The sequence below is a fragment of the Diadema antillarum genome, unplaced genomic scaffold, assembly GCF_040938485.1.
Source record: "Diadema antillarum isolate AM-2024a unplaced genomic scaffold, OU_Dant_1.0 scf00000063, whole genome shotgun sequence".
NCBI lineage: Eukaryota > Metazoa > Echinodermata > Echinoidea > Diadematoida > Diadematidae > Diadema > Diadema antillarum.
The window spans coordinates 1,082,333-1,153,519 of NW_027270952.1; the positions used below are offsets into that span (position 1 = coordinate 1,082,333).

General features: G+C 37.6%; 2 protein-coding genes and 1 long non-coding RNA gene across 3 annotated transcripts; 2 read left to right on the plus strand and 1 right to left on the minus strand.

The window, feature by feature from the left end:
- Positions 1–6,087: 6,087 nt before the first annotated feature.
- On the minus strand, positions 6,088–11,549 carry LOC139716203 (dynein regulatory complex protein 12-like). Its single transcript, XM_071627766.1, has 6 exons — positions 11,486–11,549; positions 10,378–10,449; positions 9,314–9,433; positions 8,715–8,807; positions 7,699–7,829; positions 6,088–6,216 (listed from the first exon to the last, which is right to left on the minus strand). The coding sequence occupies exons 1-6, from the start codon at positions 11,547–11,549 to the stop codon at positions 6,088–6,090; spliced, it is 609 nt and encodes a 202-aa protein (XP_071483867.1).
- A 3,834-nt stretch (positions 11,550–15,383) lies between these two features.
- On the plus strand, positions 15,384–19,127 carry LOC139716248 (histone acetyltransferase p300-like). Its single transcript, XM_071627814.1, has 4 exons — positions 15,384–15,730; positions 16,405–16,522; positions 17,667–17,757; positions 18,895–19,127. The coding sequence occupies exons 1-4, from the start codon at positions 15,525–15,527 to the stop codon at positions 19,125–19,127; spliced, it is 648 nt and encodes a 215-aa protein (XP_071483915.1). The 5' UTR covers positions 15,384–15,524.
- A 1,754-nt stretch (positions 19,128–20,881) lies between these two features.
- LOC139716204 (uncharacterized) lies at positions 20,882–24,662 on the plus strand. Its single transcript, XR_011709877.1, has 3 exons — positions 20,882–20,999; positions 22,094–22,184; positions 22,987–24,662. It is a non-coding gene; the product is annotated as an uncharacterized lncRNA (long non-coding RNA).
- The last annotated feature ends 46,525 nt before the right edge of the window (positions 24,663–71,187 follow it).

Below are 71,187 nucleotides of genomic sequence, written 5' to 3' on the forward strand. Positions count from 1 at the left end.
TAAACATGTTATCGCGCACTTGTAACAAAGGTTTGCGCACTAAGCAAGCGTTCGCGCACTCAGTACGAGACGTTCATTGGCTTAATAATCATGCATCCAGTAAATACTGGATGCATGATTTTTGGCCTCTCGTCTATGGCAAGCCAAAAAGAAATGCATCCGGTAAATTTATCATCGGGTGACATGATAGTAAAATGGATTTTTTGGCAAGAAAATTACCCATTCTATAACACAGATGACGCACATGTCTTCTTGCGTCACTTGGAACATAGTGTGCATGTGGTAACTATGGAATTTAGCCTAAACCCACTCGGCTTTACCTCGTGGGGTTAAGCATTCCGTAGTTAACTTATGCACACAATTCCGACTGATCCAATGAAAGACCTGTGCATCATTTTTATATTGTGATGAACACAGGAGTCTAGGGCCATGAGTAAAGATTGTGTGTAAGGATAGAGAGATAGAGATAGAGAGAGAGAGAGAGAGAAAAAAAAAAAAAGAGAGAGACGTATACAGAGTACATAGAGAGTACACAGAAGGGACAGAAAAACAAATAGTCAGTTACGGGGAAATTTGCACTTTGTTTTCGTGGCATTAGTTACTTTGTGCTCTCCTAGGGGAATTTCCTGGCATTTCCAGAACATTCAATTTTTCCTTGAAAGTGTATCTACAGCAGCCATCCATTGTTCACAATATTAATGTACACTGTACCTACAGCAATTCCACGATACAGAATACAGTATGGTTGGACCTACTGCTCATCAATCACTTTTGGATTAAATACCTTGTGTATCTTTATAGAAAGTATTCCTCAGTTTCACCTGAATTTCATTTCACAATTGCAGAAAATAACGCAGATTCACATCACTGGCTTAGATTGTCGAGTCATATTGTATGCGCAGAATTCTCAGTGACAGACATAAGTGAGTGGCATTTTTCAATGTGCGCCGGTGCTACACTTGTAGCTCATCATTTTAACCGATTGCCTGTTCTCTATTGATAAAGCATATAAATCTTGCGAATGGCAAAGACATGTTAACATCAATTATGTTTATTTTGTAATACTAATGCAGATTTTCTTAAATTCTTTTTCCTTCTGTTTCCTCGAGTCATTTACATTTACCCACCGCATTTCTCTCTATATGTTTGAATGTTCCAGCCTATTGTGCCCAGTCCCACATGTACTTTTTATTCTATACACAAGGATGCCATTGCGCCAAGGTGGTGGATCTAAAAATAGGTGGTCGATGAGTAGTAGACTTACTACCATACAATGCACTGTGCATTATACACCACACACATTACACACACACACACGCACCAAGAAAGCAAGCTGAGGGCACAATAAAGTCTAACACAAAGTAAACAGTACATGCACAATGTATCAATTTCATTACTATAATTTACATGTTTGTATTTAATAGACATACGTACACCTACATACAACATGATTTTTGTTTTCACGACCAGTGGTCATTTAGAACATTTATCAGGCAGCAAATTGCTACTTTAAATATAGGCCTAACACCTGGTAAATACAATAAATAGGATAATGTCATCTGTACAAGTACTTGACACTATGAAGATACACATTTGAACATACAATTGGAAGGTTTCAGAGATTTTTTTTTTTTTTTTCAAATACAGGGGATCCTCATCATGAGCTGCTTGGGAACACTCGTTTCCCTGTTTTATCAGGGGCCCATTTCATAAAACTTGTCATCAGTGACAAGTTGTGACAAGCTACTGAAATCCTTGCATCTGATTGGCTGAGAGCAAATTTGTCATAGAAATGTGGTAGTTGTCACTGATGACAAGTTTTATGAAACGGGCCTCAGGTCTGTTACGGCATGGATAAAAACAAAACAATACAAAATGAAAATGAAATTATGTCATTACAAGGTATATCAAGTATCTCACTATAAATGTACATTGTGACCCTGTTATAAAAAAAGTTCAAAAAAGTGTAGAAGTATGGTTAAAAAAAACAAAAACATACTACTGGAATAGTATGATTACTCCCACACTTCATACAATTGTACTTCAATCTGAGAATTTTACTTCAACTTGTACAAAATTTTGGCTAGCGAGAAATTTCACTTGAAGCAACACTTCCACATGATTGTCACACTAATCATAAGCTTCAGGAATGTTATATACAAGAAATAAGCCTAGAAAACCCATGTCATCATGTATAGGCCTACTGGAGCTTCTTTCTAAGCAAATATCATACACCAGGGCCCCATTTCATAAAAGATGTTAGGATGGCAATTCCTACTGGAATGGCAATTGTCATGGTAATGACAAGAATCCAGCTTCCTGATTGGCTGTTGCTATGGGAAGTTGCCATATCATCAAGAGTTGTCATCCTAACATCTTTTATGAAATGGGACCCAGGTGACACTCACAGATTACTAGTACACCATACCTATGAAGAAAATGTCTTTGATCCAGTGTAAAAGCATACTAGCTGGAATTCCCCCAACCTGGAAGTTGGAGTAGGACCAAAAGTGTAGCTTGCTTGATGAGAAAATATCCATAGCTTCCCCATAACTACACCTACCTCATCAAATCATACTGAATCTTGACCATGTTTGCAGGTCACCGTTTTGGTGTGTAGAACAACAGAAGGTAATGTTTCTTTTCTTGTGTGCAATCACCTATCAAACACGAATTACACTAGAATGCACAAGATCTGTTCCTCTCTTTAAATCCACACGTATACAGTACTTTGGTTAACCTGCAGCTACCACATAAAAAGGAAGCATTTATTTGATACCATTTACACTGAAGGCACATATTATAATCAGAATTACCCATATTTGTATGTAGCACTGCATGTACATTTTATCATGCATGATCAATGCAACTGAAGAAAAAAAAAGTATTTTCAAATCTCATTTCATCATGATTATACATAGATTTCACCACCAACTCTCAGAATCACTCTCCAAATGGCATTATAAAAGCCTGTTACACTTTACAATAATTTAAAATATTAGTCAGGTGACGATGATGTAACGTAAGTGCATGTTCATAGTATTTCCGTTGCTCCTTTTACAGCTCTCAGAGAGGAATACTGTATTACCCTAACACAGAGGTCTGCAGAGAGATTTTGGCCAGTCCTGTATAAAGTAGAAACATGTACATCATGAAATTTGTGACCATGCATCACAAAACCAACAAAAAGTCACACCCCTTGATTTTACGTGAGGACTCACTAAAGTGAAACAGGTCAACAAAGTCAATCTTGAGTTTTTCATATAATCTGAAAGAGCTATTCTTGTTCTACTTTATTCTTAAGTTTGGGGTCATAAAATGAATGGGAAAGTGTGCTGTCAGCAGCCTTTGTACAACTCTATTTCTGTAGGGTAGCGTGATCAGATATGTCTTAGAGGTCCCTTTTCATTTCTTGAAAATCCTTTGCACACCCTCCACTTTCAACTGTAATAACTTTTGAAAGGAAAGTATTATCACAGAATGTGATAATAGTGCACGCTTAATTTCAGCTTAATCAGATAATCCCTTCACTTTTATTGTTACGGAGGTTTACATCCTGTTTTTTGTCCTATTCATAGCGCAGCCGGGACGGTTTGGTAAAGATTAAACACTTGATTACCGGTACACCCTGTACTTCACATCCTCTTTTCTCAGTTCACACTTTTCCAGAGTGTGTGCTTTCTTTCCAATATTTTATTAAGATAGGAGGGTCCATATGAATTGAGTAATACATCATAAGCTTAGAGTCAGCTCTTTCAGAATCTGCCATTAACTAAAAATTCATGTCTGGCGACTTTTTGTTGGTTTTGTGATGCAGGGTCACACTTACTCTGAGTCACTCAATTATTTCATCATTCTTTTTACTCTCTACTTGAAAGGTCATACTATTACTTCCTAGGTCATATCCTCTTTTAAACCATTCATGTCACATGAAACTATCAAAACATATGTGCCATGTAAATATCAAGCATCACATTAAATACATATCCAGTAAAACTGACATTTCATGTTCATTTAGAAGAGCAAGATGCAGATCACGCAGCAATTTAATAAATTTTGTAGGATTTCATCAGAACATTCAATGATTGTAACTTTCATATCAAATCTATTATGTAATAAATAAATTTCTTTACATGATACATCTTTAAGGAGAACATATTCCTATAAAACAATGCGATATGGCACCATCAAAGGTTAAAGGCTATCACTCGTTCATATGCAAACTGATATAAACACTCAGCAGCTATTGTTATCACAATTTTTGAATCTATACTCAACATGGACTCAAAGATGACATAGCATAGCTACCACTGTGTAAGAGACAATACTGAGAGAAGATACCAATGGTCAGTGGTCAGTGGTCAACTTTACAAGGATGAGAAACATTTTGTCAGGAGTTAAGAACTTTCACATCATTAGACTTTAAGGCTCGAATTCACGAAGGTGGTACAGGGGATTAAACCATGGATTAAAACCATGGAGCGCCAAGTGTCGCACAGAATATTTTGTTATCAAATCAGTCATTTCGTTGACAAAATGGCCATTTCGTCGACAAAATGGCCATTTCGTTAACGAAATTATCATTTCGTGGGCGAAATGTTCATTTAGTTACAAAATGTTGTCATTTCGTTACAAAATAATCATTTCATCGACGAAATAACTGATTTCATAACGAAATATTCCATGCCACACTTGGCGCTCCATGGTTTTTGTCCATGGTTTAAACCATGGTTTCATTTGTACCACCTTCGTGAATTCGGGCCAAAGAGAATATCATATACATTGTAGAAAGACATATTCAGATATCAGAGGCAGTGACCATAAACAAAAAGATGGAGGATAAAACAAGACGTTACAGCCCAAATTCACCAAGGGAATGCAAATCAAATCTGTGGTTAAATTTTAGTTTGTGGACTAAAAAAAAAACCAAACAAACAAGAAAAAGGAAAACCCTGAACATGCAAATCTCCGCCAGCACTCATTGTTGACAATGTCTGTTGATGTTCCAATGTCATGCCCATTAATTTAAGGTGAATTTGTTTTGCAGAGACAAGATTTACACAACTGTTTTGAATTCTGGTCTAATTCACAGGGGTTATAGGTTAAGAATCTTAAACCTGTAGACCACAACATCTAATCCCAAGAGGTGAGGAAATACAAACAGTAGATGCCCAGGGAGGCCGTTGACCAAGACATCATATCCCCTGGTGGTTGTGGATCCAAATAGCAGCCGTGTGAGAAGCTCTGGATCAAGACACGGCATAACCAGTGTTTCATGAGTCTCAGTAGAAGAAGTTACATTGGGCTGGGGTCCAGGTCCATTACCTGTCTAGGCAGTGTCGACACAAAGCGATAGAGGTCAAATGTGGCTCAGGACACAGATATTATACCCCATTCATACAGAACATTTTAGAGCGCTCCAGGAGCACTCCTGAAGCCCTATAAACTCTGTATGAACAGACCATCGGGCCTTGGAGTGCTCTAACATTATGCCCCTCTCAAGGCTAGGTGCAGGAGTGCTTCTGAAACACACTCCAAACTCTGCATAAATGGTCATAACCATTTGCAGTACTCCAAAGTTGATTTGCAGCACTGTGCATAAAGTTTACACGTTAAAAAATTCCACATACTCGAAGGTCACCATGACATTTATAGTATATGCCAAATATTTCGTGAAGTTTTTATTTTCGCGAATTTCCTGAGTCAGTTGCTATTCGCAAAATTAAAGACACGCGAAAATATTGACTCTGATCAAGTAATGAATGTGACGTACACGTATACGTCTCTCCATTCGGTGCAGGACTCCACAATCCCAAATTTAACCACTTGCGAAATCGCCGAGAAGTTCCGATTCGCGAAAATTTAGATTCGCTAAAGATATGGTGTATACAGTAAGTCCCCTCAGTCACTTCATGTGTGGTCTCAGCGAGCGGTGATTCTCAGTATGAACAGACTCAGAGGGATATAAGTCAATGCATTTCAGGAGAGCTCCTTTGCCCAACTCTGAGTGTGAACGGGGTATCAGACGTCCCAGGGGGGAAAGTCTTTCGAAGTAAGAGAATACCTCACAGGCTTTGGATCAGGGCATCAAATGTCCAGGGGGTTGAGCCCGAACTCCAGGAGCTTTTGTTTGTGCTCAAAGTGAATCATCTTAGACTCCTCCAGCCACCTTATCTTGGCGTTGTTCAGTTTCTCCACCATGTTGTCCATGGCTTCCTACAGAAGAGAAAGGATTCGAGTGAACTTTGAACTCACATATAATTACATACAGTGGACTCCCATTATAATCACAATTATAACTACAGAAGCACTCTGAGAGCGCAGGCCTCCGCCAAGCATGCAGCTCATTTGCACCACTGATCTTGTTCTTCCATAGAGATATCAGTGATTTCCACCCATACGTACCTGTGTGCTGAAAGTCGCCCGATTTCCCAATATAGAAGCCTTTGTTACGTCATAAACCCTCAGCTGCACGGCGCGCCTCGCCCTAGCAGAAACTAGAGCACGCACTTTAGTGCGCGCATGGAAACCCCAAATACGCGCAGCCTGAACTCCCAAGTTCATTGACCCTACCTGCCAAAATATCAAAAATCCTTCATAAATTCAAAAAAAATTCTCGGATCACTACCAAAATTTAATCATCTGTTACTTGTATCATTCTAAACCTTTTCTGCAAGTTTCGTCCAAGTCCGTAAACTACTTTTTGAGTTATTTTACACATGGACAAACTAACAAACAAACAAACGAATACACAAACCAACGGTAACGAAAACATAACCTCCTCCCTTGGCAGAGGTAATTACTCCCAAAATGTTGATATAACAAAAGAAGACTGGAAGTCCTCGGGTCCGCCAGTTGTATCAAAATTTTGTTATAACCAAACAAATAAACAATGAAAAACATACTCAGAGCAGATAATGTTGCTGCCTGAATTTTTACTTTGTTCTAACCAGAATTTCGTATACATTATAACGGGAGTGCATGTTATATTCAAATGATATGTTTTAGGCAAACATGTAATTTTGTTATGAAACAAACTTCTACAATATTTTCAAAACTTCTTTCAAATTTGAATGTTTGGTCTGTTCCCTCCACTGAAATCTAAAGACATTTTGGGTAAAGTTTTCACCTCTCCAAGTACACCAGCTGGAAAGAGCCTTTCAGAACTCAATCATCCTTACTGGTGCAGAGGGGCAAATTAGTTTGGTATAGTTTGGTTTTGTAAGCGCACATCCCAGGTATGAAAACACACACAACCTAGCAATAAATATTATCGTGTTATATTAATTCAGTACACAGCTTGTTGAACACATTTATAATGATGGTAGACTGCATGAGGGTTTAACATACATGTATGCACATGTGCATATATATTATCCTATTGTAGTCTCCACTGAATTAAGCCTGTATGAGGTTGACTGTTCACAGTCATAATCATTTTGAAAAAACAGAACAGCATTAACATGGTGCCGAGTGTATAATATCAATTTACTTTTCTTACATTTCTAAGTTTATAAAAAGTATACTGCAGTAAAGTCTGTTTTATATCAATGCTTGCTCAGTGATGGATTCAGGTACTCTAAGATTATTTAATGATGATTTATTGTTTCATGTATGGACATCTTCACTTCCACCAAATAATCTTGTTTTTGTGGCAACAAATTAGGAAAAAACAATAAAGTGAGCTACAAATATTACCTCTAGCATATTCTCGTAGGAGTACTCCATGGTCTTGATTTTCTCCTCCAGTTCACCAATGGTGGCGTCCTTCTGTTTTGTAATTCGCTCCTTTTCCTCCTTGGTGTTTTTAAGCTCGTCTTCTGTTTTGGCTGCATGAACACCAAATAAATAGATAGATAAAAATATAACTATACATACTGGTATATAAAACTAAAACAAACTCACATGATATGAAAACGTGAGTGGACACAGTTGTTTAATGTCTTCATTCATTTCAGTCTCAAAAATCAGCAACTGTAATGGATATTGAATGTTTACAAAACAACTCCAATACTCACATGATATTCTTTATATATGTACAAACATAATAGAGACTATTCATCTTGCATTGAAGAGTTCCATATTGGCAAATGAAAAAGCACAATAAGAACAAGGAATCAAAAGAAGGAGGAGAAGGAGGAGGAGAAGGAGAGAGAGAAGAAGAAGAAAAAGAAGAAGAAAAAGATGAAGGAGAAGAAGAAGAGGAGGAAGAAGTCAATAGTGATGATGAAGAGGGAGGAGGACCAAGGTACTTTTGTGTAAATCATCTCTCTCCTTTTAACCCCTTCTGTACGGGAACCTGGTGGCCTGCGCATTAAAGGTCCTGTTTACCTTTGGGAACAGTGATTTAAAAAATGTTCAAGATATCACATTTGATGGATATTTGTAGGTCTGTTGTATCACAAAACTATAAAATGTTAGCAATAAAGCTTAAAACATAAGGAGATATCAGTATTGATCTCATTACACCATAACTGTAGACGGTTTAGTCTGGCAACATCTTTATTAAAACTATTGTTCACATTTTGTGTATCTAACAATACTTACAATTGATTATACAGATTCAGATTTTTACAGTGGTTGTTTCTATCCCAAACTCACACTTTGGAACTATTTTACAGCTAATACTGGGTTTTTGTTTCATCTGCAACTGGTAAATTATGCCTTTAAGTCTATGAACATTTCAGAATTCAGCATGGAACGGGTCAAATCACCAAGTGCACTGGAGACTTTGCTGAGCTCTATTTCCAGCCGTCTGACGTGGGCATCCATCTCTGTCTGCTTGGTCTTGTATTGACGGGTCATGTCTGACAGGTTGGGGGAAAAAACGACAGGTGTTCAATTTACTGAAGTCAGCAAAAACAATACAAGTATCTCATAACGGACTGTGTCTGTAATGTATTACAATAAACAAACAAAGACATTTTCATTTCAATGAGTAGTATGTACTGTACACATTCCCTCGACATATTACTGACTTGTGATCTCCTGCTTTCTGAAAGAGGCAAGTCAAGCATTCTTTTATTTTGCTAGAAATATGAAAATATGTGGAATTCTGTTTACGTTTTCTTTTAATGTCTCTGCAGTTATGTGACTTCACAAACTGCAGTAGTTTTTTTTTTTTTTTAATCTAGAAATGGCTGCATCGAAACTGTAAAAATGCATAAATTTTTGAACGGATTGTCTGATTTTCTTCATAATATATCTCACTGATGTGGTCTACCAGTACTGCATTCACTCAATCCACAGACATATACTGTACAGGGTAAACATAATGAAGTGTTTTGGTCCTAAGAGGGGGTAAAACACCCACCTGACATGACATCCTTCTGGTCTGATTTTTGCTGCTCCACATCCTTTTCCGCCTCCTTCATTCGTTGCTTCCATTCTTCAGCCTGGGCCTGGGAGCGGCGCGTCAGATCCTTCCTGTTGGCTAAAGTGTCAGGACAAGCACACACGGATAGCATATTAGTAGTGCATGCATGGATGTACATGTCTTTAATATGCTATAACTGTATCCGGGATGTGAACAAGCCTAAGATCATTGAAAATACAACTGTAGGTCTATATCATTAAAGGTACTGTTTACCATCGGAAGCAGTGATTAAAAAATATTCAAGATAACACAGGTGATACAAATTGTGTAAGTCAGCTGTATCACAAAACATCCTATCATGTAAAAATTTTGTAATAAAGCCTAAATTATAAGGAAATATCACTATTTTTCTGACTAAACCATATCTGTAGATGGGTTTTAATAGTCTAGAAACTTTCTCATCATAACTATTGTTCACATTATGTACATTTAACATTATTTAACATTGATCATACTGATTCAAATTTTTACATTGGTTGTTTCTATCCCTAACTCACATTTGAGAACTAATTTGAAGCACTAAAGTTGGGTTTTTGTTTCATCTGAAAATGGTAAATAATGTCTTTAACAACATAACAAAATAATGCAATATGATTTGGTTGCCATTTCATAATCTATTCATCTATATGCTGTAACATCTAACATAATGAACACTTGTTCATATAAACCTTTTTCCTACATTGTCATTCATTACAATGCTAACCCTTGATGTAGAGCCTACATTTGTATATATTCCATATAATTACCTTACACAGTAAATAGTTATAAACATGGTATGTAAGTGGTATCAGTGTAATATAATCCAACTACAAATGTGCATCAATCATGAACAAGGATCAATTAACTCTTTAAATTACATACCCTAAATTATGTGCTGTATATCATGTCACTATGTCTTCTCAAAATCACATAAACCCTCATACAAAAACAGAAATCAAAATATGTGAGCAAGCAGGGCTTCATAAATTTTCTTCGAGGTTCAATGAGGTTTTGGTCCTTACCCAAGTGATCCTTCAGAGCATCTATTTCCAACAAAGTTTTCCGGTACTTGTCTTCGATCGTCAGCTCTGCATCTGTGGGTGAAAGATTCAAGATTCAAGATGAAGAAATAATGAACCTGCACAGTATACTAAAGGCAATCATCAAGCTACAGTGTATTCTTACAATTGTATGCAGAATAAATCAAATGGCTTTAAAGGGTTATTTACCCCTAGCTGGATAATACCACACTTTCCGGTCTTTGTCAGTTTCATTCTAAAGATTTATGCAGATGTCTGCACCTGGATGATTTCATGGTTAGCAACATTACATAAATTTATACAAATTTTCATATCCTGCTTTCACTATTAAAATACAGTAAATTCCATCTATTCATTTTGAGTCACAATCAATACAACATGTTCATCATGATGATATGGATAAAAAGGACTGAATGCAACCACACAAATATTAGAGTTGCAATGATAAGGTCAGTTATTGAGTTAAAACGTTTAGTAACATTACAAAGAAATAACATAAGAAAAAAAGTTTATGACAAAAAGTTTGCTAAAATGCAATGACTAAGTCAGTAAGATAACGATACTTTATATGAAGTATCACATAGGTCTATAGGCCTATTTCAAATATAGCATCATGACAAATGTACCAGCAAAAATTCTCAGCAGTCTGAACCATATTTTGTTTGTTTGTTTTTTTAGCACTAAACACTTCACATTAAACCATGGTTAGTTAGCCATCAAATCATGACGTTTGGTGGCCATAGACGTAGTTATTAACGCGTAACGAATGTTACACATCTGTTTGAAGTAAACAGACATGTAATGCGGATTTTAAACATGTGGTCACTACGTATTTCAAGGATGATACAGATAACAGCAAACTTCCATGGCTTTAAGAAGAATGAAATGACTCAAGTCAAGATAGAAGTCGGTCAAATCACACCACTATAAACGCTAAAAACATGACTAATGCTGCGATCATAAACCCTACTCGAATCCAAACAATATGGGACTAGGCAAGGCGATCTCTCTTGCAATCTCGCTTCATCGTGCGTGACCGGCCAACTCACAAATGATCCCCGGTATTTACAATGTCTCCTGTCGGACTCACCGTTTTTCTTGCCTTTCTTTTTACCCTTCTTCCCCTTGCCCTTTCCTTTCTTCTTGGGAGGCATGTTGCTCACAAACGTTGACCGCGTTTGAGTTTCTTACGAGGTTGTTTCCCGATTCGGATTCCCACTTGCTGTCTTGCAGTACGCTTTCGAGAATGAAAGCGCAATCGTTGATGATCAGCATGCAGCAGCAGGCTACGCTAGATACGGAACGCTGCAGCAGATAGCAACGCAATCCCTCGTCTTCAGCAGTGTAATGCGCATGCTCAGTTCAATTAAGCATACGGATGTGTAGAGGGGGCACTCGATGGACAGGTGTCACAATATTTTCGATTTGGAAAAATTTAGTGAGTAGTGATAATGCAGCAAGAGATAACTTGCTGGAATAAAGTTGGTGTCGTTTTGCAGTTTCCTAAGTTTGATTAGAGGATGAAAGCGCTTAGTCATACCAGCTAAAAGTTCAAGTCTGCACAATTCATAGCGTGTTGACTTCACAAAACAACTCCTCACCAGATATTAGGCCTACTTCACTAGCTTTCACCCTTTAAGTTGTTGAAAATATCGCTTCTTCTTGCAATGCATGCATATTCTACATCCTCTCATGGAGGAATGAGTCAAACAAGGGCTTATTACTTGGGTGAAAACAAAGAATTACATTGCCTTTTTTTCGAAATCTATGCTTTCGTGGGTTGTACAGAGACAATAGGGTCAACGTTTGTGTAATTCACTGTAAACGGATAGATCGATAGATAACAAATGAATAAGTAGGCCTACATGAAGTTACCGGAAATTTGATCTGAATCTGCAGTCTAATTTCTTATCATGTAAACCTGAAATACTTATTTGTTATGATTTAATTTGGATGTTCAGTTATTATCAATGAAATTTAACTTTTCCATGTAACATTATCATGTGTTCGTGACGCTGATTCCCGCCGATGTGGTTCAAGCAGTGGAAAGACGAGGTTAGGACAAAGTCACATATAATTCTCGTTTTGGCTGATCTGTCGTGGCAAAAAAAAAAAAAAAAACCCAAACAAACAAACAAACAAATTGCCTTCCTCAAACATACACCATGAATACCCATCTGCTATTGTTGAACACGGACAGCGCTGGAGGAGCAGAGTAATCTTTCAACTGTTTTAAAGATTTTTTTTAACCAATGGAATAGTATTTTTTTCTGTTCATGTTGTTATTTTCATGACTGCACGACTTTTCAAATAAACAGTATTCCAGTTGTATTACCATCTCTCACAAAATTGAAAAATAATGTGTTCTTCGCAAATAGCACATTTCATTAGCAATACACAGGATTATGCAATTGGAATAGAATGCCAAAACAATGAATTCGATCTTGTTGATATTGACTTACAGAAAAAAGAAAACTTGAGATCCATTGTTTGTTTGTAAGAATATAACTCTAAGCGTGTCATGGTCGCCGATCGGAGACCTTAATTAGTCCCTCTTTCTTGTTTTAAAAGATAAATGTACTTTGGGCTTTGGCAATGTTACAGTAATGAGGAGGTGGTGGAAAATGATTTTTTGCTTTCTCCGTCAAATTAGTGACAAAATTATTTCACTAAGTTTAAAGCATTTTCTTGCATCTAAATTCTTAAGTTTTCTCTTAACATTGACTGTTATGTATTGTTGTATCATTACTATTACCTCTTTTGTTTGTGGACCATTCTCAATGTACGCATTCAGTCTTGTTAGCTTGATCTGAATGATTGGAGCCCATTGCTTTGGAGGTAGTTTTTTTGCCTTAAATAATATTTTATTTCCCTTCTCTTGCCAAGAATTTATGATAAACAAAATAATGATAATTTTACAATACAAAGAGTGGTTACATTGTAAAACAAAAACAAGATCATCGATACAGAATATACTGGAAAATGCTTCATTATTTTACTCATTCCTTGTTTGACTCAATGATTTAAAAAAAAATCACAAAATATGTCAATCAATGATCATAACAACTCAAACTTATACATAATCATATCTTTTTTTCTAAACATATAGCTTATAATCGAAGTCAAGGAAGACGTTAAATCGTATTTCCTCACCCATGAGCAATATTCCCAACCAAGTGAGGTATTAGCCTACAACTTTTCTGTCCTGAGATCCGAAGGTCGTAGGTTCGAATCCTGCCCGAATACGTACGCCCATGACTTTTTATCATGGCTGCTACTAAAACACCAATTCAGTGCTTATTTACGTCGATGTAGCGCAATTTATCAATCAGTTGCAACTTTTACACTTCCCTCACATCACAAACACTATTCATCAACACGTCTTGTTGAGCCGCAGATTTGTATACAATACTGCCCTCTCTTGTCTGTGGCACAAGTCCTGATGGAAAATAACAAAACAAAACAAATAACAGGAGGACATACGTAAAAGGGGATTTCCCATCTGTTTTGGGCGCAGAATGATACAGTAGTATTGCAGTAGTGCAGCTCCGTAGTGACTGCAGTACTGCACCTGGTCTGCAAGGGCAAGGGTGCCTAAATTATTACGCTCATAACAGCAGTAGCCTCCCAAGAAGGAAAACGGATCCATGATGATGATATGCTGATGTTAATAGATGGAATACCAGTGGATATATCAACAAAGTGAGTGAAAGAAATTACTGACACTCACTGGACACTGTGACTTGGCATGGCGATGGAGGTAAGTTTACTAAACTTACTAATAATTTACTAGTCGAGCCTATCGAAGGACCCTACCTCCTTCTGGTTTAACTCTTTATGTGCCATGGTATAAAACCTCTGTGTGCCACATTATTCTGAGATACCAACGTTGTCATGTTTTGGGAAATCATTCTGTTTTTCAAATCCATGGAAATTTTATACATTTCTGTTTAGCTGGACCTGATGTAGGCTGTAGTGAGCAAAGTTGTACTGTAAAGAAAACACCAAGCTTTGCTCTGATGTAAATTGTATGACAGATCTGTTATTGCTTGTCTTTCACATGACCAGGAACTATATCATTGTGAAAAGGCATGACTTTTGCATAAAAAATAGTGACAGAAACTTAGGATCTAAACACCAATTCAGTAGGAAACACAGCTTGCTAGTCAAGCACGACATAAAATGCAAGCTATATATGTGAGAGGAACGAAATCGCGAGAAACTCTTTCATTGTACTGTGGCCTTTGGCGATTTATCAATCGGTTTGGGCGGGTTTGTGCATTTGAGCAGAGTATGCAAAATTGGCACGCCGTCGACTGAGTTGGTCATACGATCTTGGCACATAAAGAGTTAACCCTGCTGGGCCAGGGCTCTGTAACCGATCAACGCCAGCGCCACGTTTTCAAAAGTTGAGGGCCCACTTCCGGGTTTCATCAACTAACAAGCAAGTTTCTTCAGCTGACAAGCAAAAAAAAAAAGGAAAAAGAAAAAGAAAAGAAAAGGTCTTCAGCGCAAAAACAAAGCCTTTCCATGCTCACGCTTCAAGGTTTTTATCAATATTCTTTCTAGTGCCACTTACACACCTCCAGGGTTAAAAAAGGTGGGGGGGGGGGAGGCAGAGTGGTGACATCTTATGTATTCCTTTGTATGGTGCAAAAAAAAGAAGTGATGCTCTTTCAGGATGAACAGAGTCCTGTTTATATGCAAGTTGTAACCAAGTAGGAATTCATTTACATGCAGGGAACCATATCTCCTGACTTAACTCTGTTTTTGTGTGTATTTTTGTATCATTCTGGACTAAATATTGATTTTCTGGTAAACCGGGCACTAAGAAACATCTGGTCTAAGTGCCTTATAATGTATTGTCATTATTATTATTATTGCTTGATGAGATCTTTAATATTTTAATCATTGTTTAGAACACTAATGAATATATTCACATAGAATATCAATTCTTATGTTGCTGCACCTTTAACTGCCATAGCCTCAGCAGTTGATGACTGTCCAGCAGCACAAGCAGAACTAGACTGGATCTAGACAAAAACAGCTCATGCACCAGCGGCTGTATATCCTCCACCAGTGGTTTGCCACCAGCCAGGATTTTACCTGTCGGCACATCGAGCAACTCCATGGCCAGCGGCAGCCCCAACGTCTCCGTCAACTCGATAATCCAGGAGCCGATCACTGAAGTGACCAACACCATCCTTGAGGGAATCACGGCATTACTCACTGCTGAAAGCCAGCCTAATTGTACAGCCACATCACCAAAGGCAGCTTGTCAGCCTTGGCATGCATTCATCTCTTCGGATCTGAGAATACATCTAGCCTGTAAATTGTAAGCATAAATGCTGCTCAAACAAAACTGGCAGAAATAAAAAGCATGTAAGGTAATGATTTCCATGGATGGCATGTAAGATAACAATTTCCATGGATGTCATGCATCTTTATACTGCAAATGTGGCTCTAAATTCATGCCTAATGTTAGGACCAAATATGACTACTGTATACACGTAGTCAAATCTGTTGGCCAAGTGTTAATAGCCACCATACAGCAACTGCAGCAAAAATGTCCCTGTTCCATGAGAGCTCTGTTCATTTATTCTCCTACACAATGGCCATGTGTCTATCAAAAACTAATCACAGTCCTTTCATCAGTTTGTGCTCATTCACTAGTAGGGAATGGGAATGGGCTTACCTGTTTGACAGTTATGTCTTCTTTTTGTGATGAATATGTATCGTCTTTAATTCTAAATTTTACTGTATTTCCCTTGCGGACGGGCTGATTTTGCTACAAAACGTATTTCCCATAGACACCTGCCCGAGTATACTTGGGACTCATCTTCAACGGGTTTCGAAGAATATTATTGAGGGTTTATAGCAACAACTTGTTCATGTTTCAGCTTTTATTGCACACAATCAGTGTTTGGTGTAGTTAGGATGCACACAGATTGAATCCATTCTTAAAAGGATGAAGCTTTAATAGTTCTTGTTTCTTTTTCTTTTTTGCAGAGTGCAAGCAATATTTCCCTCTCCTAACCAAGAAGCCCTTCGGGACAGGCGCATGACAGTCTTACTGAATGTTGCCAGTCAGATGGAAAACGATATATTTGAACAAGCCAGTAGCAGGGTAAGATGATAATAATAATAATGATAATCATGATAATCATGATAATAATAATGATGATAATGATAATAGTAATAATAATAATAATAATAATGATATCTAAATAGCGCATTTTCCATAAACGTTCATGCTCAAATGCGCTTTACCAGTTGATTATTGACATTAATGAAACAAGTGAGTTTTTAGATTTTTTTTTTCAGATGATGAGAGATTGCTAGTTGCAGAGAATTTTGGGTAGTTGATTCCACAGTTTGGGAGCAGCAGGTGAAAATGTTGTATCACCAGTTTTGGCCAGCATCTTGGAAGTTGGGTGATTCAGTGTGATACCTTGTGAGGAGCGGAGGGTGTACAGGGATGGATGACGTATGGTTATGAGTTCGGATAAGTAAGGAGGGGCGAGACCGTGGATACATTGATTGAAAGTGAGCAGAAGTATCTTGTAGTGGATCCTGGACCTGATGGGAAGCCAGTTCAGTTGACGGAGGACTGGTTGCATGTGGGAAAATTTGGATGTGCCTGTGGCAAGTCTGCCAGCTGCATTTTGAACCCGCTGTATTTCTCAATCTGGGCAGCAGTGGCACCATAGATGGATGTCTGGCAAATAAAGTCTTTTTGAAGTCCATCTATCTTGTTCAATTGAGAGGCAAATTTCTCAAATACATTCTATGTGTTGCGGGCACTTTGTCGACCATTAAAGTGGATTCGTCGCTGGGGTGACAAGACCTCGTATCTCAAAAATGTCAAAAAAATTTTTTTTAGCTTAATGGTCAAATAATGGGTCAAGTGATGTCTTGGCCAAATCCCAACTGTCTTACTCCAAAAATGAAGCCACCTAGACATGTCAAAGAGAAGGCTTTCCCATTCACTATAGTGCTTTGGCCGCCATGTTTTTTCGCTCTCCTGAACATTTGACATTTTTGAGATACGAGGTTTTGTCACCCCAGCGACAATATATATATACATTTGTGTTTTTTTTTTTCATGAAATCATGATTGATGACCATGGAAACTCGTTGACAAACAGATTTTATGCATAACTCTCTGTTTGTTTAAGAAATAAAGGGTTAGACTCCCGCATGATGAGACTGTCTCTTGTTTAAACACTCATTATTTGTCCACAATGAAGAAATCTCTCAAATTCTTTGCAGGAGGAATATTACCATCTTTTAGGGGAGAAGATTTACAAAATACAGACGGTGCTCAAGGAGGAACGCCAAAGGCACCTCGCGGAAGATCAAGGTACATTAAGGAGAACTTTGGCTGATTTTCAGACTTTTATGTTTGAATCACTATAAATTGATTATACTGGGTACAGAATTTCAGAATTTATTGTTATTATGATAAGGAATAAGAATGTTTTTTTAAGACGTATAGAAAATCACAATGAATAATCAAGGATGATGACATAGCAGCCTCACCTATAAGAATAAATGAATGTGGCTCAAGGAAGCAGAACAAAATAAGTAAGCATGCATAATTTCTTAACATAGCAATATTGTAATGAAATAGTGTTGCAACATTTTTGAAGTATGTGAGCCTCCTACATTGAACTCATGCATTCTTAAGGTGAAACTGTGTTCCTTGTTCAGTGTAATTTGTTTTGGGTTTTCATAGTATTTGTCTGCTCAAGGACCATAATTAATTCACGAATCTAAACATGGAGCTGTACAGATTTTATGTATGCCTACTATATGATGTGAAATGAAAATCGCCTGGTCCTCCCTTTAATAGATAGCACTAGTCTGGTTAGGGACTAACATATATGCACTGCTGGCACCACATTTTTAAAGGGGAAGGGGGCGCCAAAGTGGTGACCCCCTATATATTCCTATGTATTATGCAATAAACGCACCCCCCAGTAACAAACATATCATCAAACTGAGCTATTATACACAGTGAGTTAAAACATTGATGGAGATTGGGAAACAGTAAAAAAACAGCCCTGAACAAGGCCTTTTACACATTGTACAGGGTGTATGATTATTTGCCTACCATATCATTAAACCATTGGTTACATTGGCAGGATGTTCTGTAGACCTATTGGGAGAATGTGAAATACTAGCAGAGGTATACAAGTTGGCATAGCGACATTTCTTTCTTTTTGGTCAGTGTTCCTATCTCAAAGCTTAGAGCATACTCTAGACTAGGTAAAAAGCAGACGTTGAATTTGGCCTACTTTTTGTTGATTTCTGAGCTGAACGGTCACAAATACAAATGTAGCTAAGTCTGACAGTTGTAGAGTATGAATGACATTTTAGCTACTAACCAATCTGTAGATTTCCAGCCTCATTTTTCTGTTTTGTGGGCTCTCCCATGAGAACTCTAATAAATATTCACATGAAATATCTATACTTATGTTGCAACATATACCACCAGCCAGCATTTTCCCTGCCGGCACTCCCAGCAACAGCGCCCCCAATGCCTCGATCGACTCGATAGGCCAGGGGCCAGAATCTGAGGAGATCAATGGTGTCCCGGAGGAACTCACAGCACTGCTCACTACTGAAAACCTGCCTAATTATACAGCCTTGCCATCCACAGCAGCTAGTCAGCCTTGGCATGCAAACATCTCTTTGGAGCACAGAACACATCTAGTCCATAAATTGTAAGCATTTATGAAATGCTGAACACATTTAGTCCATGAATTGTAAGCATGATAATGCTGAACACATTTAGTCCATGAATTGTAAGCATATGATAGTGCTGAACACATTTATACCCTTTCAGGTAATCGCGGTTCAATTATCCGCATCCAAATAATGCGGATGAAGTAATCAAAATCGCGTTCATATATCCCATGAAGTGCGCACTACTTTTACGAGCGCCCGTTCATATAACGGTGCGAAAGACGGGAGTATTTGTCATGGTTACTGTGCACGCCTCTATAATGACGTAATGTTTCCGGTGATATATACTCACGTGTATGCACAGCTCTCGCTCAAGCTCAGCAATCAGCGGTTGTGCGGGAAATCGAGTGACCTTTGACCGAACTGTGGAATGTTAGTGCGCATAAGTCGTAAAACGCGTTCATGTATTCTCGATCAACTCCTCATGCTGCAATAATGCGCATAATAGCAGCATCAAAATAATGCGCACTTTTTTACTCCTCTCCCGTTCATGTAATCGAAATTTTACGACTTAATGCTCCTATTATCCGCATCCACGATTACCTGAAAGGGGTATTAGTCCATGAATTGTAAGCATGATAATGCTGCTCTAACAAAACTGGCAGAAATGAAAAGTTTGTAAACTGATTCTTACTGTGTGCTTCATGCATCTTTCTGCTGCAGTTGTGTCTTGAATTCCATGATTAATGCAAGAAATGAATATTACTTCTGTATATATACATATATATATATATATATATATATATGAAGAGTTTGTTCGCAAAAACCGATAAGTCCATATTTGCCAAATGGAGATATTTGCGATTAAAGGTCAAGAAAAATAAAGAGAATAATAAGAAAATTTTTGCTTCTTTTGACCATAACTTCAAAATGTACCTTTGCATGTAGTGACCAGTATATCATTTGAAAGGTTTTATTTTGTACTTTATGACAGAGACTGTACTTCAAAATCTTCAAAAATGGACTTATCGGTTTTTGCGAACAAACTCTTCATATATATATATATATATATATATATATATATATAGTCAAATATACTAATCGATTGTAGCAGCCACCTGTATGAAATTGCCATCATACCACAATGGAGAGAACAAATACCCCCATATATACTGCAGAGCCCTGTTTGGTTGTTTAAAGGCATAATTTACTATTTGGAGATCAAACAAAAAAACAGCATTATAATGCTTCAAAATAGTTGTAAAATGTGAGTTACGGAGAAAAACATCCAATGTAAAAAATTGAACAAGTATAATTGATGTTAAGTATTGTGAAATATACAAAATGTGAGCAATAGTTATAATAAAAATGTTTCCAGACTATACCGTCTACTGTTATGGTTTAATGAGAAAAAAAGTGATATCTCCTCATATTTTATAGGCTTTATTGCAAAACTTTTTGTATAAGTTAGGATGTTTTGTGAAACAACTGACCTGCACATATGAATCAAAAGTGATATCTTGAAATTGTTTTAAATCATTGCTCCCAAATGTGAACAGGTAAACAGGACCTTTAAGGTGCTCTCATACACAATGGCCATGTGTCTATCAAAAACTAATGACAATCCTTTTGTCAGTGTCTGCTCACTCACTTCTGACAGAGAATGAAATTACCATATCTGAAGTCTTCTCTTTGTGATCAACAGTCTTATTCAAAGTATCATTTCATGCATGCACAAGAAGTCCATAATATCATAGGGAGATGGCTTAGTTCTTGTTACCATTTTATTTTTCCAGGGTGCAAGCAATATTTCCCTCTCCTGAAGAAGTGGCACTTCGAGACAGGCGCATGACAAGCCTAGTGAATGTTGCCCGTGTGATGGAGAAGGATATGTTTGAACAAGCCAGTAGCAAAGTAAGTTGTCTGAGCCAAAGGCTTAAGACGTCCTTTAAAGGGATTGTAAAGTACTGGTTGAGGTGGGGATTCAGGTTTATAACATTCCTAAGTGAGATAATGAGAAACCTCTTATGAAATATGAAAGATCATGTCATTTTAAGAAGGATTTAATGTTTATGTGATGAAAATCGTTTTTGAAATGGCTGAGATATCCAAAAAAGTGATAATAATAAAAGGTAACAGGCCTCACCTTTTATTCTATAACTCTATGAAGCACATTCTCTACCATCCCCTGTTCCATTTCCCTTGTTCAGCGTGTAGGCATTCTCTCATCCTCTCTTTTTTTCTTTCTTTCCTTCCATACTTTTCATCTATTCTGGCAAGTTGTGTCATGTTGTGTTTCTTCTGTTTTGTCCCGTCCTGTCGTATATCATATTCGTCACAAATGTTTGTAAATAAGTAATTCATTGGTTTTATGAGTGGTTCACAATCTACAAGCTTTGCTTTTTAGTGGACCTCTCTATTCTTTCTTTCTTTTTTTTCAACTGAAGCATGACTTTGTATTATTTTTTTTTTTGCCAGTATGCACGCCTATGTTTATTGATACCATTTAGTAATTGCAAAGGCAAATGCTCTTTGTTTATGATGTAAAACCTGATTTATCTTGTGTTATGTTTTTCTTGAAAAAGAAAAAAGAAGAATGAAAATGAATGAATTGAATTGAATTGAATTGAATATTAGGATCTCTTTGTTTCACCTTGTTTGTAGATATCTCTGTCATTTCAAAACCAATTCTCATCAAATAAAGTTTTGGTACCCCTTAGAACTGCATGCTCTTTAACTTCTCATAGAGTGGTTTGTGAATATCTCGCAAAACGTTAAAAGCTTAATCTTGATCTTAAGCTTAATCTCTAACCAACATTAGATCGGTTATAGTACATGTCTTTGTAGGCAATACAACTGATAACAATGGAAATGCATCAATAAAGTAATTCTATGCATTCTTTGTTTGTATCAGAAGTGAAGAGTCAGTCTCCAGCAAGATGAGACTGGGTCTTAGAAACCTTCCTTATTTGCTGACATAACAAAAATATCCTTTGCACTCCTTGCAGGAGGAATATTATCATCTCATGGCGGAAAAAGTTTACAAGATAACAACAAAGCTTGAGGAGAAATGATAGAAGTGTCTCCTGGCAAATCAAGGTACGCCACGCTGAACCGGTAACCCTAGTCCGGCGAGGGACTGTAATTAACTAAACACTTTCAGGCATCAGATAGATACATGTATTACCGTTAGCAGCATTGTCATAATTCACATTTACCCAGCCGCTCATGTTGCTATTAATCCATTCTGTAGAGTGCCAATGTCAGTGTGATATTATCAGTCAGTTGAATGTGTTTCTCTTTGAGTTTAATTATGATTTTGAAATATCTTGTAAACAACTTGAGAGGAAATATGATATCAAGTACCAATAGGCCTACTGTTAGCTCGATGTGCAAATTTTGGACTCCTACTACATGTATCAACAGAACAACAACAGGAGCAGATCATAAATGAATAAAGCTAAAGAAATCAAAGAGTTTTTGAATATGATGAGAAAAAAAGTTGAGAACAAGAATATTCTGTTGTTATCACTTATCTATGAAACATCTGTCATTCATTGTGCACCTCCGTAGATCATTGAGGACGACCTGATTTTGCGATAGCACACATTTTCCATGGACATGCACCTGCCGGAGTATACTCGGGACTAGTCTTCAACTGGTTAAACTCACTTGTGCTTACGTAATTGGATATAACAAATTATCTTTAAAAACCAGACATAAACCTGTTTGAATAGCACCAATGACCAACAAGGGGGCCAACAGAGGCAATTCGGTCCTTAGATAAACATTTTAAATGCGAAGATTTTTCTCTAGATCAAAATGTAGTTAGACAGAAAATAATCAGGACACTGACAATTTGTGTGTATATGTATTGTTTTTATGTGTTTTTCTCATCCAGAATAGGGGGAGAATGACTCTCGGCTCAGTGCTTGCATTTCAGCTGGCTTGCCTTGACCGAGGTAGTCAGAATACTGCTAGTCGTCTCCATGGATGTATACTGAACTCCGTCTGTTTCACTGCAAATTTTGGCCAAACTATCTTTTCTCATGGCTAAATTCCATGCCCAGATTGTATCTATTCAATAATACAAGTAGTAATATTCATACAACCTACAGTACTTCAATGTTAAATGTAATTATGTTATGAATACCTGTTATTGTCATGAAAAATCATGTTTAAGGCTCAATTCAACGTTGAATATTTTAGACTTTTTATAGAGAGCATGATCACAATATGGTAGGCCTACAGTACTTGAAGCCCTTATTTTGTCATACCCGTTATACAGGTAATCCTAATTCACAAGTATTTTAATGTTTCATTACACCTTTATTTGTTCTTTTGTACTTCTTAGTCAAAATATGTGGTATTGGAAGCACTTATGAAACCTACCAATTTGCTCAGGGTAATCAGTTTATTTGAATCTTTGCTAAAATAATCTATTTCTGATGTTTTTCATTATTTTTCAGCATTTTTTCACTAAAGATCATTCGTGGACAACCAGAAAATGAAATGATTTTGGTGGCCTGAATGTGCCACGAAAAAAAATAGTGTTGAGCCTGAAATAAGGGCAGACTCAAACCAAAAGAGTGTTAACATGACTATTTGCCTTCAAACTAGAGGTTAATTGTTCAGTTGGACCTTGAATTGATGAATTGATTGGAATATATTATGCTGTCATTCAAGATGTTATATTGTATATGAAGATGAGATGGTGTAATTAATAATAGCACTATATGAATGCGACATCGATTGAATGAATACCTAATTTTGATGTACAGAATGTCATCATAATTGTTATTGTAATACAATAGCTATGTTGAGGTTTAAAGGAGGTTTTACAAGATGAAAGGAAATTTGGAGGTGTGACAAGATGTAACCTTTCAGTTCCCTGGTTAAATATTTCATGTCCCAGACTAGAAAAAAAAGAAGAAAGATAAACAAATCATACTTGTCATCTTCTTTATATGGTTTCTTTTTGTGTTTTTTTACAAAGTTATATTATTTGTTTACATTCTGTTTGATTTATGGCATTAATGTAATACATCTAAAGATGGATCATTTCATAACAGTTCATTTTTCTATTTCATAATTTTGATGTTGTACAGTGCAGTATCATTATAAAGAACAAGATTACAATGACCTGTCATCACAACAAAGCAAAGATTCAAATTCATGAAATTCTTCCGTCGAGATGTTTTACTTACGTCGATGTAGGGCAACTTGTCAATCAGTTGCAAAGCAAAGATATGGGTCCAAAAGTTCCTGTCTAGATGTATCTTTGTATTCTTCACTTGTTCAGCTATGAGAAATTTGGATAAAAGACAAAAGAGAAACTGCCAGCCCCAGGACTTTGTTATAATGGTAGTCGCCTGTACATGCTTCCAATTAAATGAAACAAAAAAGAACACCCAAATTTCACATAGACTATGTAGAGAATGTAAACTTTTCAATTGAATATCTGAAGTATATATTGACATTCCACATTTTTAGTACCTTGTGTATAGTGGTTATACTTGTACATAATTATTGCTGTCACTGTAAATGGGTCATTTTGTAACCGTATTCTCTCCTGAAATCCAGCTTCTTTTTTTTCCTCCCCACGATCTTTCCACTCTGAAACTCTCCCCCCCCCCCTTTCCAGTAATTGACGGGTCGTTGCTCAAATGCAACAGGCCTTATAGTTTCGATCAACTTATTCAGTTACAGTGCATTCACGTTATGATTAACACGGTTTATAACGAAATTCCGGTTACAACGAAGTGAAAATTCAGGCCGCAGCATTATCCTCTCTATGTATTTTCATTGTTCATTCGTTCGGTTTTGTAACAAAATTTCAATTTAATAAAAGAAAACTGGCAGTCCCGAGGACTTCGTTATAACGGGAGTCCACTGTATTTGCACTTTTGGAAGCAGGTGTTTGCCGCACACACAATCTGCCTAACCAAAGATTAGCAAACATCACTGGGCTCTCTGTACAAATGATATAACATATTATACCTTCTCTGCCCTTGATGTAGAGTTACTGTATTTCATGAAGTCGATACATTCTCTTTGTGTCCATGCAAGCAGGAAATATCTCATACATTCTCAATTATTGTGCGCCAGTGTACTCAAGAATTGAATATGTCCAAGTCAAAGTTTGAATATGACACATATTCTGCTATCATTTCATGCTTAACAAGAGTGTTACATGCTCACATGAGCCAAAGATTCCACCATTGTGCGCACTTCATTTCTGTGGTCTGTTGTCAATCATCCTTAAGCTTTGTACGTGTACGTGTACTGTTTTACCTTTGTCTTTCAAGTATGGTCAGAGTTTTATCAATTCTGTGAAGTTGTTTAAATGGTACAGGTAGTCCTGGTAAGGGACAATGTGGTTATAAGAGTAACAAATACTGTACACATGAGTTTGTACAATATGTAAGAAAAATTGGAACAGCAGAAATTTCCTTGTAACATTCAATTTCTTGTTTTATTGGGGTTCCTTATGTAAAGTTTGGATGTGTATGTGTGTGTGTGTGTGCATTTTCCTACTACAGTTATACACTACAGTACAGATACTAAGTATCAAACAGTGAAGTTTGATTTTATAAACGGTGTAATGAATAAGAATGTTTTCAAAATTTATGACAAATTTCATTGAAAATGGATGATGACATGGCAGCCTCACCACCCGAGGTGTGTGAGTAGGGGCTCAAGGAAGCAGAACAAAAGAAGAAGGCATGCATAAATTCTACACAGGCGAACTTGTCAATGAAGTGGTATTGTAATGGATTACACTGCTACATTTCTGAAATACATTTGAGGCTCCTATGTCATCAACACTGTTCTGTGTAATTTGTTTAAGATTTTTCAGATTCTTGGTTTCTCTGCTCAAGTACCACAATATATTCCACAAATGTATAAATGGAGGGGTCGATTTATGTACTACATGATGTGAAATTATGAAAATCGTCTGGAATGCTCCTTTAATGGAGGAAACACAGAGCTGTTCCCCCAATACATGTTACAGTATGGCTACATATGTATAAAAATTACAAATTGCTCAAATTCTCGATATTACACATACATGTAGTTTGTTACTTTTTTATTTCAACGTTTCACTTGAAAACTTTACAAGTTATCTTGGTCCAAATCTGAACCACATCAATCACCAGTGAACAGGAACATTTGACATAATATTAACTCTCACATTACAAATACTTTGCAAGCTGAAGACTATAGCTCAGTTAGAATACTTCCTTCTTCTTCTTACCATGACAGTATAATCCTTTATTCAAACTTTCAAGAATGCGCTCAGAGCTGCCTTCAATTTCAATTAAGATCACCTCTGACCACGGCCTCCAAACGACTACCATCACATGAATTAGAAGAAAATGGACACTAATCCTCGTAGGCTCTGTTGCATTGAACAAAGTTATGATTAAAATCAAGTTTCAACTTCATATATACAGTAAATTATGAATGCAGTATTCTGATTGGATGAAAGCCATGTCTGATAGTTACTTGGTTTCATAAACGATTCGTTGTTATGCAACATGGCCTGGCTATATTGCTTTGGTTATAAGAACTTATCCTCACAACCTTCAGGGGAATGCATACAAATTTGAAAATAATAGAGAATCATTCAATTCGGTTATTATTATTGTTATTATTACTGCCGTTCTTATATAACACAATATACCTTTAGCAAGGTCTCTATACATAGGCCTATATGCACTTTAGAGGAAAAATGGTTATTTTGGTTATAACCAATGCCTCCTTGTAATGTACTAAAAAGAGCTAGACCAGCTAAATAGGCCTACAGTAATCGAAAATCAGGACGGCCCTCGTTAAAAGCGATACCCCGATCGTTGTAAGCGAGCTCGATATAAACAAGTGTTCTCTGTAGATACGCCAGATACAGTGATCGATTTTGAGTTGACGTCACATCTTTTTCGACAATCACATCATGCAATGTAGTCCATGGGCCAAGACCCGAAAAATGGGTTGTTGGTACCATCTGAGGTGGCACAACCTTTTTGGTGTCATTTTGTTTGTCGGGCATAGATATGCTATTCAAGCTATGATAGCATTTCCAAATGAGTAGCTTAGTCATAATAAATGAATTTTTAACCAATTTGGTCTCGTATTTATATCCCTATACTTCTGAATCGAAACTAAACCGCTATACAAAGAAGAGCACTGCCTTCTGTATGTTCACAGGTGTTCTGTTGTAAACGCGGTGCGCTTAGTCTTTATTCAAGGCAGCGAAGGGAATATCCAAAGGGTTATGATGTCCACAGCTGTCACGCGGTGCGCTTAGTTCTTTATCTAGACCAATGTACCGTTATCATATCTAAAGTTCATCATAAAAGGGATTATCTATACTGTTTTTATACCACCCTATCAACAAATACATCAGTTTTAAACAAAAATCACTCTGTTCATTTACAATGTTATTTATTATAATGTATTGTAGTGTACCGGTACATTGTTTTTGCATTATCTTTCATTGTTGGAGGGAAATAAAGCGACATTGGCGTGGTATCAGCGTTTTCACCGTAGCGTTTTCGCCGGAAAATTATAAATAATTGAAAGATACGGTAAAATTCACGAGGAATTGCTTTTGTTGTTGTTGTTTTTAGATAAAAGCATATACACTGTATCATACGCTTTGGACATTCCCTTCGCCGTCTAGAATAAAGACTAAGCGCTGTGGACATCATAACCTTTGGATATTCCCTTCGCTGCCTTGTATAAAGACTAAGCGCACCGCGTTTACAACAGAACACCTGTGAACATACCATAGAGCTGCATTTTACAGCTCTATGGAACATACAGAAGACAGTGCTCTTCTTTGTATGGCGGTTAGTTTCGATTCAGAAGTATAGGGATATAACAACGAGACCAAATTGGTTAGAAATTCATTTACTATGACTAAGCTACTCATTTGGAAATGCTATCATAGCTTGATAAGCATATCTATGCCCGACAAACAAAATGACACCAAAAAGGTTTTGCCACCTCAGATGGTACCAATATCTGGCCTGGCCCATGGACTAATGACACAATCCTCTTTTGGTCTGACATATTTGATTGAAACTAACTAAAGTTTATTTCAGGTAATTTGATTTTCTGGCTATCGCAAGATGTCACATTCGAGTTCAACAACCTTGTGGGGGGGGGGGGGGGGGGGAGGGGGAATTTATAAAAGATCCGAGGGCTCTGACCCTGAAAGCAGGGACCTAATAACATGTATAATAATGGACTGTTCACTGCAGTCTTGCGGATCGTCGCTGACACTTGATTATGTGCATCTTAATGAATACATTCAGGTGCCTGGATTATAACGGTTGTGTGATCATGTATCGTCACTAACAAAAGAATCTTTTCCCTCATTTCAGTCTTGTTTCGCTGATGTGCCTTTTTTTTTCAGACGGATATGTCTTATTTGAAAAACAAGAAAAAATAACCTTCTATGGAAACACTAAATATTACCAAAGACAAGACAAAAACAAACCAAAGGCGCAAGAACACACACTGCAATAAAAAAAACCAAACCAAACCAAACCAAAACAAAGGTACTATAATTCACCCAGCTCATTTATGCACTCTCCGTAACTTCCTTTGTACAATAACATCAGGTCTCCTGTCCCTTCTCCCGGCCTGGGGGAGGGGGTGACGCTACAATCTTTGGGGGATAATGCAGGACAGAACAATTGTTTCATAAACATAAACTACAGTGAACGCCATATGACAAGAGAGAGAGAGAGAGGGGGGGGGGGGGAGGGAATTAGAAAAAGGAGCGGTATAAACCGCGGTGAGGAAGAAAGAACCATCTGAGCAAGGGAAAGGAAAAAGAAAGGGGAAGGGCAGTTGACTCTCTATAAAGATATAATTTGTTCCATTTCCTCCATTTTGCCTAATGCAAATCAAATTTATTTTTGCTTTTAGCTATTTCTTCTTCAATCAAACTATATTTTTTTACATATTGCACAAAATGTTGCCTTTGAGGACATAAACTTTGATACTTACAGCTTAAAATAAATTGTTTACCTAATAATATTTTGAAATTGTACGAAAAATCAACATCGTTTCTTGGATGTATAACACCATATAACACCTTTTGAATTGAAAACAGTGCAAGGAATCAATTTTTCTTCTTTCCTCTTTAAACACTGATTCCAAGAATACTGACACCTTCCGGCAATCAAAAAACAAATGTTCTATTGTCTCCGGTTCACTTTTACACAAGGAACATATTGAGTCATCTTTTCTCCCTATTCGAACAAGCCACGAATTAACGGGGATCAAATTATTCAGTATATCTTATACTGCGTTATTCTTAATTTTGTATCAATTGTCAAACTGGCAGGTAATTTGAAAAAAGATTGAACATATTCAAATCCAATGTCATACATAACATCAAAACGATCAAAAACACTTGATTTTCCTGGGTTATTCAAATGCAGATATATATTATATAGATACTTTGTTGTTACGTTATGTAATTCCAACCATCTACCCTTGATACAAATTAAAGTAAAAGTACTCAGGGGTTTAATAAAGGGGTGATAATCTTGACGAAGGAAAAAAAAGCTTCCATTCACGTGGCATATCTTCTTGAAGCTATCAAGAAGAGTGAAATACTGAGTATACTGCAAACCTTTACCCTTACAATCCTTCCAATGCAGAGGTCGGCCGTATCAATCTAACATATCAGTTACCTTCAAAAAACCTTTCTCTACTATATGTGTATTAAACATAGACTTCCCATGAAACAAAATGCATTTATTATATTCAAGATTATTTGATTGGGTATGCTTAATTCTGTATTATGAAGGAGGGACCACGTTTATAATACCTCTAAAAACCATCGTGAAATATTAATCTTTAACTTTGAAACATCAAAGTTGCAGAAGAACAAAAATTCTCCTCCTACAGATGCTAGCAAATCCAAACAAATGGATTTCCACCCTTTTGAACATGACTCAAATAACCTCTGCACCCATTTGATATTTTGGGCTTGCATCAATGACTTTAAACAGCACATTTTCAAACCTCCCTCCTCATAATCTTTTACTAAAACATCGCGCCTTATTCTATATGGGCCTCTCACCAAATTCACAAATAACTTTATGCACGTCATGTATAAAAGAAACTGGCACTGAAACTATATTTGCGATATATAACAACTGAGATAAAGCATAAGTCTTAACAATCTGAATTTTCCCGTAGTGGGATAAATCTCTAAATCTCCACCTATGCAGTTGTGATTTAATATTCATCACAAACAAAGTCTTTGTAATTGTGCCTTCCGGTCGTGAAAAGAATACGAAATTTCTATTCCTAAAACAGTGAGAGCAGATACAAATTCTACATTCCTAAATTGTTGCACGTCCGTCTTAGGTGCAGGAGTAAACACAGATGGACCAATTCGTATCAATTTTGTCTTATCATAATTGATTGATAAAGACGAACAGATAGCAAAATCATCTAAAATCTTTTTTTTTCTTTTACAAATTTATTTATTTCCTCTTCATTATACAACGTAACATACAAAATCATATTACAAATTATGTTTTGTTTAACAACAACAACAACAACAACAACAACAATAAAAGATGGGTATCAAACTCTTCAACAATTGAACAATATCCTAAAGATACAGTCAGCTCTCGTTACAATAAACTCCTTGGGCCCAGCGAAACCACCGTGATCTTGTCACTTTTGAAACCTTGCCATATCCAGGGCGCAAATACCTCTGAATAGGAAAATTTTCAAACCCTGGGACCCCCCAAAAAAACTACCCCATCACGTCGGGGTTCTGCCATATGGATATTCTTTATAACGAGAGTCGACTGTATGTTCTTCTACAATGACCTAAAAAAATATGTTCTACAGGGGACCATTTCTTATAATGAAAATTTAATTTGTTTGTTCGTTTTGCAATGTTGGATTCTATATATCGGATATTAACAATAAATGCTGTCAATCCATGAAATTTCACACCTGTATCTTTGCATCTCTGAATATATATGTACCTTTTGTATAACAGTATTAAATGATTCAATAAACTCCTGTGGGGCCCTTTCCAGTCTTTGATGAATCCAAACATTACTATAATTCTTGTACAATCCTCTAATTTGACATGAAAGATCGTACCAATTTCATCCACAAATTTTTGAAGTAATTCTTTGGCAGCTTTACAATCAAAAAACAAATGTACAGGGGTCTCAGCACATGACTTACAAAGCGTACACAACTCTGATTCTGATATTTTCATCTTAAACAATCTTTCATTTGTGTAAAGTATATTATGCGACAACTTGAACTGAAATTCTCTCAATTTTACTTCAATTGTACATGTAAATGGCAACATATATATTTGTGTCCAATCTGGTTGAATTCCAAAATTGCCAGCGAAAACTGTTTCGCAAACAGGTCTTGATTTAATCTCTTTTAAAAATTCCTCATATATTGGTTTTGATTTCACATCTTGTAACTGTGAAATAATAAGATCCTTTTGTTTTTGAGCCACTTCTTCTTTCCAAAACATCTCCAATAGGAGTGTATTGAAGGAACATTTCGAGTATTTTTGAACAGAGTATACAATTGCCATATACATCATATTATATTTGCTTGGCACTCCTTTCCTTAACCGAAATTCAAAATCAATGAGCCGTCCATCAATACTAAATATTTGATATATATAACATAAACCTGCTTCAAAAAACGGCCTGCAGAATATTTAGTGCTTATCAATCAAAATATTCTGGTTATTCCATACTGGCTGTTGTAGGATGCCTGCTTGGCTATTTTCATCACCAATAAAATCCTCATGTATGTTTGTCTTTAACCATATTCGTAGAATATTCTCATAGAATGGAGGTATACCCCTCTTATCAATAGTTTCAAGGGAATAATTACTTTGAAACACTAGAATTCCACCAAGCCTTTTTAAGAAATAATCTCCCAATAGCACCCATTCATCTAAAATCTTTGCAAGATTAGGAAAACATTGATCATTTGTTTAAAAAAAAACACAAACATGTGATATCATCAGCATACATAGAAAGTTTTATTTCCTCCTGTACACTTAACTTTATTCTCATAATTTCTGGGCTAGATCTAATATAGAGTGCAGGTGTCTCTATGGCTAAAATGAATATAAGGTGAAAAAGGATCGCCTTGGCGGACGCCCCTCCCAATCCTAAAATACCCAGTTGACCTATTATTATTGAAAACACAACTTTCTATATCATTATAAAACACACTCACAAATCTACAAAATTGTTCTCCAAATTTAAAGAATTTCAACACTTCAAATAAATATTGATGATTGAGGGAATCAAAAGCTTTTTAAAAATCAAGGCTAACAATGAAACCACAAACGTTTTTCAATCTAGAATAACAGAGTGTCTCTGAAACGGTACGAACCGCTTCACAATACCTATCTTTGATGAAGGCCACCTGATCCGAATGAATGATATTAGGTAAAACCCTTTTTAACCTCATCGCTAACACCTTCGAACAAATCTTGTAATCAACGTTTAATAAATTAATCGGACGGTAATTCTCAATAGATAATTAAACTTTTATCTTTCCCTTTCTTAGCTATCAACGTTATCATTCACCCTTTTGCAATTCATTTTTGGACATTCACTTTTGACATTCACTTTTGCAATTCAGATTAGATGATCGGATGACGTACGTCATGGTGTCACAAGTGCTATCATTTTTTCCTCCTTACTCTCTCTCTCCCTCCCTCTTTCTCCCTCTCTCTCTCTCTCTCTCTCTCTCTCTCTTGTGGGGATCGAGTTAGGGGATGAGGGGTATTAATTCAGGAAGAAGGAATTAAGTGTCATTATATAGCATTAGATTTACTGAAGGGTTGAATCGATTATGCAATGATAACTTTGTAAAGACTGAGCAGAAAATGTGAAAAATCCCCCTCCTCCCTCTCACCCCTCCCCGCCCCAATTAGGGTACCCCTGGATCCGCTATAATCAAACATGAAATTTCAGTCATTAATGTCTTCATAGCACACTAACTTAGCTCTATCTTTATCGGTTCGACAGAACTTATTATGTCAAAATCCAGAGTTTAGGGACTCTGAGGTTTCAACTCCTCCCCCCCCCCCCCTCTCTCTCTCCTTCGGCCGTGGGGGGGGGGGGGAACTCATTTTTAAAAATTGAGATTTAAGATCATATCACCATTAAGATGCTATCTGCCAAGTTTGGTGAAAATCCGGGCTGTTGTGGGGTTTATATCAGGGGCGGCGCAGCCGTGGGGGCCGTGGGGGCTCGGGTCCCCACACTTTTTGTGCATCATACAAAGGAATACATAACTTTGGGCCCCCACACTTTTTTCAACCCGGAAGTACGTAAGTGGCACTAAAATGGGAGGGGAGAGAATGAGCTGAGTTGTTTTTTTTTTTTTTTTTTGCTTGTTAGCTGAAGAAACCCGGAAGTGGACGAGGAGAGATGAGCTGAGGACCTTTTTTTTTTTTTTGCTTGTTACCTCATGAAACCCGGAAGTGGGCCCCCACACTTTTGAAAACACTGCGCCGGCCCTGTATAAAAATGAAAACGGTAAAGGTTCATGAGCAGTTTTTGTTTATAGACATCTAGTTCTATTAATGGTACGTAATACAAGATTTTTACATTTCCCGGCAGCGTTTTTACATTTCCCGGCGAGACGTTTTTACATTTCCCGTTGATGCAATTTTCGAGATTTTTACATTTCCCTGCGAGACATTATTACATTTCCCGGCGTTTTTACAAATCCCGGCTCCACCGGCCTACTCCATCAACGCTGTAATAATACGATAGGGTTTAGCCTGACCAGTTAAGCACAGCGTTGCTTCGCGACAGCGGCTGCGTGTAGTTAACTGGAGGGTTATGATCATGTGCGCTGGACAGGAGAGGTTTCACATTTTGAAGTCTCTATTTGAAGACTGCCCGAGTGGAGGTAGACATGATTGTTTCTTCATCAAGTTCTCATACTTATTAAAGGTATTACTTAAAGAAACTAATTGTTACTATGGCAACCATCATTGTATGAGGTAACAATGGCATAGGAAAATTATGATTTTTTTTTCTTAATTCAGTTGAAGAGATTTGTTTATTTTGAAATATTTTAGCATTTACAGCATGTTTCTATGATGTTTAATGAAGAATACATATTCTTTAAAGCAAATAATTTGTTCCCATGGCAGTTCGGCTGAAAACGTCATTTAGTAAAATGGCAACAGGTGGATTCATGTTCAGCATCCCCAGTTGTAAAGAGAGAGAGAGAGAAAAAAAAACTTTAGAGAATTTTAAGAAAAATCAGAACTCGCCGTATACAGTACATCCTACTACAGCCGAATAAGAATTTGATCTATACATTATAATTTCTAGACAGAAAATCCGTGATCTGTCCGGAGGTGTCTTTTTTCTTTTAATCATTGTTTTTGCATTTTTTTTTTTTAACTTTTACGGTGCTCGTCCGTTGTATATAGGAGAGGATTCACAAGATACAGACCAATCTTTCGGTCAACATGATTTCTATATTAACATTGTGGTTGATGTCTAGCTGCAACTTTGTTGAGCGCTGTTCGTCTCTACATTTGTGATTGATGTATCTCCAACATTAGGAGGCGTTTCAGAAATTCTGCATTTTTGGGTTCAGTCCGGCAAATAAAGAGAGTCTGGACGCTATGCAGGGGCGGATCCAGGAATTCCGTAGAGAGGGGGCGCGTTTACAAAATTAAAGGGGGGCGCACGCACCCTCCCCCCATTTTTTTTTTCTTTTTATTTCTTTTGTTTCAACAAAAAAAATGAAGGGGGTGGGCGTGCGCCGGTTGCGATCCTCCCTGGATCCGCCACTGCTATGTCATTGCCCAGCCCATTACGCGTTACAATAAAGCGTGCACACTCACCAAATGGGCACTGCGTTTGAACCATACTAGAGATGGATTATACAAGCTACTCCGTGTATGTGGTTCTAGTTCTGTGGAGGTATGAACCACAGAACTCTTGTGGTATGAACGCACTTTGATAACGACATGGCTCCTCAAAGATCACGGGACCACGTTTGACCAATCACAGGCTTCAAAACTCATAAGCCGAGAACCCGAGTTGTTCGGGTATTCCCCAGAAACTGATCTCGTATTCCCTCTATGACGGAGTTCGGCCTCGGTGCGATACATGTACCGCCGTCAGAATCAGCCAACATCATAGCTTCCAGCCGATCGCAGAAGGAAAACGGATTCACGATAAAGTCACACCGAAGTTGGACATAAATACTAAATATACTAGTAGTAGACTAGTTGATATTGAAACGAGTATTGTACCGCCTTTCCACCTCCGGCCTCCCCGATTGTACATTCAACACGGTATTCGCCGACGCGCGACGGTAAGTAGGCCTACATGTACTCAACTACTGTACCTGTAGTCTAGATATCTTTTCTATACACTTTTGATATGTGGTACTGGTACTGGTAGTTAAATATAGACTGAAGAGGCCACGCATACTTTTTACTTTCTCCCCGCCGTTCATTGTGCTCACTATCTGTAAATCTGACTTTTGAATAGTTATGTTAATTTACATCGTAGCCTTAGCTATTATAGGCCTTTACTTAGGCCTATAGTCAGGCGGTACCATAGTCTGGCGTAGATGAAAATATTTCTGATCTGGTATCGGTAGTCGATAACATCATCAGTGACGTGTACTCCGTGGACACACCCGACAATCCAAGATAAATTTTACCTTTTTGATTTTGCACGGAACGGATTCCCGTCTATCAGATATCCCCCATTTCCAGATGCTATCAGCAGGTTATGCCACTTATGGAACACCCTGCCAGAATTAGTCACCACCACCTCTGCAAACCTCTTCAAGCAGGAGGTGCAGAGCTTGATCTGCCAAGTAGAAAATATGTCTAATTCTGCAAAAAGCTTCTCATTTATAGTAATAACATTTGCTGGGTCAATTTTTCTTTTAAGAAGCGAAAAACTGACCCAGCAATACTATAAATGAGAAGTTTTTTGAGGAATTAGACATACTTGTCGGTCAAGTGCAGAGCTAGAGCATCCTGCTTCATTGATAGAGGCTGAGCATCATTTTTAACCACATATAGTATGATGTAAAAATGTTTTTAAGATAAAGGCATATTGTACATTATATACCACACCAGACCTGCCAAATAGTATGACACCTGGGTACCCGTTGGTGGACTGTACTTTCCAAGAAGAAGAAGAAATGGTCCAAAGGACCGCTGACCGTTCTGTGTCAGTGCCTGGCTATATTGTATAAATGTACCAGGGCAGGCATGCATAACGTCTGTCACATCACAATCATGATCAGTGCCCTGTTTGTACAATAAGGATGTTTTCAGTTAGCTGTATCAATCATTTCTCAAACATATCGGTTTCATCAGAGTGTAAGTCCCCCATACCAGAAGTGTTGATACACAAACTCATAGAATTTCCTTTTCTCTTTTATTTTTTGATGGATTCTGTTTGACCATCAGAATGTCCATCAGGGATTGATGTTGATCCAGCAGACTCCAGCAGAATTAATCATTGGAAACCATCAGAAATCTCTAATGATCGTCTAATGGAATTTTGACCTGCATACGGAGATGTTGGGGACATTTCAATTGGTTTTATGATAATGACGCAAATTTTGATGTATCTTGAACTCAATCCATAAGAAATGATTATCTTTCCCTGTATCCACCCCTAACAGCTTGCCACCACACAGCATTTGCCCTGTCAGCAAACCCATCAACACCATGGCCAGCATCGACCCCAATTCCTCCGACCCAAATAGCCAGGTGCCTCCAACTGACGAGCTCAATGGCATCCTTCAGGAACTCACAAGCTTTATGCACACTACTGAAAGTCTGCCTAATAGTATGCCATCAACAGCAGCTAGTCAACCTTGGCAAGCTTACATCACTATGGAGCTGAGAACACATATAGTCCATAAATTGTAAGCATAAAGATGCTAGCTCCAACAAAACCAGCAGAAATGAGAGTACAGTGTATGTGGAATAATGATTACCATGGTTAGCATGCATCTTGTAAAATTTTTCTTGAATTTTATTCTTTAAGACACAAAATATGACTACTACACACTCAAATATGTTGACCAAATCGCCATCGTACCACAGTGGCAGCAAAAAAAAAAAAATAATAATAATAAATAGATAAATAAATAAATAAATAAATAGCCCTGCATATTGAAAGTGATTCTCCTACACAATTGCAATATGTGCACCAAAACCTGATGGTAATCCTTTCAGCAGTTTCTAATCATTCAGTACTGACAGGGAATGAATTAAATTACCTGTTCAACAGTCTCAGAAGTCTTCTTTTTATGATCAACAGTCTCAGTACAAATTCTGTTTTATCTGTTTTTACAGTACGAATGAATATTGTACAGGGTTTAACAACAACTTGTTCATATTTCAGCTTTTACTAGAAATATGTAGTGTTGAATTTAGTGCTTGGTGCAGTAATGATGCACAAAAAGTGTATCCATGTTAAAGAGGAATATAACAACGTGTGAATGCAGCGATGTTAGTAGAACACATCAACGAAGCTTGAGGAACATATCAGACCATGCGCTCAAAAGTTGTTAGTAATGGTGCAGCCATCACTTGTTGAAAAGTCACTAACACTTTGCAGGGGCAGCGGAATGTTTTTCAGTGTTTGTGTGTGTGTGTGTGGGGGGGGGGGGGGGGGGAGGTGTCAAGGGGTCAAGGGATCTTTCCCCTCCAGACCCTTTAAGGGTTAAGGTTGATATTGAAATTGTTCCTACTGCTTTCTGAAAGAGGTAAGTCATGTGCTCTTTGATGAATAGTATGCTAGAAAAGTGAAAAAATGTAGAATTTTCTGTCTATTTTCCTTTTACATTGTATTGTTTTTCTGTATGTGACATCACAAAGTAGTCTTCTCATCAAGCGATCGATGGCTGCACCAAAATTTAAAAATTCATAACTTTTGAACGGATTGTCTGATTTCCCTCAAACTTTGTCGGTGAGTTCTACTAATCTCGCTACATTCCCACAATTCACACATATTTGGGTTTCATTCTCCTTTAAGAGGAATAGTTTTCGTTTCTTCTTTTTTCAGAGTACAAGCAATATTCCCCTCTCCTGACCAAGGCCAAGAGGTGCTGCGAGACAGGCGCATGGTGAACCTGGAGAACTATGCCCACATGGTGGAGAGGGAGATGTTTGAACGAGCCACAAGCAGGGTAACTTTGCTGACACAAGTGCTTGAATAATTTTATTCTTTGGAGTGCATCTAATCTATGCGATTAAGAGGCAAATTTTTAAAATATATTCTGTGTGTTGTTAGCACTCTAGGTAACATTGAAATGATAACTTTGAAATGATAACCATGGAAACTCATCACTTAAGATATTCTGAGCATTTTTATATACATGTGTATATATATATATATATATATGTATATATGTATAATATAGCTATATATCATTAAGAAATGAAGGGTTGATATAACTGCAAGATTGCACTGTCTTTTTTATATTAACTTTCATATATTGTTGACATAGAAAAAAAAAAACCTCACTCTCTTTGCAGGAAGAGTATTACCGCCTCTTAGCAGAAAAAATTTGGAAAATACAGAAGGAGCTGGAGGAGAAACGCCAAAGGCGTCGTGCAGAATATCAAGGTTAGACAATGCGTAAAAGGTAACACCGGCTTGTCTAGGGACTTTTACTGTACACTTTAAAACTCCAGATGGATATTACCTGTAGCAGTAATGTCAGAATTCATATATTTACCAAGTCACTCACTTGATTGTCGGTCCATTTTGTAGCGTCAATGTGATTTTATCAGTTGAAATGAATATGTTTCTCTTGCAGTGTAAATATCATGATTTTGATCTTATATAAAACTTTATGTAGGAAAAATATCAAGTACAATATTAGTCTATTGGCTAATGTGGATCCTGTCCTTCAAGGGAAATTTGTAGTTATGTTTTCTGAATAGTTCTAATCCCAAGTAATTAGGATCAATTTTTTTGTTTTGGCACAGTTCAAGCTCTGCAGCCATTGCTATGGCAAAAGACAATAAAGCACATAATTTTGTAAATAAGCCTATAACTCTTGATTAAAACAGTCAAATATATACTCAATATCCAGTAAAAGATAATCAAATCCTTTACTGAATCATTATTGGTATAGGTCGGTAGAAAAGCTTGAGTCGTTGCCATTGCGACTGGCAATGAAAGTCATAGGATTTCTAAAAGAGCCTCTATAACTTTTGACTTGAAATTGTTCAATACTGCAGCATACTTTGTGTTGAATGAAAGGGAATCATTTTGTTTAGTGGTATGTCATTGCCTTTGAGGTAAAAGGAATTAACTACTCTCATGAGGATTTACGAAAAAGCCCTATGTATTCCCCATTTTCACACAGTTATTCAGTCACAACCTCCACGTTTTTAAACACCATACATTGCTGTCCTTATGTTACAGACAAAATTGCCATAGCAAATTGGTCTGTGTGTGTTTCTGTGTGTACCATACACTGAACCGGGGAAGTGGAAAGATGCTGTTATTACTACATTCATCCTGAATAATTAACCCATGCATTTTGTTCCCCCCCCCCCTCGACATTTCATGTGATTATTCCGCAATGCGTGATGCTCTCGCAGCAACATTTTATGAATTTTTTCTTTTAAGTATCGCGCAACCTTTGAGACCAAATTTGTCACTACCAGGCATACCGTTTTGAAGCCTTTGACAAAAATTTGTTGACCCCAAAATTGCTCAAAAACATGATTTTGTGTACAAATCCAATGTAAATTGTGTTATTGCAATTGATTCATATAGAAATACATATTTTTACTTTCAATGGCTGATAATGATTTGTTTCAGCCTGATTATGCTTTAAAAAGTTTTTGCGACAAATTCTGGCAAAACAACAACAACAAAAAGTATAAAAATAAATGAATAAGAAATTCAATAAACAATAACATACATAAGAAATAATTATGAAGCCGAATTTCTGCTTCAGTGTTATTGTTGAGGATATTGAAAAGAATATGTTCACCAAAAATTGGAAATCTAGGAGCTTTATTCTTGATTTATAGGCAAAAGAAAACAATTTTGTGCATAAATTAGCTTAGAATTAATTAATATAAAATACATTGATAAAAATTTGAAAAATCTAATTATACATTCTTGTAGAATACATTGGCCTCTACCTTAGTGCAAATTTTCGTGAGGATCGCGCGATCAACAACCGAAATCTGAAGGGGGGCCAAAAAGCCCCCCGTGGTCTAAAGTCCCTCAAAAAACCCGGTAGGATTAGGGTTAAGTACCCTGAAACATGATAATTTCTTGTACATATCTGTTAGGTAAGTATTCTGTAATAATTTTGTATTTTCATATCATACTCTGTATGCATTATCCCCTTTCATCAGCATTTAACCTACAAGTGATAAATTCAGTTCTCGTCCAGTTTGTGATGTATTTTTTGGCCATCTCTATTTGGAACATTGAGCAGTTTTCTCAGCAGGGCACTGTCTCAACTGTACGGTTTTATTGTATGGTATGGCTATCGAGATGAACCCAGTCATGTAGTACTATTAACATATTTCGAGAAGAAGCAGGAAATCATTACACTGTAGTGAACCATAGCTCCTATGACTTAAAGGGGAAGTCCACCTTCATGTGGACTGAGTGAATGCAACAATATTAATAGAACACATCAGTGAAAGTTTGGGGAAAATTGGACAATCCGTTCAAAAGGTATGAATTTTTGAAGATTTTGTAGTTCATATATGTGATGTCATAATCTGTAGTAGCCTTCGGATCCAGCGGTCTCGTCAGCAAAATTGAAAAAAATTCATAACTTTTGAATGGATTGTCCAATTAATATTCGTAAAACTTTCACTGCCGGTACCGGTAATGTGTTCTACTAATATGGCTACATTCACTCATCCACATGTATGTTTGGGGTAAATTCCCTTGAAAGATGCTTTGAATATTATTTTGATCGATCATGGTTATAAGAACACTAATAGATGTTCACCGCGAAATATCTAAATGCTTATGTTACTACACTTTTTAATGCCATAGCCTCAGCAGTACTAGATACTTGCCCAGCAGCTGCAGCAGAACTAAACTCAAGTACAACTTGCACAGCAGTGGCTACATCCACCATGACTACCAACAGCTTACCAACAGCCAGAACTTTACCTGTCAGCACACCAAGCAACACTCTGGCCAATGGTGCCCCCAACAGCCTGATGCCTGCCACTGACAAGCTCAACAGCACACCAGAGAGATTACACATTCCTGAAAGCCCACCTAACTTTACAGCTATGCCATCAACAGCAGCTAGTCAACCTTGGCATGCTTTCATCACTGTGGAGCTGAGAACACATTTAGTCCATAAATTGTAAGCATTTAATGCGGCTCCAGCAAAACCAGCAGAAATAAGAGTATGATGTGGAATAATGATTACCATGGTTAGCATGAATCTTGGGGGGGGGGGGGGGGGGTGTCAAGGGATAACCCCGGCCCTTTAAGGGTTAAGGTTGATATTGAAATTATTCCTACTGCTTTCTGAAAGAGGCAAGTCACATGCTCTTTAATTAGTATACTAGAAAAGGGAAAATATGTGGAATTTTGTCTTTATTTTCCTTTTACATTTTTACATTCCACCAAAATTTTAAAAATTCATAACTTTTGAACGGATTGTCTGATTTCCCTCAAACTTTGCTTATGAGTTCTTCTAATATTGCTGCATTCCCACAATTCACACATATTTAGGTTTCATTCTCTTTTAAGAGGAATAGTTTTTGTTTCTTTTATTTTTCAGACTACAAGCAATATTCCCCTCTCCTACCCAAGAGGTGCTGCGAGACAGGCGCATGGCGAACCTGGTGAACTATGGGCGCAAGTTCGAGAAGGATATGTTTGAACAAGCCACAAGCAGGGTAACTTGGCTGACTAAAGTGCTTGAATGAGAATGTTCTTTATAGTGCATCTATCTATGCGATTGAGAGACAAATTTCTCAGATATATTCTGTGTGTTGTGGGCACTCTAGGTAACATTGAAATGGTTGTTTTTTTCTCTTTCTCTTTTTTGTATACGCTTGCAATTGATAACCATGAAAACTCATCACTAAAGATATTCTGAGCATTCTTTATGTATATATAGATATATATGTGTATAAGAAATGAAAAAAAATATGTTTGCATAAATTAGCTGAGCATTATATATATATATATATATATATATATATATATATATATATAGATAGATATATAGATATATAGATATATATTAAGAATTAAATGAAGGGTAAGTCTCCATCGAGATTGCACTGTCTCTTTGATATGAACTTTTATGATTTTGTTGACATAAAATAAAATCCTTCTCTCTCATTGCAGGAAGAGTATTACCACCTCTTAGCAGAAAAAATTTACAAAGTACAGGAGGAGCTGGAGGAGAAACGCCAAAGGCGTCTCGCGGAAATTCAAGGTAAGCCAGTGCATAAAAGTTAACACCAGTCTGTCTAGGAACTATTACTGAACACTTTAATAACACCAGATGGATACTATATTACCATGCTGCAGTAATGTCAAAATTCATATTTACCCAGCCACTCGATTTATTGTCCATCCATTTTGTAGTTTCATCGTCAGTGTGATATTATCAGTTGGTTAAAGGTGTTTCTCATGGAGTTTAGATATGATTTTGATGTATCTTGCAAACAGCTTGAAAGGAAATATATCAAGTACTGCTACTGTTAGCTCAATGTGCAAATTTTGGACTCCAGATATAGACAGAACAACAACAGGAGCTGATTATAAATGAATAAAACTAAAGAAATCAAAGAGTTTTTGAATAAGATGAGAAAGAGAAAGTTGGGTACAAGAATATTCTATTGTTATCACTTATCTATCATCTGTCATTCATTGTGCACCCTCTGTAGATCTTTAACTTGTTGAGGACGAACTGATTTTGCGATATAAACACACATTTTCCATGGACACATGCAGGAGTATACTCAGGACTAGTCTTCAACGGGTTAAACTCACTTGCTCTGTCATATACATACATGATTGCATTTACATGTTACTAATTATCTTTACAGACCATACATAAATCTGTTTGAAAAGCACCAATGACCAACAAGGGGTCCAAGCGAGGCAATTAGGTCCCAGGATAAACGTTGTAAATGTGATTTTTTTTTCTCTCTAGATCGAAATGTAGTAAGACAGAAAATAATCAGGACACTGACAATTTGAGTGTATTTTTTTTATGTGTTTTCCTCATCCAGTAAGGGTGAATAACTCTCGGTTCAGTGCTGGATAACTGCTCGCACTTCAGCTTGCCTGCCTTGACCGGGGTTGTCAGAACACAGCTGGTCGTCATGGATGTAACTCCGTCTTTTGTAACTCCATGTTTTTCTGTGAAATTTAGCCAAACTATGTTGTTCTCATGGCTGAATTTCATGCCGAGATTTTATCTAGCAATACAAGTAGTAATATTTATACAACATACAGTATAGGCTACTTCAATGTTAAATGTAATCGTGTTATGAATACCTGTTATGGAAAATCATGTTTGAGGCTCAATTCAACGTTGAATATTTTAAACTTAGAGAGCATAATCACAATATGGTATCCCTACAGTACTAAAAGCCCTCTTGTCATACCTGTTAACTTTCGCACAGGTAATCCTGGTTCACAAGTATTTTAATGTTTCATTATATCTTTATTTGTTGTTCTTTCATACTTCTTAGTCAAAACATGTGGTATCTGAAGCACTGTACCTACCAATTTGCACATGGCAATCAGTTTATTTATTTTAATTGTTGCTTCAATAATCTATTTCTAATGTTTTTTTATTATTATTCAGGAATTTTACTTCCACTAAAGATTATTGTTTGACGACCAGAAAATGAAATTATTTTCGTTGCCCACATGGGCCACGAAAAAAAGAAAAGAAAAAAAGAAAAGAAAATAGTGTTGAGCCTTTAACAAGGGCAGACTCAAACTGGCATAGTACATATACATACATGTACATGTTCATTTGCCTCCAGACTAGGGATCCTTGAATCGATGGAAATATTTGTTGTCATTCAGGATTTATATGTGAAAATGAGATAGTACACATATAGCACTATCACTATATGAATGCGATATTGAATGAATAGATGCATGTACTCAATTTTGATGCATGGTATGTTATCGTAATTGTCATTGTAGTACTGACAGTTATTTGGAGGTTTAAAGGAGGTTTGGCAGTTTGACAAGATTTAATCTTTCAGTTCCTCCTTTTAATGTCTCATGTCCCAGCCCACCCACCCCCCCCCCCCCCCCCCCCCCGCAAAAATAAAAAAAATCATCATACTTGTCATTTTCTTTTTAATGTGCTGTAGCAATTGCCTAGAAAGTTAACATTTATATACCAGATAAATTCTGGTATTTATGCAGTACATCTAGAGGTACATGTAGATTTATTCACTACAGTTCATTTTACAACAACTGTATTTCATAATTTTGATGTTGTACAGTGCACTCCCATTATAATGATCAAGATTACAAAAATTGTTGTCTATATATCTTTACTTAATACTTTACTTGTTCAGCTATAACGAAATTTTGATGATACGAAAGAAAAATGCCAGTCCCGCGGACTGTTGCCTGTACATGCTTCCAACTGAAACAAAGAAGAGCACCCAAATTTCGGGTGCTGTTGGTTATTCCGAAGGTTCAATATTCCGAAGGTTTGTTATTCCGAAGGTTTGTTAATCCGAAACACACAAATTCCCTATACCTAGAGGTTCGTTAATCCGAAAATGAATAAGGGTTTGTTAATCCGAACATTTGTGGCGTTATTCCGAAGGTTCGTTATTCCGAAGATTTGTTCATCCGAAAATGAAATTCGGAAAAACGAACCTTCGGAATAACGAATCTTCGGACTGAAGAGCCTTCGGAATAACGAAACTTCGGAATAACGAGCTGTAACCCAAATTTCACATCTCTGTAGAGAGTATACACAATACAATTGAATATCTGAAGTATAAATTAACATTCCACTCTTTGTACATTAGTGTTTGTTCTTGTACATAATTATTGCTGTAAGTATAAATGGGTCATTTTATAACTATTCTCTCCTGATATTTAGCCTTTTTTTTTTCTGCCCATGATCTTTCCAAACTCTGACTCTTCCCCCTCCCTTTCCAGTAATTGAAGGGTTGTTGCTCAAATGCAACAGGCCTTATAGTCTCAACTTATTCAGTTACACACTTGTATTTATTAGCACTTTTGAAAGCCGGTGTTTGCCTCCCACACAATCTGCATAACCAAAGATTAACAAACATCACTGGGCACTCTGTACAAATGATACAACATATTATACCTTCTCTGCCCTTGATGTGACTGTGTTTTATGAAGTCAATACCTTCTCTTTGTGTCCATGCAAGCAGGAACTATCTCTCACCTCCTCTGTCCACATACATTCTCAATTATACAGTGTGCTCCAGTGTACGTAAGAATTGAATATGTCCAAGTCCAAGTTTGAATATGATACATATTCTGCTATCATTACATGCTTAACGAGAGTGTATGCTCACATGAGCCAAAGATTCCACCATTATGCACACTTCATATTTGTGGTCTGTTGTCAATTATCCAAAAGCTTTGCACGTGTACGTGTACTGTTTTACCTTTGTTTTTCAAGTATGGTCAGAGTTTTATCAATTCTGTGAAGTTGTTTAAATGGTACAGGTAGTCCTGATAAGGGGCAATGTTGTTATAAGAGTAACAAATACTGTACACATGAATTTGTACAATATATAAGAAATATTGGGACAGCAGAAATTTCCTTGTAACATTCCATTTCTTTTTTATAGGTGTTCATTATGTAAAGTTTGGATGTGTGTGTGTGTGTGTGTGTGTGCGTGTGTGTGCGTGTGTGTGTATGGGTGTGTGTTTTTCTACTACAGCTTATACACTACAGTACAAATACACGTGTACTCCTAAGTATCAAACAATGGAGTTTGATTTTATAAATGGTGTACCGTTAATGAATAAGAATGTTTTCAAAATTTATAACAAATTGCAATGAACAAGGATGATGACATAGCAGCCTCACCATAAGAATACATGAGTTGGGGCTCAAGGAAGCAGAAAAAAGAAAAAGGTATGCATAAATTCTACACAAGTAAACTTGTCAAGCAAGTGATATTGTAATAGATTACACTGCTACATTTCTGAAATACGTGTGAGACTCCTATGTCATCAACACTGTTCAGTGTAATTTGTTTAAGATTTTTCAGATTATTAGTTTCTCTGTTCAAGTACCACAATATATTCCACAAATATATAAATGGAGGGGTCGATTTATGTACTTCATGATGTGAAATTATTAAAATCGTCTGGAATACTCCTTTAATGGAGGAAACACAGAGCTATTCCCCCAATACCTGTTACGGTATGACTGCATTATAGGGGGGGGGGGGGGTATAAAAATTAGAAATTGCACAAAAACTCGATATACACGTAGTTTGTAACTTTTTATTTTATTTCAACGTTTCACTTGAAAACTTCAAGAGTTATCATTTGGTCCAAATCTGGACCACATCAATCACCAGTGAACAGGAATATTTGATATGATACACTGCAAAAAGTCCGGTGTTAAATAGTGAACACCGAGCTGGTGTTAAATTTTCGGTGCTCATTTATGGTGTTAAATTAACACCTCCGGGTGTCATTTCCAAATTTTAAACTGTTTTTTGAAGAGTTTCTTAGTAACTGCACTTCTTGTTGATTTTTAATTTAAACAAGACGATCAAGAATTTTACATTAAAATACTAAATTTTTGAAAAAATGTGAAAATAAATTTACACCAAAGTAACACCAGCTGGTGTGGTCTCTTATTGAAGCTGGACGGGTGTTGAACCATTGATATTAACACCAACAAATATCAAATCAACACCATGTGGTGTCATTTTTGAATTAATACCAGTGCAGTGTCAAAATAACACCAGGTACAGTGTCAAATTAACACCACGAAGTGTCAAGTGAACACTTTTCAACACCATCACAGTGCATTTTTAACACCTGTGGGTGTGGTCCTTTATTGAAGTTTGATCGGTGTTAGATTTAACACCCGTGGTGTTAAATCTAACACCGATGTTTTTACAGTGTATAAACTCTGTCACATTACAAATACTTTGCAAGCTGAAGACCATAGGTCAGTTTACATACTCCCTTCTTCTTCTTACCATGACAGTATAATCCTTTATTCAAACTTTCAAGAATGCGCTCAGAGCTGCCTTCAATTTCAATTTAGATCACCTCTGACCACGGCCTCCAACCGACGACCATTACATTAATTAGAAGAAAATGGACACTAATCCTCGTAGGCTCTGTTGCATTGAACAAAGTTATGATTAAAATCAAATTTCAACTTCATAAATACAGTAAATTATGAATGCAGTATTCTGATTGGATGAAAGCCATGTCTGATAGTTACATTGGGTTTCATAAACGATTCATTTTTATGCAACATGGCCTGGCTATTGTTTTGGTTAAAAGAACTTATTCTCACAACCTTCAGGGGAATGCATACAAATTTGAAAATATTAGAGAATCATTCAATTCGGTTATTATTATTGTTATTATTATTGCCGTTCTTATATTTAACGCAAAATACCTTTAGCAAGGTCTCTGTACATGTATGCACTTTAGAGGAAAAAATGGTTATTTTGGTTATAACCAATGCCTCCTTGTAATGTACTGAAAAGAGCTAGACCAGCTAAATAGGCCTACTGTAATCGAAAATCAGGACCGCCCTCGTTAAAAGCGATACCCCGATCGCTGTAAGCGAACTCGATAATTATAACCAGCTGTTCTCTGCGGTACGCCAGATATAGTGATCGATTTTGAGTTGACGTCACATCTTTTTCAGTAATTCATCATGCAATGACACAAGCCTATTTTGGTCTGACATATTTGATTGAAACTAACTAAAGTTTATTTCAGGTAATTTGATTTTCTGGCTATCGCAAGATGTCACATTCGAGTTCAAAAACCTGGGGGGGGGGGGGGGGGAGGAGGAGGGGGAATTGATAAAAGATGCAAGGGCCCTGATCCTGAAAGCATGGACCTAATATACATGGATTGTTCACTGCAGTCTTTCTTTGATGTAATGATCGTCGCCGACACTTGATTATGTGCATCTTAATGAGTACATTCAGGTGACACGTATGGCAGAAACGATTGTGTGATTATGTACCGTCACTAGTAACAAAAGAATCTTTTCCCTCATTTCAATCTTGTTTCGCTCAATGTGCCTTTTTTTCAGACGGAAATGTCTTTGAATAAATACAGATGATGAGGAGCAGCAAACCTGAGATCATTACAAATTTTGTGTCAAAAGATGGGTAATTGCTGATTCGCACATTTTCGCACACGCATATAGGACCTTGCCTAATGGCAGGATATATCTGTTCTCTTATACCATTACCGTCCCTTATGGCAAAGAGATTTTCCTCACTCATAGGCCTACCTACTGCTATCATTAGTTACACATAGTTAAATTATGTGTATAGCTACTATACAAATAAATATCCTACCTGGGTCCCGTTTCATAAAGATGTTCGTAAAGTTACGCATGGCTTTACGAACGACTGGACTATTGTGAAGTGCCAATATGTGCGCACATTTTTCCCTTATACGTTTTAATAAAGTACGACTGTATGTCACATTTTCATCTATATACATTGGGGCAAAAATACACTTTCAACTAAAAACGTGTGTTAACATGTAATCATTAGAATCTGCAAATTTCAACTTTAGCTATTGAAATTAACAATGATTAGGAAACCCTCTTGTTCCCATATTCATAAGTTGTTCGTGAAGTCGTGCGTAACTTTACGAACAGCTTTATGAAACTGGGCCCAGGCAACCTCGAACAATGGCCTGGTATATATTGTAGCGCGAGAAGGGGGGGGGGGAAATAAATAGAGACTGAGCATCTGAGAATATCCACATCTCCTAATCCTGTAGTATGCTGCCACCAGGTAATTTTTGGGTGTACCACTCCCTGCTGAGAAGTCGAGAACTAACTTCCTCAGCTAACGTGTTTGGAGAGAGAGATCTGTAACTTGAGTGAGTCCCTATTTGTAAACAATGTCTATGCTAAAGAATGTTGTGGCTGCATGTGTACATTACATACTGGTATTCCTCTTGCGTATAACCTTGACGCCTTTAATTAATCATCACCAGTGTCAGTACAGAATGCGCACGCACACACTGCATCTCACATGCGCGCATACCTCATGTTCGCGCCACTCGAGCATGTGCACCACTCTCAGTTGAGTACTCCAGTCTAACACAGCCCACACAAACTAGCATCGGCAATCATTCGCTCATCTTATTCATCTAATATACGAGGAAATACCTCAAAGAATCGACCAAGCATTTAGGGTAAGCTGAGTCAGAATTCTTCTAACCTTCTCTGTATCCAAATTAACATAAATCATGTGTAAGTGAGCATTTAAAGTAGAGCCTCAGTCTCTAACTGTCATTGCTAGACTTCTACATGCGTGTACACACACAGATACCAAACATCTCGGGCACTCACTCTCCCTCCAATCACCAAGGCTATCCAATGAGTTCTAGGACCTCGCGTTTGTTGGTAACGTGTTTAAAAGGCTTCGATGTGCGGTTCGTTTGTTCAAAGTATATGAACGTGGTGCAAAGATTTGTCCAGTGTCTTTATTAATCTACAATACTTAATTAAATCTCATATCCACAACCACAATCACTGATCACTGTTCACGTATCGTCTACAGGCATTCATTCCAGCATCCAGGCAGTACAACTACAAACTTGATGTCCGAACGTTTGAATTTAACTTGTAACTTTTAGACTTTAATAAGTCTAAATTCTGTTTGTACAGGTATATACAAATCATTTCATTTACAACATTTCAAACATCTCCTGTTAGAGACAAAAACCAACTTGAATATTTTCCCAGCTTAATCTGACCAAGGTTCACTAAAGCTGTAGACCGAGTACGATATCCCAGCTCAGAACGTACCACATATGACGTGGTACTGTAGTTAGACCACTCGTTACATTCAAAGTCACATGAATATTGTAAATATAATTCTCCATAATTAAGTATAATGACTGCCTCTTTATCATGGAGACTACTATGTAAAAAAATACTACTCCACTACAATGTTATTTAAAGGCATCTCATTTTGAGACCCAATTTGTTGTCAGAAAGTGAAATTTCTTCCGTGCTTTTGTTCCTACTAACCTGTGCGAACCTCATCCTACTAGCGAACTCCTGTAGACAGTAGACCCACTTAGACTCCAAGTCTTCCTACCCGTCTCTTTCCGAATAACATCTCTAAGTAAGTGCACATTACTCTCTCCAATAGAATAAAGAATAAAGCAATAAAGAATAAATTCCTTTCATAACCACTCCGGTCACCCCTCTGGGATTTCAATCCTTAACATAAAACTGCTGCACCACACAAAAGAGCATTATGCGCCCCACACACGATGTCGGTGGCCACGCGTCGCTGTCTGTCTTCACCGGCAGAATTTGGCCTCAAGTCTCTAACGACTCCCAAATTACCCCTGCCACCAAAAAGCCTACAAAATTCTACAGTGTTTCCATTAAGCCTCTAAGCACGTCGACTTGCTCATGACTCGTCCCGCGACTTTCTTGAAACAAAAAGAAGAAATTTTGCTATCTCAACAAATTAGCTTACTTTCTTATATATTAACTATTATAAGTCTTTAATTACTAACAGGCCAAGTTGAAAGATAACCTTTACTCAAGTGTTTAGGAATGGAGCTTGCTACTAACTGAGGGTGGGGAAATTGAAAGAGATGGAAGGGGGGGGGGGGAATGGTAAAGGATCTGGACTCAGTCTGGTAAACAGCTTCTTGTCGTTCCCCAGTAGACATCAGTGTCACCAGCTCAGTCCAGCAGCAAGTAGGCCTGCTAGTCTGTCACCATGAACCCTCAGATACAGATAAGTAAACACAGCTCCGGCACTGTTGCCCTCAGTGGGTGGTGTCAGCACTCCAAAGGGAAGGGGGGGGGGGGGGGGGGGGGGGGAAGGGAAAGGGAAGGGGTAGGGGTAGGGGAAGGGAAGGAGTGGGAAAGGTAGTGGACACCAGCCCTCAGACACTGGCACAGTAGCACCCATCTGTTGACTTCGCGGCTTTCCCCAGGTTTAGACTGCATTACCAGACCAGAGAGACCCTCTCTATTGGCTGCAAACCCTGACATTGTCACTCTCTCCTAGGCCTCGCCTGGTCCGCCAGCTAGTCCATTCAGTTCCCTGCTCATCCACGTAGTGGCCACGGTTGCAGGGGATGAGGGGAGTGGGGAAGGGTGGGGAAGCAATTCCTATTCCCTCACTCGAGTATTGCTTAATATTTTCCTCATATTAAATAATCAAACCAGTTATTGATAATTAAAATCTTATACATGTACTTCTTATTAGAACCTTGGTCATGTTTACTACCTATTACACAATAACTGTCACTTCGACATCAAGCTGGTATGATGCATTAAGCATCCATCTTGATATTTACACAAAAGGGTATACACATCATAAAAAAAACACGATGAGCATCTCTGTGCTCAATTTACTGTAGCGATCAATAACCACAACAGTGCACGTATTTACAAAATTATATAATGATTACCCTATAAATACATTGTATACCTATCGAGGGTACGCTTGGCTTATTTCAAAGACATACTATGTAATAGGTGGAGGGTACTCCCTCCACTCCACCTCCATGTTGTCAATTATCTGGTTCGAGTTGCTGGGATTCAAGAGGGAAAACAAATCTGTAAACTTCTGAAATGTAACAGATCAGCTGTGTCGAGTAAACAGTCGTCTGCATATGCGCGTTTTTATACCCGTCGGCCCCTTTACTCTAGCGCGTACTCTACACTATTTACGCGTATTGTTTACTTCTTCATTGGTAGTGTAACGCGAATGCGCTACCACAGCGCTACTTCAGCGCAACTTCCTTCTCACAGCTGCATATGGACTGATTCATTACACACATAGGGGTTCTTGCAACTATGAAGAAAAATTATCGTAAGTTACGTTGACAATACAAAAAGGGACTGCAAATTATAACAACTATCACCAGAAAAGATGCCAAGAAAAGCAGGTAAGTACCTACAAATATAAATCTCTAATTCGTCCCTCCGTATATTAACTGTTATTACCACCCTACTTGTTAATAGACAAGGCAACCTAGATTCATGTGCTGTACGAGTGACAGCAGTGTATACAGTGTATCTGTGGACTCGCAGTGTAAGGGTTCGTATACACAGTACACACGTAAGTTCTACGTACCGTACACAATCTAACGAGTAGGCATAGGTCAGTATAAATGAACTCATACATAGTCTTTATCCATGTCTCGTTGTAGTGGCACGTACACATACAAGTTTTAAAAAAAATGAATTTCAGGGTGTTCTCGCCACATTATATATATATATATATATACACCCATTTTGGCATTTTCCACGTGTTGGACTTCGAATGTTAGGCCTATAACTATACAAGAAGAATGAATCTCAAATCCGCCATCTGTAGATCCAACAAGAAGGTTTTTATTCACAAAATCTTCTTCACAAATTATTCACAAATTAAGATCAGATGCTACCTGCCAAGTTTGGTGGAAATCCGTCATAGATTTTTCAAGAAGATTAAGAAAATGTGGAAAAACCCCCTCCTCCCCCTCACCCCCCCCCCCCCCCCCCCCTCCCCGACCAGGGTACCCCTGGATCCGCCATAATCGAACATGAAATTTCAGTCATCATTAATGTCTTCATAATGTTATCACTAACTTAGCTCTGTCTTTATCGGTTCGACAGAACTTTTATGTATATAAAAATCCAGAGTTTAGGGACTCTGAGGTTTCAATCCCCCCCCCCCCCTTCCTTCGGCTGTGGGGAGGGGGGGGGGGGGGGACTCATTTTAACAAATTAAGATCATGTCACCATTAAAGGACAAGTCCACCTTCATAGACATTATTGTGGATTGAGATTATGCAGCAATAAAAGTAGAACACAGTGAAAGTTTAAGGAAAATCGGACAATCCGTTTAAAAGTTATGAATTTCTAAAGTTTCTGTGAGTATAGTCACTGCTGGATAAGAAGACTACTGAAGTTGATGATGTCATATGCGTAGAACAATATAAGGAAAACATAAGGAGAATTACACTAAATTTCACTTCATGAAAAAAGTACACTTCCCCTCAGCTTGTATCTGACATATATGTTAAGGGTAATATTATTCACCATGCCTTCTGAAAGTGGCAGGTCATGTGCTCTTTTATTATGCGAGAAAAGTGAAAATATGTGGGTTTTCCTTTATATTTTCTTTATATCGTTCTACACGTGACGGACATCACAAGCTGTAGTAGTCTTAACATCCAGCGATCCCGAACCTAATACTTTAAAAATGCATAACTTTTGAACGGATTGTCAGATTTTACTCAAATGTTCACCAATGTTTTCTACTAATATTGCTGGAGTCTCTCAATCCACATGTTGATGAAGGTGGACTTGTCCTTTAACGTTTAAGGGCGGTGAGTTGGCTCAGTCGGTAGCGCGTCTGCCTTGTTACGGCACATTTTGGTAAATTGCACATTTTGGTAACTGCACATTTTGGTAAATTTACCAAAATGTGCAGGACATTGACGGCACATTTTGGTAACTTTCTGCTCCTCCACAATCATCACAAAAACAAATTGTAAGTGCAGTTGGTTTTTGTCCCCACCGAATGAGTTCCGCAGCATAAAGGCCGTGTCACACCTTTCCGGGCAAGCTACGCAGGCTTGTTGCGAGTAAGGTTTTTCCAGCACGCAGGAAAATTATCTCGCCCGTAGTTGCCCGGAGCTGCGCACGCAAGTCCGATTTACCCGCAGCAAAGTTTTTAGCAGCATCTCGCAGGCAACTCCCACACAAGTACTTCGTAGGCCCCGTATGCGGTCAGCACGGCCAATATAATGACATTCTGTCATTTCTGTTGGACTTCTGCTATTCCTTCACATGAATTTCTGAGTTGTCAGCCCCCACACGCCTGGCACGCAGGTCACACAGAATACCCACAAGAAGAACATAAGTAGCACGCATCCAGCAAGTAAGACACATGCACAACTCGCCCAAATCCTTGTCCACCTTCAGAAATTGTCCGGTGTGCTGGAAAATCCTCACACGCAACAAGCCCGCGTAGCTTGCCCGGAAAGGTGTGACAATTAAGGCCTTAATTATGGTTACGGGTAAAAAGGATTTGCGTGCGCACCTCCGGGCGACCACGGGTGCGATACGTGCTAGGTACTGTTACGTGCAGGTCATCTGCGGGGACCTCCGGGTAGTAAAAATTGTTCTTCGCAAGTCGCACGCAAAGCTTGCCCGGAAAGATGCGAGTAGGGATTAAGGCCGCGTGTCACACCTTTCCGGGCAAGCTACGCGGGCTTGTTGCGAGTAGGGATTTTTCAGCACGCAGGAAAATTTTCTGCGGGCGGACAAGAATGTTTACGACTTTCGCACTTGTGAATTATTTGCTAGACGCGTGCTACTTACCTTCTACTTGCGTGTATTTCGTTTGACCTGCGTGAGATTTTTGAAACCGATCCGTTTTCTGTTACGAGCGACTTGTGGGTACTGGGAAGTACCTGTGTTGGAGTTGTCTGCAAGGTGCTGCCGGTAAGCTTGGGTCTCCGACTGGTTTTTCTGCGTGTACCCCCGCAACTCACTTGGAACATATTTTGAACATGCTCAAGGCCTTGTCATACCGTATCTGGGGAAGTTTGACTTGCGGGGAAACAAATTTGCTACCCAGAGCTCTCCGTATATATAGTTGGTCCGCACCTGACAGTACCTATAGCGCGTATCGCGCCTGTATTTGCCCGGAGGTGCGCAATCGCAAAAGCTTACTCGAGCCTTCAGCTCGGGTGAGCTAAAGAAGTGTCTTGCCTGTCTTTACTGCAGGACCATATCACCTGAACTCCTTGACCGTATTATAAATCTCAAGCCATCCATGGGTTTTTAGTTCAGTTACCAAAATGTGCAGATTGTCCAAAATGTGCAGGCAAATCCACTTTTAACTGCACATTTTGGTAACAGTTGATCCCGTCAGGTATAGGTGCACTATCGGCACATTTTGCAGTTACCAAAATGTGCCGACACTAGTGATGGCACATTTTGGTAACTTGCACATTTTGGTAATTTACCAAAATGTGCCGATTTACCAAAATGTGCCGTAACATGCCTCACAATCACGCGGCCCGGGTTCGAACCCGAGTCTGGACTGAGCAATGTTGAGTGTAAGCATACCGTCCCCTCAAGCAATAGGCAAAACACTCTGTCCCTCCGATAGGACATAAAATGGAGGTCCCGTGTATGAGAGAGTAACAACTCATGCACGTAAAAGATCCCGCTTCATTCATTCATCGCAAAGAGCAGGGTGTTTAACCTGGTGAAGTGGTCCCACCCCACATCCAACTGGACCCCTTAGCTGAATATGGGCTATCCAGCCATCTCTCAGATGGAAATGAACAAACAAACAAACAAACAAGATGCTATCTGCCAAGTTTGGTGAAAATCCGAGCTGTTGTGGGGTTTACAAAAATGAAAACGGTAAAGTTCATGAGCATTTTTTTTTTTTTAATAGACATCAATTTCATCTTCATTAATACCGTCATACTGTTGAAGTACATGATTTTTGCATTTCCCGGCAGCGTTTTTAGAATCCTCCCCCCCCCCCCCCCCCCCCCAAAGTTGGACATTTATACATTTCCCGGCGAGACATTTTTACATTTCTCGTTGATGCAATTTTCGAGATTTTTTACATTTCCCGGTGAGACATTATTACATTTCCCGGCGTTTTTACAAATCCCGGCTCCACAGGCCTACTCCATCAACGTTGTGATTATATTAGGTTTATGATCGTGTACTATGTGCAGGGCAGAAGAGGTTTCACATTTTGAAGTCACTGTTTGAAGACTGGCCTGGAGGTAGACGTGATCGTTTCCTCATCAAGTCTCATACTTATTAAAGTTATTACTTAAAAAAAACCAAACACTAATTGCTACTGTGGCAATCATCATTGTTATGAGGTAACTATGACATTGGGAAATTATTTTTTTTCTTAATCCAGTTGAAGAGGTTTGTTTATTTTGAAATATTTTGGCATTTACATCATGTTTTTATGATGTTTAATGAAGAATACATATTCTTTTAAAGCAAATAATTTGTTCCCATGGCTATTCGGCTAAAGACGTCATTTAGAAAAAATGGCAACAGGTGGATTCGTGTTCAGCACCCCCAAAATTAGGCAAGTAGCAACAACAACGAAAAAAAAAAAACTTCAGAAAATTTTAAGAAAAATTAGAACTCGCCGTATACATCCTATCACAGCCGAAATAAGAGTTCGGTCTATACATAATTTCTAGACAGAAAATCCGTGATCTGTCCGGAGGAGTTTTTGTATCTTTTTCTTTCTTTTTTTTTTTTACTTTTACAGTGCTCCTCCGTTGCATTACATAGGAGGGGATTCCGTGAAGCCAGACGTATCCCTTGTATAGTCTCCGCTGAACATATCCCACGACGACAAGATACAGACCGATCTTTCGGCCAACATAATTTCTGTATTTGTGGTTGATGTACACTTATAGCCGCAACTTCGTTGAGCGCTGTTCGTCTCTACCAAAGAGTATACTGTAGAAGCTAGCGTAGCTTCTATACTCAGTTTGGTCTGTATTATACGTTTGTGATTGATGTGTTTCTAACATTAGGGGGCGTTTCTACATTCTTGGGTCCAGTGCCGTATATAAAGATAGTCTGGCCATGTCATTGCCTGCCTCTTCCAGCCGCATTCTTGTCCCCAATAAAAATCTGTTTCAATATTTTATGATTATAGTTTTCCTTTTCAACCTTATGAATCCATGCGAATTATATACAAATTACAAAGAAAAAAAATGTTATTAGACAGAATTGCGACTGTCCCAAATTTGTTAAATACGTACCAAATTTATAGGAGTACTTACTCCATGGTTGACCCACTTCTGGCTTTTAATTTTTCAGTAGTCACTGGCTTGAAGCCCCTTTGTAATATAGTCGCATTTCTGTCGGTAATTTTAATATTAATTAATATATGTATACAGATACAAAATATGAGATTATGTTTGTGCGGAAATGATATAGACAGATATTATGAATAGATACTATATGTATTTGTGGGATATAGGCGTCTGTTAACTTGATCCCTTAGGTGACAGCGTGTTTTTCAGAACAAACACAGAAATATTTAAAGTTTCATTTATATAATAAGAACTTATATTATTACGCATATCTATAAAATACAAACCATACATATATACATCATTATGAATTCATATACACTGTATATAATATGCGTAATGATATAATATATCATAGCGCATTTATATAATAAAAACCCACGTATATATTCTTATATAATATGAATCCATACTGGGCCGGGGAGCCTTAGCAGATTTATATGAATTTATATAATATGAACCCACTTGTATATTATTACAAATATTATAGAATGAACCATTTTAAATTGTTACGAATTAATGAACCCAATATTATATATCGCTACATCCCTCATTTCACATGAACAAACCACCCATGAATTTATATAAGAATACGCATATTGTGGGAAAAATTATCACTAGATATATCTCCATTCAAAACAAAGAAAGAAAGTCATTGCCCAGCTTATTACGCGTTACAATAAGGTTAAATGTTACCGTGCACGCTCTAGATGACGTGATAAACCTACCAAGGGGTAGTGAACAATGGGCACTGCGTATGAGCCATATAGAGCGTACAAGAGCTGTTAATACAGCTCTATGGTATGAGCAGGGAGGTGTTTGAGCGCACTTGGTAACGACATGACTCCGCAAATATCACGGGACCACTTTTGACCAATCACAGGCCTCAAAATGGGCCAGACTCTCTTTGGGACATACGGGTATTCCCCACAAACTGATCTCTTACAATACGTAGTTACATAGAGAATTAGGTTTGGTATTATTGTTCTAGTCCCCCTATCGGAATCGGAAGTTTGGTGCAATACATGTACAGCCGGAGCCAACATCGTAGCTTCCAGCCGAAGAAGGAAAATAGGTCCACGATAAAGACACACCGAAGTTGGACATAAATACTATAGTATAAGTAAATAGTAATAGATCTAGTGGATATTGAAACGAGTTGTGTACCGTATACCGCCTAATTTCCACCTCCGATCCGGCCTCGTACACGAGTCGTAGTCCGCGATTGTATACATTCGAGTACAAGACAGACACGGTAAGAACCGTAGATATCATTTAATGTCAAGTGCTATAAACTTTTGATGTGTGGTAATTTATAATTGAAGAGGCCACGCATACCTTCATCCCGGCCGTTCATTGTGCTTATTATCTGTTATCTGATTTTTGAATAGTTAGGTTAAATTTACATCGTAGCCTCGGGTAGGCCTTGCTTTTGATATCGGTAGACCTACTGTAGTTGAAAATATTAATGATCCGGTACCAACGTGTACTCCGTGGACACACCCAACTATTCAAGATAGCTTTTGCGCCGAACGGATTCTTGTCTATCAGAGATCCTTCTTTCCAGATTTATATGCTATCAGCAGGTTTATGGAACACCCTGCCAGTATTAGTCACCTTCTTCTTCTTCTTGTTTTCCTCCCTCCGTTAATGTCGGAGATTGGCGAGCGTGGATCGCAGAGATGTGTTCAGGAATGGGCACCTTCCTGTTAGATAGGTGAAATCAGGACGCAGGGTCGGACCACAGACCGGCAAACCTCTTCATGCAAGCAGGAGGTACGCGCAGAGCATCCTGCTTCGTTGACCGAAAGATCGGTCTGTATCTGTCCGTCGGGGAATGTTCCGCAGAGACTGCGTCTGGCTTCACGGATCCCCTCCGTATACAGGACAGCGTTAATGGCAAAATATAAAAGAGTCCTCCGGACAGACGGATCTTTCTGTCTACCTGCTTCGTTGATGTATAGAGGCTGAGCATCATTAGCCACATAAATGCTTTAAGATAAAGGCACTGTATACACCACACCAGACCTGCCAAATAGTGGACTCTACTTTTCAAGAAAAGAAAAAGAAATAATCCAAAGGACCGCTGATTGTTCTGTGTCAGTGCATGGCTATAGCCTATTGTATAAATGTACCAGGGCAGGCATGCTTTAACGTCTGTCGTATCTATCACATAATCAGTGCCCTGTTCGTACAATAAGGAGGTTTGCAGTTAGCTGTATCAATAATTTCTCATACATAAAGGTGATGTCAGTTTCATCAGAGCATAAGTCTCCCATACCAGAAATGTTATACACGAACTCAAAGAATTTTCTTTTCTCCTTTTATTTTTTGATGGTTTCTGTTATTTGACCATCACACTATAGATCATGTCCATCAGGGATTGCTGTTGATCTTTGGGTAATTCCATTAAAGGGTCACACTAGTTAAATGCCCCTTCTATTTGCTTCATATTGTCATTGCTTAAAAATTACATACCTCGGGTACCCTAAATCAGTTTTACTTCTGAATACTCTTATTTCAGGTAAGTACTGTATCTTCCTTTTCAAAGTATAGAAATTGCTTCTTCAAAGTTCAAACACCAGTTAGACAGATTTACAGTTTGTGGATTAAACTCTATTTTAAGGGGTCAAAAATGATAAAAGACGAGCAAATTTTGAGCACTATAAATATAATTCATGCATCAATTGATACACATTTGTGCGTGAATCCCAAGAAAGACGTTTCACGTGTAAGTTTTGGTGTCCCCATAATTGCTTACATGTTGAGTACCAGTGTTGAACTGTTTGTTGTTATTTTGGTAGCAATCACATAGTTTAAAAGATTTCAAGAGAAAATTGGGGTAAAATAAATAAATTTGAAAAAAAGACCAAATTATAATTTTCACACACGTGGCTTTGGTGTCCCCCTAAATATTAGGTCGGGGCACAGTGATAGCTAATTTTTTGTGTCTTATCACAACAATAATTGCTCCTCATTGGCATATTTTACAATGTAGCTGTGGTTTCTTTGTAACAGGTATCAAAAATTGACCACTCTATTAATTTGAAAAAAAAAATGCAAAAATAATATTTGGTGTCCCCCTTGCACGAGAAACATTGATGAATCTTTTTCCTGGCCAAAAATAGGGGTTGTGTCATTTTTTCAAGTAGTATAGTTAATTTCTTACTTCAAAATAATCACTTCTATTGAAACAAACATAGAGCTAGTTTGAAATATGTGGTGAGATGCCAAAATGGATGGTTCACCGTGTAAGGGGGACACCAATGGTGACCCCTTTACATGGTGAACCAGTTTTTCCCCATACACTGCAATTTGGTATGCTGACTTCCTTCAATTTCAGTTTAGAATGTTAATTACCTCCGCCAAGGGGTGGAGGTTATGTTTTCGTTACCGTTGGTTTGTTTGTTAGTTGGTTCGTTTGTCCGTGTGCAAAATAACTCAAAAAGTAGTGAACGGATTGTGATGAAACTTGCAGGAAAGGTTGAGAATGACACAAGTAACAAACGATTAACTTTTGGTAGTGATCCGAGAATTTTGGGGGAATTTATGAAGGATTTTTGATATTTTGGCAGGGAGGGTCAGTGAACTTGGGAGTTCAGGCTGCGCTGAGGGTTTATGACGTAACAAAGGCTTTTATATTGGGAAATCAGCGACTTTCAGCACAGCATGGGTGGAAATATCTGTATGGAAGAACAAGATCAGTGGTGAAAATGATTTGCATGCTTGGCGGAGGTCTGCGCTCTCAGAGTCCTTTTCAAGTTTTCAGTCAGTTTTCAAGGGACTTACTCAATGTGAATGTTTTTTTAAAGTTATGTTGAACAAAAATCTGATTCTCTGATTTTATTGGCAAAATAGGCATGTCACAAAGTGGGTCCCTATTTTATGGAATTACCCCTATCAGACTCCAGCAGAATTAACCATTGGAAACCATCAGAAATCTCTAATGATCTTCTATACATTGGAATTTTTACCTGGATGTACAGAGATGTTGGGGACATTTCACATTGGTTTTGTAAATAATGACACAAATTCTGATGTATCTTTCGATCCCAAAGAAATGATTGTCTTTCCCTGTATCCACCACTTTTTGCCCTGTCAGCAAACCCAGCAACACCATGGCCAGCTTCGCCCCCAATGCCTCCAACCCAAACAGCCAGGTGCCTCCAACTGATGAGCTCAACAGTAGACCAGAGACATTACTCACTCCTGAAATTCTACCGAATTTTACAGCCATGCCGTCAACCGCAGCTAGTCAGCCGTGGCATGCTTCCATCCCTTTAAAGCTGAGAACACATATAGTCTGTAAATTGTAAGCATTTAATGCGGCTCCAGCAAAACCAGCAAAAATAAGTGTATGTGGAATAATGATTACCACTGTTAGCATCCATCTTGTAAATGCGTCCTGAATTTTATTCTTAATATTGATAAGACACAAAATATGACTACTGTATACATACTCAAATCTGTTGACCAAATGGCCATCATACCACAGTTGGCAGCAAAAAAAAAAAATTGCAATTGCAATATGTGTATCAAAACCTGATGGTAATCCTTTCAGCAGTTTCTACTCATTCAGTACTGACAGGGAATGAATTAAATTACCTGTTCAACAGTCGCAGAAGTCTTCTTGTAATGATCAACAGTCTCAGTACAAATTCTGTTTTATCTGTTTTTACAGTACGAATGAATATTGTACAGGGTTTAACAACAACTTGTTCATATTTCAGCTTTTACTAGAAATATGTAGTGTTGAATTTAGTGCTTGGTGCAGTAATGATGCACAAAAAGTGTATCCATGTTAAAGAGGAATATAACAACGTGTGAATGCAGCGATGTTAGTAGAACACATCAACGAAGCTTGAGGAACATATCAAACCATGCGCTCAAAAGTTATTAGTAATAGTGCAGCCATCGCTTGTTGAGAAGTCACTAACACTTTGCAGGGGCCTCGGAACGTTTTTCAGTGTGTGTGTGTGTGGGGGGGGGGGTGTCAAGGTGTCAAGGGATAACCCCCCTTCACCCTCCCCCCTTCCCCCCTCCCCCCTTCCCCCCTCCCCCCTCCCCCCTCCCCCCCTCCCCCTTCCCCCTCCCCCTCCCCCTTCCCCCTCCCCCCCTCCCCCCCTTCCCCCTTCCCCCCTCCCCCCGGCCCTTTAAGGATTAAGGTTGATATTGAAATTATTCCCCCCTGCTTTCTGAAAGAGGTAAGTGTGTGCTCTTTAATTTGTAGGCCTATGCTGGAAAAGTGAAAAATGTAATGTTTCTGTTTATTTTCCTTTTATGTTGTATTGTTTTTTTTTCTATATGTGACATCACAAAGTGTTGTAGTCTTCTCATCAAGCAATCGATGGCTGCACAGTAATTCAAAGATTCATAACTTTTGAACGGATTGTCTGATTTCCCTCAAACTTTGTCGGTGAGTTCTACTAATCTCGCTACATTCCCACAATTCACACATATTTGGGTTTCATTCTCCTTTAAGAGGAATAGTTTTTGTTTCTTCTTTTTCAGAGTACAAGCAATATTTCCCTCTCCTGACCAAGAGACACTGCGAGACAGGCGCATGGTGAACCTGGTGAACTATGCGCGCAAGGTGGAGAAGGATATGTTTGAACAAGCCACAAGCAGGGTAACTTTGCTGACACAAGTGCTTGAATAATTTTATTCTTTGGAGTGCATCTAATCTATGCGATCACAAAGAGGCAAATTTTTAAAATATATTCTGTGTGTTGTTAGCACTCTAGGTAACATTGAAATGATAACTTTGAAATGATAACCATGGAAACTCATCACTTAAGATATTCTGAGCATTTTTATATACATGTGTATATATATATATATATATATATATATATATATATGTATAATATAGCTATATAATATAACTGCAAGATTGCACTGTCTTTTTTATATTAACCTTCATATATTGTTGACATAGAAAAAAAAACCTCACTCTCTTTGCAGGAAGAGTATTACCGCCTCTTAGAAGAAAAAATTTGGAAAATACAGAACGAGCTGGAGGAGAGACGCCAAAGGCGTCGTGCAGAAAATCAAGGTTAGACAATGCATAAAAGGTAACACCAGCTTGTCTAGGGACTTTTACTGTACACTTTAAAACTCCAGATGGATATTACCTGTAGCAGTAATGTCAGAATTCATATATTTACCAAGTCACTCACTTGATTGTCGGTCCATTTTGTAGCGTCAATGTGATTTTATCAGTTGAAATGAATATGTTTCTCTTGCAGTGTAAATATCATGATTTTGATCTTATATAAAACTTTATGTAGGAAAAATATCAGGTACAATATTAGTCTATTGGCTAATGTGGATCCTGTCCTTCAAGGGAAATTTGTAGTTATGTTTTCTGAATAGTTCTAATCCCAAGTAATTAGGATCAATGTTTTTGTTTTGGCACAGTTCAAGCTCTGCAGCCATTGCTATGGCAAAAGACAATAAAGCACATAATTTTGTAAATAAGCCTATAACTCTTGATTAAAACAGTCAAATATATACTCAATATCCAGTTAAAGATAATCAAATCCTTCACTGAATCATTATTGGTATAGGTCGGTAGAAAAGCTTGAGTCGTTGCCATTGCGACTGGCAATGAAAATCATAGGATTTCTGAAAGAGCCTCTATAACTTATGACTTGAAATTGTTCAATACTGCAGCATACTTTGTGTTAAATGAAAGGGAATCATTTTGTTTAGTGGTATGTCATTGCCTTTGAGGTAAAAGGAATTAACTACTCTCATGAGGATTTACGAAAAAGCCCTATGTATTCCCCATTTTCCCACAGTTATTCAGTCACAACCTCCACGTTTTTTAACACCATACATTGCTGTCCTTATGTTACAGACGAAATTGCCATAGCAAATTGGTCTGTGTGTGTTTCTGTGTGTACCATACACTGAACCGGGGAAGTGGAAAGATGCTGTTATTCCTACATTCATCCTGAATAATTAACCCATGCATTTTGTTCCCCCCCCCCCCTCGACATTTCATGTGATTATTCCGCAACGCGTGATGCTCTCGCCGCAACATTTTATGAATTTTTTCTTTTAAGTATCGCGCAACTTTTGAGACCAAATTTGTTGCTACCAGGCATACCGTTTTGAAGCCTTTGACAAAAATTTGTTGACCCCAAAATTGCTCAAAAACATGATTTTGTGTACAAATCCAATGTAAATTGTGTTATTGCAATTAATTCATATAGAAATACATATTTTTACTTTCAATGGCTGATAATGATTTGTTTCAGCTTGATTATGCTTTAAAAAGTTTTTGCGACAAATTCTGGCAAAACAACAGCAACAAAAAGTATAAAAATAAATGAATAATAAATTCAATAAACAATAACATACATAAGAAATAATTATGACGCCGAATTTCTGCTTCAGTGTTATTGTTGAGGATATTGAAAAGAATATGTTCACCAAAAATTGGAAATCTAGGAGCTTTATTCTTGATTTATAGGCAAAAGAAAACAATTTTGTGCATAAATTAGCTTAGAATTAATTAATATAAAATACATTGATAAAAATTTGAAAAATCTAATTATACATTCTTGTAGAATACATTGGCCTCTACCTTAGTGCAAATTTTCGTGAGGATCGCGCGATCAACAACCGAAATCTGAAGGGGGGCCAAAAAGCCCCCCGTGGTCTAAAGTCCCTCAAAAAACCCGGTAGGATTAGGGTTAAGTACCCTGAAACATGATAATTTCTTGTACATATCTGTTAGGTAAGTATTCTGTAATAATTTTGTATTTTCATATCATACTCTGTATGCATTATCCCCTTTCATCAGCATTTAACCTACAAGTGATAAATTCAGTTCTCGTCCAGTTTGTGATGTATTTTTTGGCCATCTCTATTTGGAACATTGAGCAGTTTTCTCAGCAGGGCACTGTCTCAACTGTACGGTTTTATTGTATGGTATGGCTATCGAGATGAACCCAGTCATGTAGTACTATTAACATATTTCGAGAAGAAGCAGGAAATCATTACACTGTAGTGAACCATAGCTCCTATGACTTAAAGGGGAAGTCCACCTTCATGTGGACTGAGTGAATGCAACAATATTAATAGAACACATCAGTGAAAGTTTGGGGAAAATTGGACAATCCGTTCAAAAGGTATGAATTTTTGAAGATTTTGTAGTTCATATATGTGATGTCATAATCTGTAGTAGCCTTCGGATCCAGCGGTCTCGTCAGCAAAATTGAAAAAAATTCATAACTTTTGAATGGATTGTCCAATTAATATTCGTAAAACTTTCACTGCCGGTACCGGTAATGTGTTCTACTAATATGGCTACATTCACTCATCCACATGTATGTTTGGGGTAAATTCCCTTGAAAGATGCTTTGAATATTATTTTGATCGATCATGGTTATAAGAACACTAATAGATGTTCACGCGAAATATCTAAATGCTTATGTTACTACACTTTTTAATGCCATAGCCTCAGCAGTACTAGATACTTGCCCAGCAGCTGCAGCAGAACTAAACTCAAGTACAACTTGCACAGCAGTGGCTACATCCACCATGACTACCAACAGCTTACCAACAGCCAGAACTTTACCTGTCAGCACACCAAGCAACACTCTGGCCAATGGTGCCCCCAACAGCCTGATGCCTGCCACTGACAAGCTCAACAGCACACCAGAGAGATTACACATTCCTGAAAGCCCACCTAACTTTACAGCTATGCCATCAACAGCAGCTAGTCAACCTTGGCATGCTTTCATCACTGTGGAGCTGAGAACACATTTAGTCCATAAATTGTAAGCATTTAATGCGGCTCCAGCAAAACCAGCAGAAATAAGAGTATGATGTGGAATAATGATTACCATGGTTAGCATGAATCTTGGGGGGGGGGGGGTGTCAAGGGATAACCCCGGCCCTTTAAGGGTTAAGGTTGATATTGAAATTATTCCTACTGCTTTCTGAAAGAGGCAAGTCACATGCTCTTTAATTAGTATACTAGAAAAGGGAAAATATGTGGAATTTTGTCTTTATTTTCCTTTTACATTTTTACATTCCACCAAAATTTTAAAAATTCATAACTTTTGAACGGATTGTCTGATTTCCCTCAAACTTTGCTTATGAGTTCTTCTAATATTGCTGCATTCCCACAATTCACACATATTTAGGTTTCATTCTCTTTTAAGAGGAATAGTTTTTGTTTCTTTTATTTTTCAGACTACAAGCAATATTCCCCTCTCCTACCCAAGAGGTGCTGCGAGACAGGCGCATGGCGAACCTGGTGAACTATGGGCGCAAGTTCGAGAAGGATATGTTTGAACAAGCCACAAGCAGGGTAACTTGGCTGACTAAAGTGCTTGAATGAGAATGTTCTTTATAGTGCATCTATCTATGCGATTGAGAGACAAATTTCTCAGATATATTCTGTGTGTTGTGGGCACTCTAGGTAACATTGAAATGGTTGTTTTTTTCTCTTTCTCTTTTTTGTATACGCTTGCAATTGATAACCATGAAAACTCATCACTAAAGATATTCTGAGCATTCTTTATGTATATATAGATATATATGTGTATAAGAAATGAAAAAAAATATGTTTGCATAAATTAGCTGAGCATTATATATATATATATATATATATATATATATATATATATATATAGATAGATATATAGATATATAGATATATATTAAGAATTAAATGAAGGGTAAGTCTCCATCGAGATTGCACTGTCTCTTTGATATGAACTTTTATGATTTTGTTGACATAAAATAAAATCCTTCTCTCTCATTGCAGGAAGAGTATTACCACCTCTTAGCAGAAAAAATTTACAAAGTACAGGAGGAGCTGGAGGAGAAACGCCAAAGGCGTCTCGCGGAAATTCAAGGTAAGCCAGTGCATAAAAGTTAACACCAGTCTGTCTAGGAACTATTACTGAACACTTTAATAACACCAGATGGATACTATATTACCATGCTGCAGTAATGTCAAAATTCATATTTACCCAGCCACTCGATTTATTGTCCATCCATTTTGTAGTTTCATCGTCAGTGTGATATTATCAGTTGGTTAAAGGTGTTTCTCATGGAGTTTAGATATGATTTTGATGTATCTTGCAAACAGCTTGAAAGGAAATATATCAAGTACTGCTACTGTTAGCTCAATGTGCAAATTTTGGACTCCAGATATAGACAGAACAACAACAGGAGCTGATTATAAATGAATAAAACTAAAGAAATCAAAGAGTTTTTGAATAAGATGAGAAAGAGAAAGTTGGGTACAAGAATATTCTATTGTTATCACTTATCTATCATCTGTCATTCATTGTGCACCCTCTGTAGATCTTTAACTTGTTGAGGACGAACTGATTTTGCGATATAAACACACATTTTCCATGGACACATGCAGGAGTATACTCAGGACTAGTCTTCAACGGGTTAAACTCACTTGCTCTGTCATATACATACATGATTGCATTTACATGTTACTAATTATCTTTACAGACCATACATAAATCTGTTTGAAAAGCACCAATGACCAACAAGGGGTCCAAGCGAGGCAATTAGGTCCCAGGATAAACGTTGTAAATGTGATTTTTTTTTCTCTCTAGATCGAAATGTAGTAAGACAGAAAATAATCAGGACACTGACAATTTGAGTGTATTTTTTTTATGTGTTTTCCTCATCCAGTAAGGGTGAATAACTCTCGGTTCAGTGCTGGATAACTGCTCGCACTTCAGCTTGCCTGCCTTGACCGGGGTTGTCAGAACACAGCTGGTCGTCATGGATGTAACTCCGTCTTTTGTAACTCCATGTTTTTCTGTGAAATTTAGCCAAACTATGTTGTTCTCATGGCTGAATTTCATGCCGAGATTTTATCTAGCAATACAAGTAGTAATATTTATACAACATACAGTATAGGCTACTTCAATGTTAAATGTAATCGTGTTATGAATACCTGTTATGGAAAATCATGTTTGAGGCTCAATTCAACGTTGAATATTTTAAACTTAGAGAGCATAATCACAATATGGTATCCCTACAGTACTAAAAGCCCTCTTGTCATACCTGTTAACTTTCGCACAGGTAATCCTGGTTCACAAGTATTTTAATGTTTCATTATATCTTTATTTGTTGTTCTTTCATACTTCTTAGTCAAAACATGTGGTATCTGAAGCACTGTACCTACCAATTTGCACATGGCAATCAGTTTATTTATTTTAATTGTTGCTTCAATAATCTATTTCTAATGTTTTTTTATTATTATTCAGGAATTTTACTTCCACTAAAGATTATTGTTTGACGACCAGAAAATGAAATTATTTTCGTTGCCCACATGGGCCACGAAAAAAAGAAAAGAAAAAAAGAAAAGAAAATAGTGTTGAGCCTTTAACAAGGGCAGACTCAAACTGGCATAGTACATATACATACATGTACATGTTCATTTGCCTCCAGACTAGGGATCCTTGAATCGATGGAAATATTTGTTGTCATTCAGGATTTATATGTGAAAATGAGATAGTACACATATAGCACTATCACTATATGAATGCGATATTGAATGAATAGATGCATGTACTCAATTTTGATGCATGGTATGTTATCGTAATTGTCATTGTAGTACTGACAGTTATTTGGAGGTTTAAAGGAGGTTTGGCAGTTTGACAAGATTTAATCTTTCAGTTCCTCCTTTTAATGTCTCATGTCCCAGCCCACCCACCCCCCCCCCCCCCCCCCGCAAAAATAAAAAAAATCATCATACTTGTCATTTTCTTTTTAATGTGCTGTAGCAATTGCCTAGAAAGTTAACATTTATATACCAGATAAATTCTGGTATTTATGCAGTACATCTAGAGGTACATGTAGATTTATTCACTACAGTTCATTTTACAACAACTGTATTTCATAATTTTGATGTTGTACAGTGCACTCCCATTATAATGATCAAGATTACAAAAATTGTTGTCTATATATCTTTACTTAATACTTTACTTGTTCAGCTATAACGAAATTTTGATGATACGAAAGAAAAATGCCAGTCCCGCGGACTGTTGCCTGTACATGCTTCCAACTGAAACAAAGAAGAGCACCCAAATTTCGGGTGCTGTTGGTTATTCCGAAGGTTCAATATTCCGAAGGTTTGTTATTCCGAAGGTTTGTTAATCCGAAACACACAAATTCCCTATACCTAGAGGTTCGTTAATCCGAAAATGAATAAGGGTTTGTTAATCCGAACATTTGTGGCGTTATTCCGAAGGTTCGTTATTCCGAAGATTTGTTCATCCGAAAATGAAATTCGGAAAAACGAACCTTCGGAATAACGAATCTTCGGACTGAAGAGCCTTCGGAATAACGAAACTTCGGAATAACGAGCTGTAACCCAAATTTCACATCTCTGTAGAGAGTATACACAATACAATTGAATATCTGAAGTATAAATTAACATTCCACTCTTTGTACATTAGTGTTTGTTCTTGTACATAATTATTGCTGTAAGTATAAATGGGTCATTTTATAACTATTCTCTCCTGATATTTAGCCTTTTTTTTTTCTGCCCATGATCTTTCCAAACTCTGACTCTTCCCCCTCCCTTTCCAGTAATTGAAGGGTTGTTGCTCAAATGCAACAGGCCTTATAGTCTCAACTTATTCAGTTACACACTTGTATTTATTAGCACTTTTGAAAGCCGGTGTTTGCCTCCCACACAATCTGCATAACCAAAGATTAACAAACATCACTGGGCACTCTGTACAAATGATACAACATATTATACCTTCTCTGCCCTTGATGTGACTGTGTTTTATGAAGTCAATACCTTCTCTTTGTGTCCATGCAAGCAGGAACTATCTCTCACCTCCTCTGTCCACATACATTCTCAATTATACAGTGTGCTCCAGTGTACGTAAGAATTGAATATGTCCAAGTCCAAGTTTGAATATGATACATATTCTGCTATCATTACATGCTTAACGAGAGTGTATGCTCACATGAGCCAAAGATTCCACCATTATGCACACTTCATATTTGTGGTCTGTTGTCAATTATCCAAAAGCTTTGCACGTGTACGTGTACTGTTTTACCTTTGTTTTTCAAGTATGGTCAGAGTTTTATCAATTCTGTGAAGTTGTTTAAATGGTACAGGTAGTCCTGATAAGGGGCAATGTTGTTATAAGAGTAACAAATACTGTACACATGAATTTGTACAATATATAAGAAATATTGGGACAGCAGAAATTTCCTTGTAACATTCCATTTCTTTTTTATAGGTGTTCATTATGTAAAGTTTGGATGTGTGTGTGTGTGTGTGTGTGTGCGTGTGTGTGCGTGTGTGTGTATGGGTGTGTGTTTTTCTACTACAGCTTATACACTACAGTACAAATACACGTGTACTCCTAAGTATCAAACAATGGAGTTTGATTTTATAAATGGTGTACCGTTAATGAATAAGAATGTTTTCAAAATTTATAACAAATTGCAATGAACAAGGATGATGACATAGCAGCCTCACCATAAGAATACATGAGTTGGGGCTCAAGGAAGCAGAAAAAAGAAAAAGGTATGCATAAATTCTACACAAGTAAACTTGTCAAGCAAGTGATATTGTAATAGATTACACTGCTACATTTCTGAAATACGTGTGAGACTCCTATGTCATCAACACTGTTCAGTGTAATTTGTTTAAGATTTTTCAGATTATTAGTTTCTCTGTTCAAGTACCACAATATATTCCACAAATATATAAATGGAGGGGTCGATTTATGTACTTCATGATGTGAAATTATTAAAATCGTCTGGAATACTCCTTTAATGGAGGAAACACAGAGCTATTCCCCCAATACCTGTTACGGTATGACTGCATTATAGGGGGGGGGGGGGGTATAAAAATTAGAAATTGCACAAAAACTCGATATACACGTAGTTTGTAACTTTTTATTTTATTTCAACGTTTCACTTGAAAACTTCAAGAGTTATCATTTGGTCCAAATCTGGACCAC

Excerpts from the sequence above, each read along its gene's own strand:
- LOC139716203 (XM_071627766.1), bottom strand. The coding sequence starts at position 11,549 with ATGCCTCCCAAGAAGAAAGGAAAGGGCAAGGGGAAGAAGGGTAAAAAG. Across the intron at positions 10,450-11,485 it reads AAAGAAAGGCAAGAAAAACG|ATGCAGAGCTGACGATCGAA; the intron begins GTGAGTCCGACA and ends TTTCACCCACAG. Across the intron at positions 8,808-9,313 it reads CCAGAAGGATGTCATGTCAG|ACATGACCCGTCAATACAAG; the intron begins GTGGGTGTTTTA and ends CCAACCTGTCAG.
- LOC139716248 (XM_071627814.1), top strand. The coding sequence starts at position 15,525 with ATGGCCAGCGGCAGCCCCAACGTCTCCGTCAACTCGATAATCCAGGAG. Across the intron at positions 15,731-16,404 it reads ATACATCTAGCCTGTAAATT|AGTGCAAGCAATATTTCCCT; the intron begins GTAAGCATAAAT and ends TCTTTTTTGCAG. Across the intron at positions 16,523-17,666 it reads TTGAACAAGCCAGTAGCAGG|GAGGAATATTACCATCTTTT; the intron begins GTAAGATGATAA and ends AATTCTTTGCAG.